The sequence below is a fragment of the Pristiophorus japonicus genome, chromosome 31, assembly GCF_044704955.1.
Source record: "Pristiophorus japonicus isolate sPriJap1 chromosome 31, sPriJap1.hap1, whole genome shotgun sequence".
Classification (NCBI taxonomy): domain Eukaryota; kingdom Metazoa; phylum Chordata; class Chondrichthyes; family Pristiophoridae; genus Pristiophorus; species Pristiophorus japonicus.
In genome coordinates, this window is record NC_092007.1 from 7,714,042 (window position 1) to 7,784,401 (window position 70,360).

General features: G+C 55.8%; 2 protein-coding genes across 2 annotated transcripts in view; both read left to right on the top strand.

The window, feature by feature from the left end:
• Positions 1-24,157, top strand: part of LOC139240432 (apolipoprotein A-IV-like) — a 41,761-nt gene extending 17,604 nt beyond the window's left edge. The window contains exons 2-4 of the mRNA XM_070868954.1: positions 16,665-16,738; positions 19,873-20,026; positions 23,404-24,157. Of these exons, the coding sequence (XP_070725055.1) occupies positions 16,696-16,738; positions 19,873-20,026; positions 23,404-23,977 (771 nt within the window). The 5' untranslated portion in view covers positions 16,665-16,695 and the 3' untranslated portion in view covers positions 23,978-24,157. The remainder of the gene's footprint in view (positions 1-16,664; positions 16,739-19,872; positions 20,027-23,403) is intronic.
• Positions 24,158-46,816: 22,659 nt separating this feature from the next.
• Positions 46,817-57,982, top strand: LOC139240433 (apolipoprotein Eb-like). Its single transcript, XM_070868957.1, has 4 exons — positions 46,817-46,861; positions 47,207-47,270; positions 54,188-54,332; positions 56,084-57,982. Exons 2-4 carry the CDS (start codon positions 47,228-47,230, stop codon positions 56,703-56,705), a joined length of 810 nt encoding a protein of 269 aa, XP_070725058.1. The 5' UTR covers positions 46,817-46,861; positions 47,207-47,227; the 3' UTR covers positions 56,706-57,982.
• Positions 57,983-70,360: the final 12,378 nt, after the last annotated feature.

Below are 70,360 nucleotides of genomic sequence, written 5' to 3' on the forward strand. Positions count from 1 at the left end.
CACCGAGTCCCACTGACCCATCACTCCCTGTGCTCACTGTCCCCGTGTCCTAACTCACACCCAGTCCCACTCACCCATCACCCCCTGTGCTCACTGCCCCATGTCCTAACTCACACCCAGTCCCGCTCACCCATCACCCGCTGTGCTCACTGCCCCGTGTCCTAACTCGCACCGAGTCCCACTCACCCATCACCTCCTGTGCTCACTGCCCCGTGTCCTAACTCGCACCGAGTCCCACTCACCCATCACCCCCTGTGCTCACTGTCCCGTGTCCTAACTCACACCCAGTCCCACTCACCCATCACCCCCTGTGCTCACTGCCCCGTGTCCTAACTCACACCGAGTCCCACTCACCCATCACCCCCTGTGCTCACTGCCCCGTGTCCTAACTCACACCGAGTCCCACTCACCCATCACCCCCTGTGCTCACTGCCCCGTGTCCTAACTCACACCGAGTCCCACTCACCCATCACCCCCTGTGCTCACTGCCCCGTGTCCTAACTCACACCGAGTCCCACTCACCCATCACCCCCTGTGCTCACTGCCCCGTGTCCTAACTCACACCGAGTCCCGCTCACCCATCACCCCCTGTGCTCACTGCCCCGTGTCCTAACTCACACCGAGTCCCGCTCACCCATCACCCCCTGTGCTCACTGCCCCGTGTCCTAACTCACACCGAGTCCCGCTCACCCATCACCCCCTGTGCTCACTGCCCCGTGTCCTAACTCACACCGAGTCCCACTCACCCATCACCCCCTGTGCTCACTGCCCCGTGTCCTAACTCACACCGAGTCCCGCTCACCCATCACCCCCTGTGCTCACTGCCCCGTGTCCTAACTCACACCGAGTCCCGCTCACCCATCACCCCCTGTGCTCGCTGACCTACATCGGCTCCCGGTTAAGAAACGACTCGATTTCAAAATTCTCATCCTTGTTTACAAATCCCTCCTCGCCCCTCCCTATCTCTGTAACCTCCTCCAGCCCCTACACCCCTCCCTATCTCTGTAACCTCCTCCAGCCCCTACACCCCTCCCTATCTCTGTAACCTCCTCCAGCCCCTACACCCCTCCCTATCTCTGTAACCTCCTCCAGCCCCTACACCCCTCCCTATCTCTGTAACCTCCTCCAGCCCCTACACCCCTCCCTATCTCTGTAACCCCCTCCAGCCCCTACACCCCTCCCTATCTCTGTAACCCCCTCCAGCCCCTACACCCCTCCCTATCTCTGTAACCCCCTCCAGTCCCTACACCCCTCCCTATCTCTGTAACCCCCTCCAGCCCCTACACCCCTCCCTATCTCTGTAACCCCCTCCAGCCCCTACACCCCTCCCTATCTCTGTAACCCCCTCCAGCCCCTACACCCCTCCCTATCTCTGTAACCTCCCCCAGCCCCTACACCCCTCCCTATCTCTGTAACCCCCTCCAGCCCCTACACCCCTCCCTATCTCTGTAACCTCCCCCAGCCCCTACACCCCTCCCTATCTCTGTAACCCCCTCCAGCCCCTACACCCCTCCCTATCTCTGTAACCTCCCCCAGCCCCTACACCCCTCCCTATCTCTGTAACCTCCTCCAGCCCCTACACCCCTCCCTATCTCTGTAACCTCCTCCAGCCCCTACACCTCTCCCTATCTCTGTAACCCTCCTCCAGCCCCTACACCCCTCCCTATCTCTGTAACCTCCTCCAGCCCCTACACCCCTCCCTATCTCTGTAACCTCCTCCAGCCCCTACACCACTCCCTATCTCTGTAACCTCCTCCAGCCCCTACACCCCTCCCTATCTCTGTAACCTCCTCCAGCCCCTACACCCCTCCCTATCTCTGTAACCCCTCCAGCCCCTACACCCCTCTCTATCTCTGTAACCTCCTCCAGCCCCTGCACCCCTCCCTATCGCCGTAATCTCCTCCAGCCCCACAACCCCCCGAGATTTCTGCGCCCCTCTAATTCTGCCCTCCTGACCATCCCTGATTATAATCGCTCCACCATCGGTGGCCGTGCCTTCTGTTGCCTGGGCCCCGAGCTCTGGAACTCCCTCCCTAAACCTCTCCGCCTCTCTAAACCTCTCTCTCCTCCTTCAAGATGCTCCTTAAAACCCACCTCTTGGACCAAGCGTTTGTTCACCTGCGCTAATTTCTCCTTATGTGGCTCGGGGTCAAATCTTTTTGTCCCATAATCCTCCTGTGAAGCGCCCTGGGACATTTGACGACGTTAAAAACGGCTCAAGATGGCGACTCACCACCACCTTCTCATGGGGAGATGGGGGCGGGGCAATAAATGCCGGCCTTGCCAGAGACGCCCATATCCCACGAACGAGTAAATAGCAGTCTAATTAAAAAATGGCATGGTTGTGAAATCCAGCCTGAGGTGAAGGAGCTACCCACAAATCTAACCTGATTAAAAGACGCATCATACCAGCTCCGCAGTGTGCTGTCCCTTGTCCAATTACGTCCTCCCCTCCAACTCCTTTCCCTCTCAGTTTTCTTTCTTTCGGAGTAAGTCACCACTCAGTGGGCAGTGCTCTCCCCTCTGACTCAGGAGGTCATGGTTTCAAACCTCACTCCATTCGGCCCCTCGAGCCTGCTCCGCCATTTAATACGGTCATGGCTGATCCGATATTGGGCTCAGCTCCACTTCCCCGCCCGCTCCCCATAACCCTTCACTCCCTTATCGCTCAAAAATCTGTCTATCTCCGTGTTAACTTTATTCAATGACCCAGCCTCCACAGCTCTCTGACGCAGCGAATTCCACAGATTTACAACCCTCGGAGAGAAGAAATTCACCCTCATCTACCCTCTCGAACCCCTTTCATAGTTTAGAGGCCCTGTATCTGACGGCCCCTCGGCCTGCTCTGTTAGCCCCAGCCTGTACAATTCTCCAGACAGACTGCGTTGGGCCCAGTCGGCTCCCCCTGCCCCGACACCGCCCCCCCACCCCCCCTGCAATACTGACAATGCGGCTCGTGATTCAGCCTTCCACGAGTCACCGAGAGATCGGAGTCCGCCGAGTCAGAGAGCTGTAAAAAACCACCCAGAGCAGCCTCCGCACTGCCCTCCCCCACCCTCCCCCTGCCCGTGAAGGGGACAAAGATACTTAGCAACCAGGCGAAGCAAGATTAGGCCTGTATCGAGCAGCAGGCCCTCCTGACCCTTGAACCCTGGGACGTGGCTGACTCAGCTCTTGCCAGCTCCAAGGGCAACCACGGCAACCTTGGCCCAAGGTCCATTGCCAAGCCTGCCGACAGGCCGGCATTCAAGCTCCATGTCTCTGAGCCACACAGCAGGGCGAGTACTGCTGCAACTCTGTAGACCATGAGCCTGGTGCCAGATTTGAGGACCTGGTCTTCGAACACACTCTCTTCCTCAGGCGGCCGAAGGCTGCGCTGGCACACTGGAGGCGGTCTTGAGTCCCGTCATCTGTCAGAGACATGGGCCATGTACAGCCGACACCTCAAGTCGCTGGAGAGATACCACCAACGATGTCTCCGCAAGATCCTGCAAATCCCCCGGGAGGACAGACGCACCAACGTTAGCGTCCTCGACCAGGCCCAACATCCCCAGCATCGAAGCACTGACCACACACTCGACCAGCTCCGCTGGGCAGGACCACATTGTCCGCATGGCCCCCAGACACGAGACTCCCCAAAGCGAGCGCTCGACTCGGAACTCCTTCACGGCAAGCGAGCCCCAGGTGGGCAGAGGAAACGTTACAATGGACCACCCTCAAAGCCTCCCTGATAAAGTGCAATATCCCCACCGACACCTGGGAGTCCCTGGGCCCAAAGACCAGTCCGCCCTAAGTGGAGGAAGTGCATCCGGGAGGGCGCTGAGCACCTCGAGTCTCGTCGCCGAGAGCGTGCAGAAACCAAGCGCAGGCAGCGGAAGGAGCGTGCGGCAAACCAGTCCCACCCTCCCCTTCCCTCAACCACTGTCTGTCCCACCTGTGACAGGGACTGTGGTTCCCGTATTGGTCTGTTCAGTCACCTGAGAACTCACTTTTAGAGTGGAAGCAAGTCTTCCTCGACTCCGAGGGACTGCCCGTGATGATGATGGTGATTCAAGAGAGGTCTCAGGCCTCAGGCCCTTACGTCAGCCACGAAAGGTGTTAGATCAAAGCTAGTTCTTTCTCTCTTCCTTCGCAAGCCCCCATTGGACACGGGATATCTGTGTCTCCCCGGCACACCAGCAAGATCAAGAAAGATTTGCATTTATATAGCGCCTCTCACGACCACCAGACGTCTTAAAGCGCTTTACAGCCAATGAAGTACTTTTGTAATGCAGTCACTGTTGTATTGTGGGAAATGCGGCAGGCAATGTGCGCACAGCAAGCTCCCACACACAGCGATGTGATAATGACCCAGATCACATCTGTTTTTTTGTTATGTTGATTGAGGGATAAATATTGGCCCCAGGACACCGGGGAGAACTCCCCCTGCTCTTCTTCCAAATAGTGGCCCCGGGATCTTTTACATCCAGCTGAGAGGGCAGACGGGGCCTCGGTTTAACGTCTCATCCAAAAGACGGTACCTCCGACAGTGCGGCGCTCCCTCAGTACTGCCCCTCCGACAGTGCGGCGCTCCCTCAGTACTGCCCCTCCGACAGTGCGGCGCTCCCTCAGTACTGCCCCTCCGACAGTGCGGCGCTCCCTCAGTACTGCCCCTCCGACAGTGCGGCGCTCCCTCAGTACTGCCCCTCCGACAGTGCGGTGCTCCCTCAGTACTGCCCCTCCGACAGTATGGCTCTCCCTCAGTACTACCCCTCCGACAGTACGGTGCTCCCTCAGTACTGCCCCTCCGAAATGCGGCACTCCCTCAGTACCGCCCCTCCGACAGTGCGGCGCTCCCTCAGTACTGCCCCTCCGACAGTGCGGCACTCCCTCAGTACCGCCCCTCCGACAGTGCGGTGCTCCCTCAGTACTGCCCCTCCGACAGTGCAGCGCTCCCTCAGTACTGCCCCTCCGACAGTGCAGCGCTCCCTCAGTACTGCCCTGTCATGTATCTTACATTATTATATATAACTGTATCCGAACATGCTATACATGACTGTAATAAGATATGACCTGTAACCACCAGCATACCTTACCACCAGGGGCGTTCCTTCATTGTTGCTGGGTCACAATCCTGGAACTTCTGTGACAAGGTGCCACATAAAAGGTTACTGCACAAAATAAAAGTTCACGGTGTTGAGGGTAATATATTAGCATGGATAGAGGATTGGCTAACTAACAGAGAACAGAGAGTCGGGATAAATGGGTCATTCTCGGGTTGGCAATCAGTAACTAGTGGGGTGCCGCAGGGATCAGTGCTGGGACACCAACTATTTACAAACTATATTAACGACTTGGAAGAAGGGACTGAGTGTAACGCAGCCAAGTTTGCTGACGATACAAAGATGGGAGGAAAAGCAATGTGTGAGGAGGACACAACAAATCTGCAAAAGGACAGAGACAGGCTAAGTGAGTGGGCAAAAATCTGGCAGTTGGAGTATAATGTTGAAAAGTGTGAGGTCATGCACTTTGGCAGAAAAATCAAAGAGCAAGTTATTATTTAAATGGAGATAGATTGCAAAGTGCTGCAGTACAGCGGGACCTGGGGGTACTTGTGCATGAAACACAAAAGGATAGTCTGCAGGTACAGCAAGTGATCAGGAAGGCCAATGGTATCTTGGCCTTTATTGCAAAGGGGATGGAGTATAAAAGCAGGGAAGTCTTGCTCCAGTTATACAGGGTATTGGTGAGGCCACACCTGGAGTACTGCGTGCAGTTTTGCTTTCCATATTTACCAAAGGATATACTTGCTTTGGAGGCAGTTCAGAGAAGGTTCACTCGGTTGATTCCGGGGATGAGGGGGTTGACTTATGAGGAAAGGTTGAGGAGGTTGGGCCTCTACTCATTGGAGTTCAGAAGAATGAGAGGTGATCTTATCAAAACGTATCAGATTATGAGGGGGCTCGACAAGGTGGATGCAGAGAGGATGTTTCCACTGATGGGGGAGACTAGAACTAGGGGGCATGGTCTTAGAATAAGGGGCCGCCCATTTAAAACTGAGATGAGGAGGAATTTCTTCTCTCAGAGGGTTGTAAATCTGTGGAATTTGTTGCCTCAGAGAGCTGTGGAAGCTGGGTCATTGAATATATTTAAGACAGAGATAGACAGTTTTTTAACCGATAAGGGTATAAGGGGTCATGGGGAACGGGCGGGGAAGTGGAGCTGAGTCCATGATCAGATCAGCCATGATCGTATTAAATGGCGGAGCAGGCTCGAGGGGCCGAATGGCTGACTCCTGCTCCTAGTTCTTATGTTCTTATGTTCCCTCCCTAACAGCACTGTGGGAGCACCTTCACCACACGGACTGCAGCGGTTCAAGAAGGCGGCTCACCACCACCTTCTCAAGGGGCGACGAGGGAATGGGCCATAAATGCCGGCCTGGCCAGCGAGGCCCACATCCCGGGAATAAATAAAATAAGTGAGATCGGGATGGGCATCAGTGACTGAGGGAGCGCCGCACTGTTGGAGGGACAGTACTGAGTGAGGGGCAGTACTGAGGGAGTGCCGCACTGTCGGAGGGGCAGTACTGAGCGAGGGGCAGTACTGATGGAGCACCGCGCTGTCGGAGGGGCAGTACTGAGGGAGCGCCACACTGTCCAAGGGGCAGTACTGAGGGAGCACCGCGCTGTCGGAGGGGTTGTACTGAGGGAGCGCCGCACTGTCGGAGGGGCAGTACTGAGGGAGCGCTGCACTGTCGGAGGTGCCGCCTTTTAGATGAGACATTAAACCGAGGCCCCGTCTGCCCCCTCAGCTGGATGTAAAAGATCCCGGGGCCAGTATTTGGAAGAAGAGCAGGGGGAGTTCTCCCCGGTGTCCTGGGGCCAATATTTATCCCTCAATCAACATAACAAAAACAGACGATCCGGGTCATTATCACATTGCTGTGTGTGGGAGCTTGCTGTGCGCAAATTGCCTGCCGCGTTTCCCACAATACAACAGTGACCACACTCCAAAAGTACTTCATTGGCTGTGAGGCACTTTGGGACGTCCCGAGATTGTGAAAGACTCAACAAGTGGAAACGTCTTCTCTACATCAACCTTATCGAAACCTTTCATAATTTTCAGGACCTTTGTCAGGTCACCCCGCAGGTTCTCTTCTCGAGAGAAAAAAGCCGCAGCCTATTTAGCCTTTCCTGATGGTATAACCTCTCAGTTCTTTTATCATCCTTGTGAATCACCTCCTCCAGTATCCTTTCTGTAATATGCAGACCAGAATCTGGTGATCGCAGAGCCCTTCAGGCACTGCTGTGAATTGGACATTATTCACAGTTCAGTTCATCCTAATTCCAGCTGCATATTGTCCTGTCGTTAAAATGCTCATCCTTGTGTTCAAATCCCTCGATGGCCTCACCCCTCCCTATCTCTGTAACCTCCTCCAGCCCCTACACCCCTCCCTATCTCTGTAACCTCCTCCAGCCCCTACACCCCTCCCTATCTCTGTAACCTCCTCCAGTCCCTACACGCCTCCCTATCTCTGTAACCTCCTGCAGCCCCTACACCCCTCCCTATCTCTGAAACCTCCTCCAGCCCCTACACCCCTCCCTATCTCTGTAACCTCCTCCAGCCCCAACACCCCTCCCTATCTTGTAACCTCCTCCAGCCCCTACACCCCTCCCTATCTCTGTAACCTCCTCCAGCCCCTACACCCCTCCCTATCTCTGTAACCGCCTCCAGCCCCTACACACCTCCCTATCTCTGTAACCTCCTCCAGCCCCTACACCCTCCCTATCTCTGTAACCTCCTCCAGCCCCTACACCCCTCCCTATCTCTGTAACCTCCTCCAGCCCCGACACCCATCCCTATCTCTGTAACCTCCTCCAGCCCCTACACCCCTCCCTATCTCTGTAATCTCCTCCAGCCCCACAACCTCCCGAGATGTCTGTGCTCCTCTCATTCTGCTCTCCTGAGCATCCCTGATTATAATCGCTCCACCATCGGTTGCCTGGGCCCCAAGCTCTCGAACTCCCTCCCTAAACCTCTCTCTCCTCCTTTAAGACGCTCCTTAAAACCGAACTCTTTGACCCAGCTTTTGGTCATCTGCCGTAATTTCTTCTTATGCGGTTCGGGGTCAAATTGTTGTCTTATAATACAACTGTGAAGCGCTATGGGACGTTTCACTACGTTAAAGGCGCTATATAAATACAAGTTGTTGTTGACATAGAGATATATAGTGAGATATTCGAAGCACGTTAGTTAAATGATTGGGTTTTCAGGAAAATCTGGTAATTTTCACAGGAACACAGGAACAGGAGAAGGCCCATTCAGCCCCTCGAGCCTGTTACACAGGAACAGGAGGAGGCCCATTCAGCCCCTCGAGCCTGTTACGCAGGAACAGGAGGAGGCCCATTCAGCCCCTCGAGCCTGTTACACAGGAACAGGAGGAGGCCCATTCAGCCCCTCGAGCCTGTTATACAGGAACAGGAGGAGGCCCATTCAGCCCCTCGAGCCTGTTACGCAGGAACAGGAGGAGGCCCATTCAGCCCCTCGAGCCTGTTACACGGGAACAGGAGGAGGCCCATTCAGCCCCTCGAGCCTGTTACACAGGAACAGGAGGAGGCCCATTCAGCCCCTCGAGCCTGTTACACTGGAACAGGAGGAGGCCCATTCAGCCCCTCGAGCCTGGTACACAGGAACAGGAGGCCCATTCGGCCCCTCAAGCCTGCTCCGCCATTTAATACGATCGTGGCTGATCCGATCATGGACTCAGCTCCACTTCCCCGCCCGCTCCCCATAACCCTTCACTCCCTTATCGCTCAAAAATCTGTCTATCTCCACCTTAAATATATTCAATGACCCAGCCTCCACAGCTCTCTGGGGCAGAGAATTCCACAGATTTACAATCTTCTGAGAGAAGAAATTCCTCCTCATCTCAGTTTTAAATGGGCGGCCCCTTATTCTGAGACTGTGCCCCCTAGTTCTAGTCTCCCTTATCAGTGGAAATATCCTCTCTACATCCACCCTGTCAAACCCCCTCATAACCTTATACGTTTCGATAAGATCACCTCTAATTCTTCTGAATTGCAATGAGTAGAGGCCCAACCTCCTCCAACCTTTCCTCAGAAGTCAACCCCCTCATCTCCGGAATCAACCGAGTGAACCGTCTCTGAACTGCCTCCAATGCAAGTGTATCCTTTCGTAAATACTCAATACCTCAATGACCAAAAGATCTCAGATTTAAAAGTAATAATTGATCCAGCATCGATTGCTGTTTGCGGAAGAGAGTTCCCAGCCTTTACTGCCCGTTGTGTGAGTGACTTCACTCCCGAAAGTCATTTTCATGGTCATTTTGGCTTCTGGTCCCAGCTCATGAATCAGCAGAATTGTTGACTTCATATTTCACACCTTGCCCAGGAGGGGTTTGAACTTCGGACCGTGGGCCATAACCACCTCACCCCTGGACTCTCGATATGCTTGCAGAGAATTGGAGTGCAAGATGCAGACTTTGGACTTGTTCCAGTAACTCACCGAGTATTTTCAGAGACCTTGAACCTTCAACGTTGCATAATTCCAAAGGTACATGCCAACGAGGCTCTTGACAACACGATTGAGTCAAAGGATGAGTGAGATAAAAACCTACGTCACATTGGCAGAGGTTCAGGCAATGTCCAATAAAGATCCACTGTTCGATGTTGTGTAATAGAATTACATCGCGTGTACCGCACAGGAAGAGGCCACTGGGCCCCCAGCGCTCCGTGCCGGTGTTTATGGTCCACACCAGCCTCCTCCCTCCCCTCTCCATCTCACCCCATCACCATATCCTTCTATTCCTTTCTCCCTCATGTGTTTATCCAGCTTCCCCCTTAAATGTATCTCTGCTCCTCGCCTCGACCCCTCCCTGTGGGAGCGAGTTCCACATTCTCACCCCTCTCTGGGTAAAGAAGTTTCTCCTGAATTCCCCATTGGATTTATTAGTGACTATCTGACAGTTATGGGTCAGTGGGCAGCACTCACACCTCTGAGTCAGAAGGTTGTGGGTTCAAGTCCCACTCTTAGCATGAGTCCTTAGGTGACTGAACAGTCCAATATGAGAGCCACGGTCCCTGTCACAGGTGGGACAGACAGTGGTTGAGGGAAAGAGAGGGTGGCACGCTCCTTCCGCTGCCTGCGCTTGGTTTCTGCACGCTCTCGGCAACGAGGCTCGAGGTGCTCAGCGCCCTCCCGGATGCACTCCCTCCACTTAGGGCGGACTGGTCTTTGGGCCCAGGGACTCCCAAGTGTCGGTGGGGATGTTGCACTTTATCAGGGAAGCTTTGAGGGTGGTCCCTTGTAACGTTTCCTCTGCCCACCTGGGGCTCGCTTGCCGTGAAGGAGTTCTGAGTAGAGCGTTTGCTTTGGGAGTCTCGTGTCTGGGGGCCATGCGGACAATGTGGCCCTGCCCAGCGGAGCTGGTCGAGTGTGGTCAGTGCTTCGATGCTGGGGATGTTGGCCTGGTCGAGGACGCTAACGTTGGTGCGTCTGTCCTCCCAGGGGATTTGCAGGATCTTGCAGAGACATCGTTGGTGGTATTTCTCCAGCGACTTGAGGTGTGTACTGTACATGGTCCATGTCTCTGAGCCATACAGGAGGGCGGGTATCACTACAGCCCTGTCGACCATGAGCTTGGGGACAGTAGTAACGTATTGATCTCACTATATATTTCTATATCTCACTATATCTGTCACTTTTCAGATGTGTCCTTCACACTCTAGGTGCTGCACTGTGTCACCTGCATATTTCTGGAATATCCTTACAAAAATTATTATAAAGAGAGCCTGTAACTTACAGGGTCTGTTCCCAGCCACAGGCGATGCATGCTGACTGACCTTAGTGCCACAATCCCTCATACATTCCCGCTAACTGACCTACTCATCTGCCCAAGAACAATTCTCCTCTAACTGACCTGTTAATCTGAGAACAATTGCCCTCTAACTGACCAGTCATTGAAAGTTGGCATGCAGGTACAGCAGGCGGTGAAGAAGGCAAATGGCATGCTGGCCTTCATAGCGAGAGGATTTGAGTATAGGAGCAGGGAGGTCTTACTACAGTTGTACAGGGCCTTGGTGAGACCACACCTGGAATATCGTGTTCAGTTTTGGTCTCCTAATCTGAGGAAGGACATTCTTGCTATTGAGGGAGTGCAGCGAAGGTTCACCAGACTGATTCCCGGGATGGCAGGACTGACATATGAAGAAAGACTGGATCGACTTGGCTTATATTCACTGTAATTTGGAAGGATGAGAGGGGATCTCATAGAAACATATAAAATTCTGACGGGATTGGACAGGTTGGATGCAGGAAGAATGTTCCTGATGTTGGGGAAGTCCAGAACCAGGGGTCACAGTCTAAGGATAAGGGGTAACCATTTAGGACCGCGATGAGGAGAAACTTCTTCACCCAGCGAATTGTGAACCTGTGGAATTCTTTATCACAGAAAGTTGTTGAGGGCAGTTCGTTAGATATATTCAAAAGGGAGTTAGATATGGCCCTTATGGCTAAAGGGATCAAGGGGTATGGAGAGAAAGCAGGAGTGGGGTACTGAAGATGAATGACCAGCCATGATCATATTGAAAGGTGGTGCAGGCTCGAAGGGCCGAATTGCCTACTCCTGCACCTATTTTCTATGTTTCTATGTTTACCTGCCTGAGAACAATTGTTCTCCAACTGACCTATTTACCTACCCGAGGGCAATTATTCTCTAACTGACCTGTTCATCTGCCCAAGAACAATTATTCTCTAACTGACCTGTTCAGCTGCCCAAGAACAATTATTTCTTAACTGACCTGTTCATCTGAGAACAATTATCCTCTAACTGACCTGTTTACTTGACTGCGGACAATTAACCTCCAACTGACCTGTTCATCAAGCTGAGTACGATTGCCCTCTAATTGTCCCAGGATGGCCCAATAATTGCACCTTGTGGCCTTAAAGGGATACATGTTGTTACGCCGCACTCCACCTTAGCAGCAGAATAATACACAGTGCATTATATGCCCTTTATTAAGCGGCGCCTCCTCTGATCGACCATCAGCGACGCCACCAGCGTTGTAATAAAATGAAACGGAGTGGGATTGAGCCACTCAGGATGGCAAGATCCCACGATTGGTTCTCCCTCCGTCTGTGCTATGTAAGCTGGTCATCCTCCTGGGCCAGCGATAATTGAATGCTCTCGGATAACCATTGCCCGTCCAATGACATGCCCAACCCTCTCTTTGGCAAGTTCTGGCATGTGACTGCTCGATGTCTGATACACGTGAGAGTTCCCGGGTAGCCGAGTTAGCTGCAAGTCGGGTAGCTGGCCTAGTGGTTAGCATGCCTGCCTCTGGGGCCACAGGTCCTGGGTTCCATCCCCATCCCAGACAGTACCGACGAGTGGAACTCGGGTTGGGACAGTGCGGCGCTCCCACAGCACTGCCCCTCCGACAGTGCAGTGGGGCGCTCCCTCAGTACTGCCCCTCCGACAGCGCAGTGCGGCACTCCCTCGGTACTGCCCCTCCGACAGTGCGGTGCTCCCTCAGTACTGCCCCTCCGACAGTGCGGCACTCCCTCGGTACCGCCCCTCCGACAGTGCGGCGCTCCCTCAGTACTGCCCCTCCGACAGTGCGGCACTCCCTCAGTACTGCCCCTCCGACAGTGCGGCGCTCCCTCAGTACCGCCCCTCCGACAGTGTGGCGCTCCCTCAGTACTGCCCCTCTGATAGCGCAGTGCGGCGCTCCCTCAGTACTGCCCCTCCGATAGCACAGTGTGGCGCTCCCTCAGTACTGCCCCTCCAACAGTGCGGCGCTCCCTCAGTACCGCCCCTCCGATAGCGCAGTGTGGCGCTCCCTCAGTACTGCCCCTCCGACAGTGCGGTGCTCCCTCAGTACTGCCCCTCCGACAGTGCAGTGCAGCGCTCCCTCAGTACTGCCCCTCCGACAGCGCAGTGCAGCGCTCCCTCAGTACCGCCCCTCCGACAGCGCAGTGCAGCGCTCCCTCAGCACTGCCCCTCCGACAGCGCAGTGTGGCGCTCCCTCAGTACTGCCCCTCCGACAGTGCAGTGCAGCGCTCCCTCAGTACTGCCCCTCCGACAGCGCAGTGTGGCGCTCCCTCAGTACCGCCCCTCCGATAGCGCAGTGTGGCGCTCCCTCAGTACTGCCCCTCCAACAGTGCGGCGCTCCCTCAGCACTGCACTGGAGTGTCAACCTAGTTTTCTGTACTCAAGTCCCTGGAGCGGGACTTGAACCCATAACCTTGTGGACTCAGAGGCGGGAGTGCTCCCCACTGAGCCACGGCTGACACAGGGGGGAGTGTTCATGTTGTGGACCTGTCCGATTGTCAATCAGCCCGGTGAATCTCCAGGGGAAGTGCTTGAAGCTACAAAAACAATGATAACGTCACCCTGCCAGACTGTTAGTCAGCCCACTGACCCTTCCACAACAGCCCACCAGGCCCTCAAATCCACCACCAAGCTCATGATCGACAGGGCTGTAGTGATACCCGCCCTCCTGTATGGCTCAGAGACATGGACCGTGTACAGTAGACACCTCAAGTCGCTGGAGAAATACCACCAACGATGTCTCCGCAAGATCCTGCAAATCCCCCGGGAGGACAGACGCACCAACGTTAGCGTCCTCGCCCAGGCCAACATCCCCAGCATCGAAGCACTGACCACACTCGACCAGCTCCGCTGGGCAGGGCCACATTGTCCGCATGGCCCAGACACGAGACTCCCAAAGCAAGCACTCTACTCGGAACTCCTTCACGGCAAGCGAGCCCCAGGTGGGCAGAGGAAACGTTACAGGGACACCCTCAAAGCCTCCCTGATAAAGTGCAACATCCCCACCGACACCTGGGAGTCCCTGGCCCAAAGACCAGTCCGCCCTAAGTGGAGGTAGTGCATCCGGGAGGGTGCTGAGCACCTCGAGTCTCGTCACCGAGAGCGTGCAGAAAACAAGCGCAGGCAGCGGAAGGAGCGTGCGGCAAACCAGTCCCACCCACCCTTTCCTCCACCTGTGACAGAGACTGTGGTTCTTGTATCGGACTGTTCAGTCACCTAGGATCTCACTTAGAGTGGAAGCAAGTCTTCCCCGATTCCGAAGGACTGCCCATGATGATGATGATAATGATGACCCCATAAATTGGCATTACAAAGACCGTATGCGCCATTCCTTTTCCACCCGGAGCTAATTCTCAAACTCTCTGAGACATTTAATTCTGCTCCTGTAATAAACATAAGAATTAGGAACAGGAGTAGGCCATCTCGCCCCTCGAGCCTGCTCAGCCATTCAACAAGATCATGGCTGATCTGGCCGTGGACTCAGCTCCACTTACCCGCCCTCTCCCCATAACCCTTAATTCCCTTATTGGTTAAAAATCTATCTATCTGTGACTTGAATACATTCAATGAGCTAGCCTCAACTGCTTCCTTGGGCAGAGAATTCCACAGATTCACAACCCTCTGGGAGAAGAAATTCCTTCTCAACTCGGTTTTAAATTGGCTCCCCTGTATTTTGAGGCTGTGCCCCCTAGTTCTAGTCTCCCCGACCAGTGGAAACAACCTCTCTGCCTCAATCTTGTCTATCCCTTTCATTATTTTAAATGTTTCTATAAGATCACCCCTCATCCTTCTGAACTCCAACGAGTAAAGACCCAGTCTACTCAATCTATTATCATAAGGTAACCCCCTCATCTCCGGAATCAGCCGATGAATCGTCTCTGTACCCCCTCCAAAGCCAGTATATCCTTCCTTAAGTAAGGCGACCAAAACTGCACGCAGTACTCCAGGTGCGGCCTCACCAATACCCTGTACAGTTGTAGAAGGACCTCCCTGCTTTTGTATTCCATCCCTCTCGCAATGAAGGCCGTGGGCCTTTGAGAATAAAATGTACGCTTCACTGATCACCCGGCCTTTGAGTTCCAGCAAGGCTCAGAGTCATAAACCTTGCTGGAGAGTGAGGTCAGAGTGCAGATAAGAAGTTGGACTTTAGGACCCTGAGGGAGTAGCACCACACCCTTATCGCCCATGGGGGATGCCTATATATAGGGTTCCGAAAGGACCTACTTTCTACACAGCTTCACACTTGAAGAGGTAAGTCTTTGCAGGTAGAAGCCCTCATGATGCCCAGGTTGGCTAATTTGTTGGCGTTTTGCATATGACTTCAGTTTGTAAAGACTTGTATCAAAGGTTGTATGGTATGTGATTTGTGCCGTTATATTGCATTGACAGCACTGCATTGTATAATAGCCAATAACGCACTTGCCTTCTACAGCACCAGAGGTGAAGGTTAATCAGGAAGTTACTGATGATGGGCAGGCAACCGAACGAGAGACTCGGAGGGGAAGTATCGGAAGGGGAAATTGCCGTTTAATTTTGAAACGGTCTAGAATGAAAGGACGCGCATTTCTAGAGCGGATTTCATGACCGTCGGATCTCCCAAAGCCCTTCACAGCCCAATGAAGTATTTTCGGAGTGTAGTCACTGTTGTAACGTAGAGGAACGCAGCAATTAGCGCACAGCAAGCTCCCACACATGTGGTCATGACCCAGATCATCTGGGTTTTTTTTTAAAAGCAATGTTGGCTGAGGGATAAATATTGGCCCCAGGACACCGGGGAGAACTCCCCCTGCTCAGGATAATAGCACTCTCGTCTCTGAGTCAGATGGTCCTGGGTTTAAGTCTCACTCCAGAGACTAGAGCACACAAATCTAGGCTGACACTCCCGGTGCCTGTACTGAGGGAGCGCCGCACTGTCGGAGGGGCAGTACTGAGGGAGCGCCGCACTGTCGGAGAGGCGGTACTGAGGGAGCGCCGCACTGTCGAAGGGGCAGTACTGAGGGAGCGCCGCACTGTCGGAGGGGCAGTACTGAGGGAGCGCCGCACTGTCGGAGAGGCGGTACTGAGGGAGCACCGCACTGTTGGAGGGGCAGTACTGAGGGAGCCCCGCACTGTTGGAGGGGCAGTACTGAGGGAGTGCCGCACTGTCAGAGGGGCGGTACTGAGGGAGCCCCGCACTGTCGGAGGGGCAGTACTGAGGGAGCCCCGCACTGTCGGAGGGGCAGTACTGAGGGAGTGCCGCACTGCGCAGTCGGAAGGGCAGTACTGAGGGAGTGCCACACTGCGCTGTCGGAGGGGCAGTACTGAGGGAGTGCCGCACTGCGCAGTCGGAGGGGCAGTACTGAGGGAGCGACGCACTGTCCGAGGTGCCGTCTTTCGGATGAGACGTTAAACCGAGGCCCCGTCTGCCCTCCCAGGTGGACACAACATCCCATGGCCACTATTTGGAAGAAGAGCAGGGGGAATTCTCCCCGGTGTCCTGGGGCCAATATTTATCCCTCAACCAAGACCGGGAACAGGTGATCCGGGTCACTATCACATTGCTGTGTGTGGGAGCTTGCTGTGCGCAAATTGGCTGCTGCGTTTCCCACAATGCAACAGTGACCACACTTCATCGGCTGAGAGGCACTTTGGGGTGACCTGAGGTTGTGAACGGTGCTATAGAAATGCAATTTCCTTCTATCCCTCAACCAAAAGCATTTGAGATGTTGGTCTACGCACGAGTCAGGGTAATTGTGAGTGGATTGCTGTGAGATGTGATGAGGAGCTGAGGCCCACATCCTAAGGTGACGCACGTCATGGTGTAAACATTCATACTTTGAGATTCTCTCTCTAGGTTCGCAAACAGACCCACAACAGCCAACACCATGAAGTTCATCAGCGTTGTCCTGGCATTGACAGTCCTGACTGGTGAGTCCTTTTTGCTTTCTCTCCAGAGTAAGGTTGCCCACGTGCGAGTTGCTCAACAGGCCTCTTGAGTGTCGTGGACTGGTCGCTGTAGGACCGGTCTCCCTGCCAGCGTTGGAACAGACGTTCAGGGTTGGGATGGGCAGGGCGGGTTGAGTGCCATGTTAAACATTAATCGATAATGCCCCGCTATCATTCTGGTGAATCGGTGCGGTACCCTCTCCAAGGCCAGTGAAAGTCCGAAGGTAATGGGTTCAAGTCCCACTTCAGGGACGTGAGCCCGTAATCCAGGCCGACACTCCCAGTGCCAGTACTGAGGGAGCGCCGCACTGTCGGAGGGGCAGTACTGAGGGAGCGCCGCACTGTCGGAGGGGCAGTACTGAGGGAGCGCCGCACTGTCGGAGGGGCAGTACTGAGGGAGCGCCGCACTGTCGGAGGGGCAGTACTGAGGGAGCGCCGCACTGTCGGAGGGGCAGTACTGAGGGAGCGCCGCACTGTCGGAGGGGCAGTACTGAGGGAGCGCCGCACTGTCGGAGGGGCAGTACTGAGGGAGCGCCGCACTGTCGGAGGGGCAGTACTGAGGAAGCGCCGCACTGTCGGAGGGGCAGTACTGAGGGAGCGCCGCACTGTCGGAGGGGCAGTACTGAGGGAGCGCCGCACTGTCGGAGGGGCAGTACTGAGGGAGCACCGCACTGTCGGAGGGGCAGTACTGAGGGAGCACCGCACTGTCGGAGGGGCAGTACTGAGGGAGCGCCGCACTGTCAGAGGGGCCGTCTGTCGGACGCGACGTTTAACCAAGGCCCCGTCTGCCCTCTCGGGCGGATGTAAATGATCCCACGGCCAGTATTTGGAAGAAGAGCAGGGGGAGTTCTCCCCGGTGTCCTGAGGCCAATATTTATCCCTCAATCAACATAACAAAAACAGATGATCTGGGTCATTGTCACATTGCTGTGTGTGGGAGCTTGCTGTGCGCAAATTGCCTGCCGCGTTTCCCATATTACAACAGTGACCACACTCCAAAAGTACTTCATTGGCTGTAAAGTGCTTTGAGACGTCCGGTGGTCGTGAAAGGCGCTGTATAAATAAGTCTTTCTTTCGTGCCAATCGCCTTAAACAGGCACGTTATCATCATCACGGGCAGTCCCTCGGAGTCGAGGAAGACTTGCTTCCACTCTAAAAGTGAGTTCTCAGGTGACTGAACAGTCCCAATACGAGAACCACAGTCTCTGTCACAGGTGGGACAGATAGACGTTGAGGGAAGGGGAGGGTGGGACTGGTTTGCCGCACGCTCCTTCCGCTGCCTGCGCTTGGTTTCTGCACGCTCTCGGCGACGAGACTCGAGGTGCTCAGCGCCCTCCCGGATGCACTTCCTCCACTTAGGGCGGTTTGGTCTTTGGCCAGGGACTTTTAGGTGTCGGTGGGGATGTTGCACTTTATCAGGGAGGCTTTGAGGGTGGTCCCTTGTAACGTTTCCTCTGCCCACCTGGGGCTCGCTTGCCGTGAAGTAATTGAATTCCTTTTAATAATTCGATCGAGGCCAGGATTGTGTCCGTGGGTAAAACCGCTTTGCTCTCAGCCTTAAATAATGGTGAATCAGGCAGGCCTAGATAACATTAACTCCCCTTATCTCAGTCAGTCAGCATAATCCGCCTGTTCTTTACTGGTGGCCTTGACAGGCCCTGAGGTTGACAACCAGTGTTCTGGCCAACATTCCTCCCTGAATCAACACCACCACAAACCGATGAACTGATCATCGATCTGCTCACTGTGGGATCCTCCTGTGCATGCAATGGCTGTCCACCTATCCCACAGCCACAGCCCGGCACAGTCGTTCCTTGTGTGTGAAGCCCTTTCAGATGTGACAGATCACTTTATCAATAGAAGTCCTCGCAATGTCTTTAACTGTCGTAGCTCTTCTAGAACTAACCTGGAAACCCCTCTGTGCTCCTCCAATTCTGCCCTCTTGCCCATCCCCCCGATCTCCATTGCTTCACCATCGATGGCCGTGCCTTCAGCTGCCTGGGCCCCAAGCTCTGGAACTCCCTCCCTAAACCTCTCCGCCTCTCTCTCTCTCTGCATCTGTAAGACGTTCCTTAAAACCCACTTCTTTGACCCAGCTTTTGGTCACCGGTCCTAACATCTCCTGATGTGGCCCGGTGTCAAATTTTGTTTGTTAATCGTTCCTGTAGGACGTTTTATTTAGCGCCTTTCACCAGCACCGGACGTCCCAAAGCGCCTCACAGCCAATGAAGTACTTTTGGAGTGTGGTCACTGTTGTAATGTGGGAAACGCGGCAGGCAATTTGCGCACAGCAAGCTCCCACACACAGCGATGTGATAATGACCCGGATCATGTGTTTTTGTTGTGTTGATGAGGGATAAATATTGGCCCCAGGACACCGGGGAGAACTCCCCCTGCTCTTCTTCCAAATACTGGCCGTGGGATCTTTGACATCCACCTGAGAGGACAGACGGGGCCTTGGTTTAATGTCTCAGCCAAAAGACAGCCCCTCCGACAGTGCGGCGCTGCCTCAGTACCGCCCCTCCGACAGTGCGGCGCTCCCTCAGTACCGCCCCTCCGACAGTGCACCACTCCCTCAGTACCGCCCCTCCGACAGTGCGGCGCTCCCTCAGTACTGCCCCTCCGACAGTGCACCACTCCCTCAGTACCGCCCCTCCGACAGTGCAGCGCTCCCTCAGTACTGCCCCTCCGACAGTGCACCACTCCCTCAGTACCGCCCCTCCGACAGTGCGGCGCTCCCTCAGTACTGCCCCTCCGACAGTGCACCACTCCCTCAGTACCGCCCCTCCGACAGTGCAGCGCTCCCTCAGTACTGCCCCTCCGACAGTGCGGCGCTCCCTCAGTACCGCCCCTCCGACAGTGCGGTGCTCCCTCAGTACTGCACTGGGAGTGTCAGCCTGGATTTATGTGCTCCAGTCTCTGGAGCGGGAATTGAACCCACGACCTTCTGACTCAGGGCGAGGATGCTTTCCACTAAGCCACGGCTAACATTTCACTACGTTAAGGGCAGCTTCTCAATGCTAGTTGTGTTTTTGCCTCTGTCCCTGCGAGTTCTGCCTCTGACTCTGAATGATGGGGATCTATCAGCTTACCGGGTGATCTTTGCTTACTCCTAGGGTCCCAGGCCTCTTTGTTTCCATGGCAACAGGAGCACCGCACGCGGTTTGAGGAGGCGAAAGCTGCGTTCTGGGACTATGTCGGCCAAGCAACGAACCTTGCTCAGGAAAACATCGACGCCCTCAAACAGTCTGAGCTGGGATCGGAGATCAAGTATGTGTGGCTTGCCGAGACAGACTAAAGGGTGGGCCCAAAAACATAACTGGGAAAGGGCCTACAGCCCATTCCTCCAGTCCCCTAACTCTCCCATCGAAGCCCCTCCCTCCCGTCCCCTAACTCTCCCATCGAAGCCCCTCCCTCCCGTCCCCTAACTCTCCCATCGAAGCCCATCGCTCCAGTCCCCTAACTCTCCCATCGAAGCCCCTCCCTCCCGTCCCCTAACTCTCCCATCGAAGCCCATCGCTCCAGTCCTCAACTCCCCCATCGAAGCCCCTCCCTCCCGTCCCCTAACTCTCCCATCGAAGCCCATCCCTCCAGTCCCCTAACTCCCCCATCGAAGCCCATCCCTCCAGTACCCTAACACTCCCATCGAAGCCCATCCCTCCAGTCCCCTAACTCTCCCATCGAAGCCCATCCCTCCCGTCTCCTAACTCCCCCATCGAAGCCCATCCCTCCAGTCCCCTAACTCTCCCATCGAAGCCCATCGCTCCAGTACCCTAACCCTCCCATTGAAGCCCATCCCTCCCGTCCCCTAACTCCCCCATCGAAGCCCATCGCTCAAGTCCCCTAACTCTCCCATCGAAGCCCATCCCTCCCGTCCCCTAACTCTCCCATCGAAGCCCATCCCTCCCGTCCCCTAACTCCCCCATCTAAGCCCATCGCTCAAGTTCCCTAACTCTCCCATCGAAGCCCATCCCTCCCGTCCCCTAACTCTCCCATCGAAGCCCATCCCTCCAGTCCCCTAACTCCCCCATCGAAGTCCATCGCTCCAGTCCCCTAACTCTCCCATCGAAGCCCATCCTCCAGTCCCCTAACTCTCCCATCGAAGCCCATCCCTCCAGTCCCCTAACTCCCCTATCGAAGCCCATCCCTGCAGTCCCCTAACTCTCCCATCGAAGCCCATCCCTCCCGTCCCCTAACTCTCCCATCGAAGCCCATCCCTCCAGTCCCCTAACTCTCCCATCGAAGCCCATCCCTCCAGTCCCCTAACTCTCCCATCGAAGCCCATCCCTCCAGTCCCCTAACTCTCCCATCGAAGCCCATCCCTCCAGTCCCCTAACTCCCCCATCGAAGCCCATCCCTCCAACAGATTGAAGGCTCGGAAACAATGAGCACTCATTGGAGGAGTTGGGTCAAAATTGTGTTTCGTGGGGTGTTTATTAAACTGAACGTGCCGTCTATCCTCGGGTCGATGAAAACGGTCCCTTGACCACTATTGCAAGAAGAACAGGAGAGGAGTTTTCCCGGTGTCCTGGGGCTAATATATTTTCCTCAAAGCAAAATTAAACGCGATTAAGCGGCCATTCATCTTCTTGCTGCGTGTGGGATCTTTCTGTGCGTACCGTGCCTGCTGTGTGTGCCAGTGTACAGCATTGTGCTGCAGAGTATTATACCTGGAGCAGTGCAATGTGCCTTTTTAATTTTGTTATACTCTTGTAATTAAAATGGTCCATTTTGCAATTGATGTCCCTCTGTAACTTTGCCCGTCTCCACCCCCTGCCTCAGCTCATCCGCTGCTGAAACCCTCATCCCTGCCTCCGTTACCTCCTGACTTCACTATTCCAACACACTCCTGGCTGGCCTCCCACATTCTACCCGACGTAAACTAGAGGTGATCCAAAACTCGGCTGCCCCCGTGTCCTAACTTGCCCCGAGTCCCACTCACCCATCACCCCCTGTGCTCACTGCCCCGTGTCCTAACTTGCACCGAGTCCCACTCACCCATCACCCCCTGTGCTCACTGCCCCTGTGTCCTAACTCGCACCGAGTCCCGCTCACCCATCACCCCCTGTGCTCACTGCCCCGTGTCCTAACTCGCACCGAGTCCCACTCACCCATCACCCCCTGTGCTCACTGCCCCATGTCCTAACTCACACCGAGTCCCGCTCACCCATCACCCCCTGTGCTCACTGCCCCGTGTCCTAACTCGCACCGAGTCCCACTCACCCATCACCCCCTGTGCTCACTGCCCTGTGTCCTAACTCGCACCGAGTCCCGCTCACCCATCACCCCCTGTGCTCAGTGACCGACATTGGCTCCCGGTTAAGCAACGCCTCGATTTCAAAATTCTCATCTTTGTTTACAAATCCCTCCATGGCCCCTGCCCCCTCCCTATCTCTGTAACCTCCTCCAGCCCCTACACCCCTCCCTATCTCTGTAATCCCCTCCAGCCCCACAACCCCCCGAGATCTCTGCACTCCTGTAATTCTGCCCTCCTGACCATCCCTGATTATAATCGCTCCACCATCGGTGGCCGTGCCTTCTGTTGCCTGGGCCCCAAGCTCCGGAAATCCCTCCCTAAACCCCTCCGCCTCTTGCTCCTCCTTTAAGAGGCTCCTTTAAAACCGACCTCATTGACCAAGTTCCTGCCCTAACTTTCTGTTTGTGCAACTCAGTGTCAAATTTTTATCTCGTGATCCTCCTGTGAAGTGCGTGGGTCGTTCTGTGGCATTTGCTGCCTCAGTGAGCTGTGGAAGCCGGGACATTGAATACATTTAAGATACAGTTTCTTAATCGATAAGGGAATAAGGGGTTATGGGGAGCGGGCAGGGAAGTGGAGCTGAGTTCATGATCGGATCAGCCATGATCTTATTAAATGGCGGAGCAGGTTCGAGGGGCCGAATGGCCGACTCCTGCTCCTATTTCTCATGTTCCACAACGGTTCATCATGGGCAGTCCCTCGGAATCGAGGAAGACTTGCTTCCACTCTAAAAATGAGTCCTTAGGTGACTGAACAGTCCAATACGAGAGCCACAGTCCCTGTCACAGGCGGGACAGACAGTGGTTGAGGGAAGGGGAGGGTGGGACTGGTTTGCCGCACGCTCCTTCCGCTGCCTGCGCTTGGTTTCTGCACGCTTTCGGCGACGAGACTCGAGGTGCTCAGCGCCCCTCCCGGATGCACTTCCTCCACTTAGGGCGGACTGGTCTTTGGGCCAGGGACTCCCAGGTGTCGGTGGGGATGTTGCACTTTATCAGGGCGGCTTTGAGGGTGGTCCCTTGTAACGTTTCCTCTGCCCACCTGGGGCTCGCTTGCCGTGAAGGAGTTCCGAGTAGAGCGCTCGCTTTGGGGAGTCTCGTGTCTGGGGACATGCGGACAATGTGGCCCTGCCCAGCGGAGCTGGTCGAGTGTGGTCAGTGCTTCGATGCTGGGGATGTTGGGCCTGGTCGAGGACGCTAACGTTGGTGCGTCTGTCCTCCCAGGGGATTTGCAGGATCTTGCGGCGACATCGTTGGTGGTATCTCTCCAGCGACTTGAGCTGTCGGCTGTACATGGTTAACTGCTCCACGACAGTTGAAGGCGCGGTACAAATGCAATTTGTTCTTGATTGAGCCAACACATCTCAACGCTGTTCCCCTTTTCTTTCCTCCAGTGAGCGCATCGGACAGAGCATCAATGAAGCCAACCTCTACGCCATCGAGGTGAGCAAAAGGATGAGCCCCCTCGCCCAGGATCTGGTGGACAAGCTGAGCAGCAACGCTGAGCTGATGCGCCAGCAGATCGCCCAGAACCTGGAGGAGGCCAGCCGCAAGCTGACCCCGTACGCCGAGGAGCTCAACCTGCAGATCATGGCCAGTGTGGCCAATCTGCGACGGACCCTGAGGGAGCAGGTGGACCTGAACACCGCGGCCATCCGCCAGGACCTCACCGCCAGCGCAGAGGAGCTGCAGGAGATGGTCCAGCTCAGCGTGGAGACCTTCCGCGAGAAGATGACCCCTTACTCCGACGAGGTCCAGCTCAAGGTCAACCAGGGCATCGAGCAGTTCCGGCAGGGCCTGGTGCCCTTCGTCGAGGAGCTCCAGGTCAAATTGGTGGAGAAGGTTCAGGAGATCGAGAAGAACATTGTCCCCTACGCCGAGGACCTCACTGTCCAGCTGAAAAGCTATGACCAGAACATGAGGGAGAAGCTGAAGACCATGTGGGAGACCACCCAACAGAACAACTAAACCCCCCCCCCACCCCCACCCCCTGCTAACGTAACCTCAATGTAATGTTCCCAAATTCCACTTCTCTTTTCTCCCTCAACGACCACTAGGTTTGGATCACATCTTCTTGTGGATCACATCTCCACCTTGACCAGTGGCAAATTCTCCCCCAAAGCACTTTAGCCAAGTGTAACCACGCATGTGCCAATTTTGAATAAATTCTGTATTGCAACCTCATAAATGTGTATCATCATTCTTAGCTTTACATAAGAAATAGGAGCAGGAGTCGGCCATTCGGCCCCTCGAGCCTGCTCCGCCATTTAATACGATCACGGCTGATCCGATCATGGACTTCCCCGCCTGTTCCCCATAACCCTTCACTCCCTTATCGCTCAAAAATCTGTCTATCTCCGCCTTAAATATATTCACTGACCCAGCCTCCACAGCTCTCTGGGGCAGAGAATTCCACAGATTCACGAGAAGAAATTCCTCCTCATCTCCGTCTTAAATGGGCGGCCCCTTAGTCTGAAATTACACCCCCTAGTTCGAGATTCCCCCACGAGGGGGAACATCCTCTCTGCATCTACCCTGTCCAGCCCCCCTCAGAATCTTATACGTTTCGATAAGATCACCTCTCATTCTTCTAAACTCCAATGCGTACAGGCCACAACCGGCTCAACCTTTCTTCATAAGTCAACCCCCTCATCTCAGGAATTAACTGAGTGAACCTTCTCTGAACTTTTAAGGTAAACCGATGCCCCAGCGACTGAAAGCCAGGTTGCCCTTGAGCCTTGAAGTCCACGATGCTCTCAGCTCTGAACTCTCGTCTCTGTTGACCGTATCTGGGGCGGGAACGAGCAATGGAGGACAGGCGAAGACCCTCTGGTCCATCCAGCCTCTCCCACCCATTGGAGCAAGAAAGAAAGGCTTGCATTTATATAGCGCCTTTCACGACCACCGGACGTCTCAAAGCGTCTCACAGCCAATAAAGTACTTTTGGAGTGTGGTCACTGTTGTATTGTGGGAAACGCGGCAGGCAATTTGCGCACAGCAAGCTCCCACACACAGCAATGTGATAATGACCCGGATCGTCTGTTTGTTATGTTGATTGAGGGATAAATATTGGCCCCAGGACACCGGGGAGAACTCCCCCTGCTCTTCTTCCAAATAGTGGCCCCGGGATCTTTTACATCCACCTGAGAGGGCAGACGGGGCCTCGGTTTAACGCCTCATCCGAAAGACGGCACCTCCGACAGTGTGGCATTCCCTCAGTACTGCACCTCCGACAGTGCGTGCTCCTGTGCAACAGGCTCGAGGGGCTGAATGGCCTCCTCCTGTTCCTGTGTAACAGGCTCGAGGGGCTGAATGGGCCTCCTCCTGTTCCTGTGTAACAGGCTCGAGGGGCTGAATGGGCCTCCTCCTGTTCCTGTGTAACAGGCTCGAGGGGCTGAATGGGCCTCCTCCTGTTCCTGTGTAACAGGCTCGAGGGGCTGAATGGGCCTCCTCCTGTTCCTGTGTAACAGGTTCGAGGGGCTGAATGGGCCTCCTCCTGTTCCTGTGTAACGGGCTCGAGGGGCTGAATGGGCCTCCTCCTGTTCCTGTGTAACAGGCTCGAGGGGCTGAATGGGCCTCCTCCTGTTCCTGTGTAACTGGCTCGAGGGGCTGAATGGGCTTCCTCCTGTTCCTGTGTAACAGGCTCGAGGGGCTGAATGGGCCTCCTCCTGTTCCTGTGTAACAGGCTCGAGGGGCTGAATGGGCCTCCTCCTGTTCCTGTGTAACAGGCTCGAGGGGCTGAATGGGCCTCCTCCTGTTCCTATAGTAACATGCTCGAGGGGCTGAATGGGCCTCCTCCTGTTCCTGTGTAGCAGGCTCGAGGGGCTGAATGGGTCTCTTCGTGTTCCAATGTTGCTTGTGGGAGTCTGGCGCTGAGAAATTGGCCTCCTGAGTGCCTCTCATTACGGCTTGCGGGATGGGAGCTAACGAGACGCGAATGGTGAGTTGAGTTGAACTACTATCGCTAACATGGCGTAGACGTTAGCGGCGGTGGTAACCCCTCGCGACGCCAACTCCTGCCCCCAGAGATCGTGACTTCATCGCCGTGCGCATCGCCCCGGCATCATGCCCCGCATGAATTTCGGTTCTGCCCCCCTGCAGCATCGCCGGGGCGACCACAACGACGGCTGCCGAGGGCACTGATCGGGAGGCTGGGCGCTTCGGGCGCATGAGGTAAAGTGGACGTTGGCGCGGGGTCGGAGAACATTTTAACAACGCATCGAATGAGTTCTTTACCTCGTCTGATTGTTCCTGGGCCTCGATTGATCAGTCCGGCACTCTCTGTAACCTCCTCCAGCCCCTACACCCCTCCCTATCTCTGTAACCTCCTCCAGCCCCTACACCCCTCCCTATCTCTGTAACCTCCTCCAGCCCGTACACCCTCCCTATCTCTGTAACCTCCTCCAGCCCCTACACCCCTCCCTATCTCTGTAACCTCCTCCAGTCCCTACACCCCTCCCTATCTCTGTAACCTCCTCCAGAACCCTACACCCTCCCTATCTCTGTAACCTCCTCCAGCCCCTACACCCTCCCTATATCTGTAACCTCCTCCAGCCCCTACACCCCTCCCTATCTCTGTAACCTCCTCCAGCCCCTACACCCCTCCCTATCTCTGTAACCCCCTCCAGGCCCTACACCCCTCCCTATCTCTGTAACCTCCTCCAGCCCCCACACCCCTCCCTATCTCTGTAACCTCCTCCAGCCCCTACACCCCTCCCTATCTCTGTAACCTCCTCCAGTCCCGACACCCCTCCCTATCTCTGTAACCTCCTCCAGTCCCGACACCCCTCCCTATCTCTGTAACCTCCTCCAGCCCCTACACCCCTCCCTATCTCTGTAACCTCCTCCAGTCCCGACACCCCTCCCTATCTCTGTAACCTCCTCCAGGCCCTACACCCCTCCCTATCTCTGTAACCTCCTCCAGTCACTGCACCCTCCCTATCTCTGTAACCTCCTCCAGCCCCCACACCCCTCCCTATCTCTGTAACCTCCTCCAGTCACTGCACCCTCCCTATCTCTGTAACCTCCTCCAGTCCCACACTCCTCCCTATCTCTCTAACCTCCTCCAGTCACACACCCCTCCCTATCCCTGTAACCTCCAGCCCCTACACCCCTCCCTATCTCTGTAACCTCCTCCAGTCCCACACTCCTCCCTATCTCTGTAACCTCCTCCAGTCACTACTCCCCTCCCTATCTCTGTAACCTCCTCCAGGCCCTACACCCCTCCCTATCCCTGTAACCTCCTCCAGTCACTGCACCCCTCCCTATCTCTGTAACCTCCTCCAGCCCCTACACCCCTCCCTATCTCTGTAACCTCCTCCAGCCTCTACACCCCTCCCTATCTCTGTAACCTCCTCCAGCCCCTACACCCCTCCCTATCTCTGTAACCTCCTCCAGCCCCCACACCCCTCCCTATCTCTGTAACCTCCTCCAGGCCCTACACCCCTCCCTATCTCTGTAACCTCCTCCAGTCACTGCACCCCTCCCTATCTCTGTAACCTCCTCCAGTCCCACACTCCTCCCTATCTCTGTAACCTCCTCCAGTCACTACTCCCCTCCCTATCTCTATAACCTCCCCCAGTCCCTACACCACTCCCTATCTCTGTAGCCTCCGCCAGCCCCTACACCCCTCCCTATCCCTGTAACCTCCTCCAGGCCCTACACCCCTCCCTATCTCTGTAACCTCCTCCAGTCACTGCACCCCTCCCTATCTCTGTAACCTCCTCCAGTCCTACACTCCTCCCTATCTCTGTAACCTCCTCCAGTCACTGCACCCCTCCCTATCTCTGTAACCTCCTCCAGTCCTACACTCCTCCCTATCTCTGTAACCTCCTCCAGTCACTACTCCCCTCCCTATCTCTGTAACCCCCTCCAGCCCCGACACCCCTCCCTATCTCTGTAACCTCCTCCAGTCTCTACACCCCTCCCTATCTCTGTAAACTCCGCCACTCGCTGCACCCCTCCCTATCTCTGTAACCCCCTCCAGCCCCGACACCCCTCCCAATCTCTGTAACCTCCTCCAGCCCCGACACCCCTCCCTATCTCTGTAACCTCCTCCAGCCCCTACACCCCTCCCTATCTCTGTGACCTCCCTCCAGCCCCTACACTCCTCCCTATCTCTGTAACCTCCTCCAGCCCCTACACCCCTCCCTATCTCTGTAACCTCCTCCAGCCCCTACACCCCTCACTATCTCTGTAACCTCCTCCAGCCCCTACACTCCTCCCTATCTCTGTAACCTCCTCCAGCCCCTACACCCCTCCCTATCTCTGTAACCTCCTCCAGCCCCTACACCCCTCCCTATCTCTGTAACCTCCTCCAGCCCCTACACCGTTCCCTATCTCTGTTACCTCGTCCAGCCCCTACACCCATCCCTATCTCTGTAACCTCCTCCAGCCCCTACACTCCTCCCTATCTCTGTAACCTCCTCCAGTCACTACACCCCTCCCGATCTCTGTAACCGCCTCCAGTCCCTACACAGCTCCCTATCTCTATAATCTCCTCCAGCCCCTACACCCCTCCCTATCTCTGTAACCTCCCCCAGTCCCTACACCACTCCCTATCTCTGTAGCCTCCCCCAGCCCCTACACCCCTCCCTATCCCTGTAACCTCCTCCAGGCCCTACACCCCTCCCTATCTCTGTAACCGCCTCCAGTCACTGCACCCCTCCCTATCTCTGTAACCTCCTCCAGCCCCGACACCCCTCCCTATCTCTGTAACCTCCTCCAGTCCCTACACCCCTCCCTATCTCTGTAACCTCCTCCACTCGCTGCACCCCTCCCTATCTCTGTAACCCCCTCCAGCCCCGACACCCCTCCCAATCTCTGTAACCTCCTCCAGTCACTGCACCCCTCCCTATCTCTGTAACCTCCTCCAGCCCCGACACCCCTCCCTATCTCTGTAACCTCTTCCAGACCCGACACCCCTCCCTATCTCTGTAACCTCCCCCAGCCCCTACACCCCTCCCTATCTCTGTAACCTCCTCCAGCCCCTACACCCCTCCCTATCTCTGTGACCTCCCTCCAGCCCCTACACTCCTCCCTATCTCTGTAACCTCCTCCAGCCCCTACACCCCTCCCTATCTCTGTAACCTCCTCCAGCCCCTACACCCCTCACTATCTCTGTAACCTCCTCCAGCCCCTACACTCCTCCCTATCTCTGTAACCTCCTCCAGCCCCTACACCGTTCCCTATCTCTGTAACCTCCTCCAGCCCCTACACCCCTCCCTATCTCTGTAACCTCCTCCAGCCCCTACACCGTTCCCTATCTCTGTAACCTCCTCCAGCCCCTACACCCCTCACTATCTCTGTAACCTCCTCCAGCCCCTACACTCCTCCCTATCTCTGTAACCTCCTCCAGCCCCTACACCCCTCCCTATCTCTGTAACCTCCTCCAGCCCCTACACCCCTCCCTATCTCTGTAACCTCATCCAGCCCCTACACCCCTCCCTATCTCTGTAACCTCCTCCAGCCCCTACACCGTTCCCTATCTCTGTAACCTCGTCCAGCCCCTACACCGTTCCCTATCTCTGTAACCTCGTCCAGCCCCTACACCCCTCCCTATCTCTGTAACCTCCTCCAGCCCCAACACTCCTCCCTATCTCTGTAACCTCCTCCAGTCACTACACCCCTCCCGATCTCTGTAACCGCCTCCAGTCCCTACACAGCTCCCTATCTCTATAATCTCCTCCAGCCCCTACACCCCTCCCTATCTCTGTAACCTCCCCCAGTCCCTACACCACTCCCTATCTCTGTAGCCTCCCCCAGCCCCTACAACGCTCCCTATCTTTGTAACCTCCTCCAGGCCCTACACCCCTCCCTATCTCTGTAACCTCCTCCAGCCCCGACACCCCTCCCTATCTCTGTAACCTCCTCCAGCCCCGACACCCCTCCCTATCTCTGTAACCTCCTCCAGCCCCTACACCCCTCCCTATCTCTGTAACCTCCTCCAGCCCCTACACTCCTCCCTATCTCTGTAACCTCCTCCAGTCACTACACCCCTCCCTATCTCTGTAATCTCCTCCAGCCCCTACACCCCTCCCTATCTCTGTAACCTCCCCCAGTCCCTACACCACTCCCTATCTCTGTAACCTCCTGCAGTCCCTACACCCGTCCCTATCTCTGTAGCCTCCCCCAGCCCCTACAACGCTCCCTATCTTTGTAACCTCCTCCAGCCCCTACACCCCTCCCCATCTCCTTAACATTCCCCAGCTCCTACAACCCTTCCTATCTCTGTAACCTCCTCAAGCCCCTACACAGCTCCCGATCTCTGTAATCTCCTCCAGCCCCTACACGCCTCTCTATCTCTCTCACCTCCTCCAGCCCTACACCCGTCCCTATCTCTGCAACCTCCCCCAGCCCCTAAACACCTCCCTATCACTGTAACCTCCTCCAGTCACTACACCCCTCCCTATCTCTGTAACCTCCCCCAGCCCCTAAACCCCTCCGTATCTCTATAATCTCCTCCTTCCCTTATACCCCTCCCTATCTCTGTAACCTACTCCAGTCCCGACACTCCTCCCAATCTCTGTAACCTCCCCCAGCCCCTACACCCCTCTCTATCCCTGTAAACTCCTCCAGCCCCTACACGCCTCCCTATCTCTGTAAATTCCCCCAGCCCCTACACCCTTCCCTATCTCTGTAACCTCCTCCAGCCCGTCCAACCCTCCCTATCTCTGTAATCTCCCACATCCCCGACACCCCTCCCTATCTCTGTAACCTCCTCCAGCCCCTACACCCCTCCCTATCTCTAACTCCTCCAGCCCCTACACCCCTCCCTATCTCTGTAACCTCCTTCAGCCCCTACACCCCTCCCTATCTCTGTAACCTCCTTCAGCCCCTACACCACTCCCTATCTCTGTAACCTCCTCCAGCCACTACACCCCTCCCTATCTCTGTAACCTCCTCCAGCCCCTACACCCCTCCATATCTGTGTAACCTCCTCCAGCCCCTACACCCCTCCCTATCTCTGTAACCTCCTTCAGCCCCTACACCCCTCCCTATCTCTGTAACCTCCTCCAGCCCCTACACCCCTCCCTATCTCTGTAACCTCCCCCAGCCCCTAAACCCCTCCGTATCTCTGTAACCTCCTCCAGTCCCTACACCCCTCCCTATCTCTGTAACCTACTCCAGTCCCGACACTCCTCCCAATCTCTGTAACCTCCCCCAGCCCCAACACCCCTCCCTATCTCTATAATCTCCTCCTTCCCTTATACCCCTCCCTATCTCTGTAACCTCCTCCAGCCCCTACACCCCTCGCTGTCTCTGTAACTTCCCCCAGCCCCTACACCCCTCTCTATCCCTGTAAACTCCTCCAGCCCCTACACGCATCCCTATCTCTGTAAATTCCCCCAGCCCCTACACCCTTCCCTATCTCTGTAACCTCCTCCAGCCCGTCCAACCCTCCCTATCTCTGTAATCTCCCACATCCCCGACACCCCTCCCTATCTCTGTAACCTCCTCCAGCCCCTACACCCCTCCCTATCTCTAACTCCTCCAGCCCCTACACCCCTCCCTATCTCTGTAACCTCCTTCAGCCCCTACACCACTCCCTATCTCTGTAACCTCCTTCAGCCACTACACCCCTCCCTATCTCTGTAACCTCCTCCAGCCACTACACCCCTCCATATCTCTGTAACCTCCTCCAGCCCCTACACCCCTCCCTATCTCTGTAACCTCCTTCAGCCCCTACACCCCTCCCTATCTCTGTAACCTCCTCCAGCCCCTACACCCCTCCCTATCTCTGTAACCTCCTCCAGCCCCTACACCCCTCCCTATCTCTGTAACCTCCTCCAGCCCCTACACCCCTCCCTATCTCTGTAACTTCCTCCAGAAGGTGAGGGAAGCGGCCTTCTCGCTGGCTGCGTATGACTCCACCATACGGCACCGGCCAGGCACTGAAAATTGCACTGACGCGCTCAGCAGGCTTCCCCTGGCCACCACTGAGGGGGCCTCGGAGCAGAGCGCCGAGCTGGTCATGGCCGTTGACGCTTTTGACACTGCCGGCTCCCCCATCACAGCCATCCAGATCAAACTCTGGACCAACAGAGACCCCCTCCTATCCATGATAAAGAAATGTGTCCTGACTGGGGATTGGGCGCCTGCACACAGGGCGTGCCCCGAGGAGGTCAGGCCGTTTCACAGACGGATGGATGAGCTCTCCATCCAAACCGACTGCCTGCTATGGGGCAGCCGGGTAGTCATGCCCCAGAAAGGAAGGGAAGCGTTCATCAGGGAACTCCACAGCGAGCACCCAGGCATCGTGTTAATGAAGGCCATTGCCCGGTCACATGTGTGGTGGCCGGGGATTGACTCAGACCTGGAACACTGGGTTCGCAGGTGCACGACATGTGCCCAGCTGGGCAATGCCCCCAGGGAGGCCCCACTCAGCCCGTGGCCCTGGCCCACCAGGCCATGGTCATGTATTCACGTGGACTATGCGGGCCCGTTCATGGGGAAAATGTTCCTGATCGTTGTCGATGCGTACTCGAAGTGGATCGAGTGCATCATATTAAACTCGTGCACGACATCCATCACTGTGGAGAGTCTGTGTACAGATTTCGCGACCCATGGCTTGCCGGACATTCTGGTCAGCGACAATGGCCCGTGTTTCACCAGCCATGAATTCCAGGAGTTTATGTCGGGTAATGGCATCAAACACGTCCGGACAGCGCCGTTCAAGCCGGCTTCCAATGGCCAGGCGGAATATGCGGTCCAAGTCATAAAGCAGGGCATGCTACGCATCCAAGGACCCTCCCTTCAGTACCGCCTATCACGCCTCCTGCTGGCCTACAGGTCCCGGCCGCACTCGCTCACGGGAGTCCCGCCAGCGGAACTCCTCATGAAACGCACGCACAAGACGCGGCTGTCCCTCATTCACCCAGCCCTGGCTGACATTGTTGAGGGCAAGCGCCAGTCCCAAACCGAGCTCCGTGATCGAAACTCAAGAGAGAGGTGTATAGAAATGGATGATCCGGTATTTGTACTTCACCATGCTTTGGAACCCAAGTGGCTGGAGGGCACCGTGATTGGTAAAGAGGGAAACAGGGTCATAGGGGTCAGACTCAATAATGGGCAGCTATGCCGCAAACACTTGGACCAAGGAAAGAAAAGGTCCAGCATAGACACCGATGAACATGAAGAAGAGCATGAGATGTCAACCACACCACTGCCAGTGGACGAACAACAAGGACAATCACCAGCATGCACAGTCCCTGCGGCCAGCCCGGACAGGCCGGAATCACCTCAGGTGACACAAACGCATGCCAAGGATCAGCCACCAGAGCCTCAACTGCGGCGCTCCACGAGAGAGCGTCGACCACCTGATAGACTTAACTTTTGAGTCAAAAAGACGTGAGGGGGGAGGTGATGTCATGTATGTAACCAGAATACCACTAACCCTTATACAATTGTAACCCTCATGTAACCACTACATACTGTACATACTTACTAGAAATGCACACCTTGACCACAGGGGGTGTACTTGTGGGAGACACTCCTTACCTGGAGATTCAGGTATATAAGGGGAGGTCCCATGCAGGGCCAGCACTCCTTGGTCCAGGTAATAAAGGCGAAGGTCACAGAGTGACTGTGTCTGCAATACATGCCTCGTGTGATTATGTTTAAGAGTTAAGGACTCAACACAGCCCTACACCCCTCCCTATCTCTGTAACCTCCTCCAGCCCCTACACCCCTCCCTATCTCTGAAACCCCCTCCAGCCCCTACACCCCTCCCTATCTCTGAAACCCCCTCCAGCCCCTACACCCCTCCCTATCTCAGTAACCTTCTCCAGCCCCTACACCCCTCCCTATCTCTGTAACCTCCTCCAGCCGCTACACCCCTCCCTATCTCTGTAACCCCCTCCAGCCCCTTCACCCCTCCCTATCTCAGTAACCTCCTCCAGCCCCTACACCCCTCCCTATCTCTGTAACCCCCTCCAGCCCCTTCACCCCTCCCTATCTCTGTAACCCCCTCCAGCCCCTTCACCCCTCCCTATCTCAGTAACCTCCTCCAGCCCCTACACCCCTCCCTATCTCTGTAACCTCCTCCAGCTCCTACACCCTTCCCTATCTCTGTAACCCTCTCCAGCCCCTACACCCCTCCCTATCTCTGTAATCTCCTCCAGCCCCTACACCCCTCCCTATCTCAGTAACCTCCTCCAGCCCCGACACCCCTCCCTATCTCTGTAACCTCCTCCAGCTCCTACACCCTCCCTATCTCTGTAACCTCCTCCAGCCCCACAACCCCCCGAGATGGCTGCACTCCTCTAATTCTGCCCTCCTGACCATCCCTGATTATAATCGCTCCACCATCGGTGGCCGTGCCTTCTGTTGCCTGGGCCCCAAGCTCTGGGACTCCCTCCCTAAACCTCTCCGCCTCTCTAAACCTCTCTCACCTCCTTCAAGACACTCCTTAAAACCCACCTCTTGGTAGCTTTTGGTCACCTGCGCTAATTTCTTGTTAAGTGGCTCGGTGTCAAATATATTTGTTTTGTCTTCTAACGCTGCTGTGAAGCGCCTTGGGGCGTTTCAGTCGTTTAGCGGCGCTATATAAACGCAGGTTGTTTGTTGTTGACCAGCTCACTGGTGCCAGTGCAGAGCCTGACGTGATTGGCCCGTTCCCTTCCTTCCCAGAGCGCACTGCGGCCAGTGTAGAACAGGTCCTGCGGGCGGTAGAATACTCCGAAGGCCAGTGTTTGCTCCTTGAATATTTGGGGGCGATTTGCGGCCAATGTTTGGCGAACGTTCCCGCGGGGTTTGTTTCGGTTCGGCCGCCCCCATGGCCTCCTCTGGGAATGCTCCGGGCCCGGCTCGATCGCTCGGGATCTTCCCATGCGCACGAGGTGTACAACGCCTCCCTTCGCCCTGCGCCTCCTGACGCAGGGCCCAGAGGCCCGAACTTAGCTCCTGAGGCACCAGCTCTTCCCAGACGCAAACCTTCTCACCTCCCTTTCCGCCTCGAAAGACGAAAAGGCCCGAGATCCAGCCCAGCACTAAATTTATCCCCAGGGGCCTTTGAATTCAGGCCTCAACATCTTTGGGCCGAGCCACCAACAATTGCTGGTGCGTGCGTTTGTCTCGAGCAGATGGAGTTCCAGTGGAGGTTGTCGGGGCAAAGTCCCGACACGCTGAGATTACAAAAAAAAACAATATTGCTGTGCCTGAACCGGTCACGGCCAACATCAGCCGGCCGGCCGAAAAGACTGAAGCATTTGGGCAATGTGGACATTGCTGAGGGGTGAGGGTAATTGTTCGGTATGAGTCACAAGGAGCTGGTGGGTACAGACCTGACTCAGGAACGAGAGATTCTGTGACCACAGCAGAGCGAGGGGGAGATATACCACAGGAACACGTGGCAGTTTGAGTCAGCACCACTCAGCACTCGGCTGACTTTAGGAGAATGAGAGGTGACCTCATTGAAACACACCAGATTCTGAGGGGGCTCGACAGGGTAGATACAGGGAGGGTGTTTCCCCCCCCCGGGGCTGGGGAGTCTAGAACCAGGGGTCACACAGTCTCAGGATAAGGGGTCGGCCATTGAGGACTGAGATGAGGAGGAATTTCTTCACTCAGAAGGGGGGGTGAATCTTTGGAATTCTCTGCCCCAGAGGCCTGTGGAGGCTCAGTTGTTAATTACAGAGGTTTACACAGGATCTACGGCCCAGAAACAGGCCGTTCGGCCCAACCAGTCCAGGCCGGTGTTTATGCCCCACTCGAGCCCCCTCCCGTCTTTCCCCATCGAAATATATCAGCGTAACCCTCTATTCCCTTCTCCCTCATATACTTGTCCAGCCTCCCCTTAAATGCATCGATACTATTCGCCTCAACCCCTCCCTGTAGGAGCGAGTTGCACATTGGGAAATGCTGTCGGCGGGGCTGTACTGAGGGAGCGTCGCACTGTCGGAGGGGCAGTACTGAGGGAGTGCCGCACTGTCGGAGGGGCAGTACTGAGGGAGTGCCGCACTGTCGGAGGGGCAGTACTGAGGGAGCGCCGCACTGTCGGAGGGGCAGCACTGAGGGAGTGCAGCACTGTCGGAGGGGTAGTACTGAGGGAGCGCTGCACTGTCGGAGAGGCAGTACTGAGGGAGCGCCGCACTGTCGGAGGGGCAGTACTGAGGGAGCGCTGCACTGTCGGAGGGGCAGCACTGAGGGAGCGCCGCACTGTCAGAGGGTCAGTACTGAGAGAGTGCCGCACTGTCAGAGGGGCAGTTCTGAGGGAGCGCCGCACTGTCGGAGGGGCAGTACTGAGGGAGCGCCGCACTGTCAGAGGTGCTGTTTTCGGATGAGACGTTAAACCGAGGCCCCGTCTGCCCTCTCAGGTGGATGTAAAAGCTCCCACGGTCACTATTGGGAAGAAGAGCAGGGGGAGTTCTCACCGGTGTCCTGAGGCCAATATTTATCCCTCAACCAACAAAACAAAACCTGATGATCCGGGTCATTATCACATCGCTGTGTGTGGGAGCTTGCTGTGCGCAAATTGGCTGCCGCGTTTCCCACAATGCAACGCGTCAAAATGGCGCTTCATTGGGCTGGGTGGCACTTTGGGAGGTGCTGCGGGGGCGAAAGGTGCTATAGAAATGCAAGTCCTTTCTGTCTGACCGCATGGGTCAACGTGTGGTATAACTGCAGTCCGGAGGGCAGAGGGCCCGACTGTGCGGCTGGGCCGGGCGTGGAAAGCCACGCCCCGCGAGTTGCACGTGTCACAGCGGCGCACGAGACGCCGTTAGCGGGCCACGGAGTCGATCCTGTGCCAGGATCCCCACCCTGGCGCCTGGGCCTCGAGGCTGGAGATAGGCAGCTGGAGTTGCCACAGAGGAATTTACAACCGGGGCAAAGTCCGGGTGACGGGACAGTAAAGATTGCTCGCGAGCTGTGTCAGGGCTGAGGGTGGGGGTGGGGGAGGTGTGTGGGGGCAGCGGGGGCCGGAGGGGGAAGGGATTGAGCCGGTGTGCAGAGTGTGAGAGGATGAAGCGTGGAGTTTGTGCAGAACTCAAAGGGGCAACGAAATGCCGATGACTGGCGTTCACAATGATGCACTTTGGCCGGAAGAGTGAGCAGAGTTAATATTACACAGGATCCCATCGAACACACGGCCCAGAAACAGGCCGTTCGGCCCAACCAGTCCAGGCCGGTGTTTATGCCCCACTCGAGCCCCCTCCTGTCTTTCTCCATCTAACTCTATCACCATAACCCTCTATTCCCTTCTCCCCCATATACTTGTCCAGCCTCCCCTTAAATGCCTCGATACTATTCGCCTCAACCCCTCCCTGTGGCAGCGAGCTCCACATTCTCACCCCTCTCTGGGTAAAGAAGTTTCTCCTGAAATCCCCATTGGGTTTCTTGCTGACGATCTTATATTGATGGCCCCTAGTTATGCTCTTCTCCACAAGTGGGAACGTTGTCTCTGTCTTCACTCGATCAAAACCTTTCAGCATTTTAAACACCTCGATTAGCTCACCCCTCAGCCTTCTGCTTTCAAGAGAAAAGAGATCCAGCCTGTTCATCCTTTCCCGATGTGTAAACCCTCGCATTTCTGGTATCGTCTGTGTAAATCTTCTCTGCGCCCTCTCCAGTGCCTCAATACCCTTTTTATAATATGCCGCACTGTCGGAGGGGCAGTACTGAGGGAGCGCCGCACTGTCGGAGGGGCAGTACTGAGGGAGCTCCGCACTGTCGGAGGGGCAGTACTGAGGGAGTTCCGCACTGTCGGAGGGGCAGTGCTGAGGGAGCGCCGCACTGTCGGAGGGGCAGTACTGAGGGAGCGTCGCACTGTCGGAGGGGCAGTACTGAGGGAGCGCCGCACTGTCGGAGGGGCAGTACTGAGGGAGCGCCGCACTGTCGGAGGGGCAGTACTGAGGGAGCGTCGCACTGTCGGAGGGGCAGTACTGAGGGAGCTCCGCACTGTCAGAGGGGCAGTACTGAGGGAGCGCCGCACTGTCGGAGGGGCAGTACTGAGGGAGCGCCGCACTGTCAGAGGGGCAGTACTGAGGGAGCGCCGCACTGTCGGAGAGGCAGTACCTAGGGAGCGCCGCACTGTCGGAGAGGCAGTACCAAGGGAGCGCCGCACTATCGGAGGGGCAGTACTGAGGGAGCGCCGCACTGTAGGAGGGGCAGTTCTGAGGGAGCGCCGCACTGTCGGAGAGGCAGTACCTAGGGAGCGCCGCACTGTCGGAGAGGCAGTACCAAGGGAGTGCCGTACTGCGCTGTTGGAGGGGCAGTACTGAGGGAGCGCCGCACTGTCGGAGAGGCAGTACCAAGGGAGTGCCGTACTGCGCTGTTGGAGGGGCAGTACTGAGGGAGCGCCGCACTGGCGGAGGGGCAGTACCGAGGGAGTGCCGTACTGCGCTGTTGGAGGGGCAGTACTGAGTGAGCACCATACTGTCGGAGGGGCAGTAGTGAGGGAGCACCGTACAGTCGGGGGGGCAGTACTGAGGGAGCGGCGCACTGTCGGAGGGCCAGTACTGAGGGAGTGTCGCACTGTCGGAGGGCAGTACTGAGGGAGCACCGCACTGTCGGAGGGGCAGTACCGAGGGAGCGCCGTACTGTCAGAGGGGCAGTACTGAGGGAGCACCGCACTGTCGGAGGGGCAGTACCGAGGGAGCGCCGTACTGTCAGAGGGGCAGTACTGAGGGAGCACCGCACTGTCGGAGGGGCAGTACCGAGGGAGCGCCGCACTGTCGGAGAGGCAGTACCAAGGGAGCGCCGCACTATCGGAGGGGCAGTACTGAGGGAGCGCCGCACTGTAGGAGGGGCAGTTCTGAGGGAGCGCCGCACTGTCGGAGAGGCAGTACCTAGGGAGCGCCGCACTGTCGGAGAGGCAGTACCAAGGGAGTGCCGTACTGCGCTGTTGGAGGGGCAGTACTGAGGGAGCGCCGCACTGTCGGAGAGGCAGTACCAAGGGAGTGCCGTACTGCGCTGTTGGAGGGGCAGTACTGAGGGAGCGCCGCACTGGCGGAGGGGCAGTACCGAGGGAGTGCCGTACTGCGCTGTTGGAGGGGCAGTACTGAGTGAGCACCATACTGTCGGAGGGGCAGTAGTGAGGGAGCACCGTACAGTCGGGGGGGCAGTACTGAGGGAGCGGCGCACTGTCGGAGGGCCAGTACTGAGGGAGTGTCGCACTGTCGGAGGGCAGTACTGAGGGAGCACCGCACTGTCGGAGGGGCAGTACCGAGGGAGCGCCGTACTGTCAGAGGGGCAGTACTGAGGGAGCACCGCACTGTCGGAGGGGCAGTACCGAGGGAGCGCCGTACTGTCAGAGGGGCAGTACTGAGGGAGCACCGCACTGTCGGAGGGGCAGTACCGAGGGAGCGCCGTACTGCACTGTCGGAGGGGCAGTACTGAGAGAGCAGCGCACTTACGGAGGGGCAGTACTGAGGGAGCGCCGCACTGTCAGAGGTGCTGTCTTTCGGATGAGACATTAAACCGAGGCCCCGTCTGCCCTCTCATATGAACGTAGAAAGACTGCATGGCCTCTATTAGGAAGAAGAGCAGGGGGAGTTCTCCCCGGTGTCCTGGGGCCAATATTTATCCCTCAACCAACATAACAAAAACAGATGATCCGGGTCATTATCACATCGCTGTGTGTGGGAGCTTGCTGTGCGCAAATTGCCTGCCGCGTTTCCCACAATACAACAGCGACTACACTTCGAAAGTACTTCATTGGCTGTGAGGCGCTTTGAGACGTCTGATGGTCGTGAAAGGCGCTATATAAATGCAAGTCTTTCAATTGACCCTCGGCCTCGACAGCTTTTTGCGGGGGGGGGGGGGGGGGGGTGTGGACAGAGTTCCAGAGTCCCACTCACCCTTTGACCCTTTGTGTGAAGAAGTGCTTCCTGACATCACTCCTTGCCTCTCATTTTAAGGCGGTGCCCCCATCAGCGTTCCCGACTGGAGACGGGATCGGAAGAACCGGAAGAGGAAAAAAAAAATTGCGCATGCGCAGAGCGGGCCAATGGTTTCGGTGCCGGAACTTTCCGCTCCGGCGCGCAAACTGTGTGGAGCAACGCCGGAGTTAACATAGAAACATAGAAATTAGGAGCAGGAGTAGGCCATTCGGCCCCTCGAGCCTGCACCGCCATTCAATATGATCATGGCTGATCCTCTGTCTCAACACCATATTCCCGCTTTTTCCCCAAACCCCTTGATGTCTTTTGTGTCTAGAAATCTATCTGTCTCCCTCTTAAATATATTCAGTGCCTTGGCCTCCACAGCCTTCTGTGGTAGAGAATTCCACAGGTTCACCAGCCTCTGAGTGAGAATGTTTCTCCTCATCTCGGGCCTAAATTTCCTACCCCGTATCCTGAGACTGTGTGACCCCTTGTTCTAGGCTTCCCAGCCCCGGGGAAACATCCTCCCCACATCCAGTCTGTCCAACCCCGTCAGAATTTTATACCTTTCAATGAGATCCCCTCTCATTCTTCGAAACTCCAGTGAATACAGGCCCAGTCGACCCAATCTCTCCTCATACGACAGTCCTGCCATCTCAGGAATCAGTCTGGTGAACCTACGCTGCACTCCCTCTCTGGCAAGTATATCCTTCCTTAGGTAAGGAGACCAAAACTGCACACAATACTCCAGGTGTGGTCTCACCAAGGCCCTGTATAACTGGAGTAAGACATCCTTGCTCCTGTACTCAAACCCTCTCGCGATGAATGCTAAGGGCCCTACATTTTTGACTCTGCCTCGAATTGCGCTCGGAAAAACCCCGCAGAAAATCAGCCCATATATGTAGCTTTATGCGAACAATGTGGCCCTGCCCAGCGGAGCTGGTCGAGTGTGTGGTCAGTGCTTCGATGCTGGGGATGTTGGGCCTGGTCGAGGACGCTGACGTTGGTGCGTCTGTCCTCCCGGGGGATTTGCGGGATCTGGCGGAGACATCGTTGGAGGGAGGGAAACGTTTCGAGGACTTGCTGATAAAGTGCAACATCCCCACCGACACCTGGGAGTCCCTGGGCCCAAAGACCAGACCGCCCCTAAGTGGAGGAAGTGCATCCGGGAGGGCGCTGTGAGCACCTCGAGTCTCGTCGCCGAGAGCGTGCAGAAAGCAAGCGCAGGCAGCGGAAGGAGCGTGCGGCAAACCAGTCCCACCCTCCCCTTCCCTCAACCACTGTCTGTCCCACCTGTGACAGGGACCGTGGTTCCCGTATTGGGACTGTTCAGTCACCTGAGAATTCACTTTTAGAGTGGAAGCAAGTCTTCCTCGACTCCGAGGGACTGCCCGTGATGATGGTGATACAGCTTTAAAACTAAATTGCCCGAAGCAGTGGTTTGGAACAGGTTGCCTGTTCAATGAGGGAGGTGCTTTTATCGAGTTGGATTGAGCAGATTCGCGGGATTAAATATAAGTGGCTGGTCGAAAGGGGGGGAAGCAGAGCTCAGGCACCGGACCAAGCAGACCCGATCACTGAGGAAGCGATCCTTCCCCAGCGGCCAGGGAAGAATGCATCCTGTCTGAGTCTCAGTCTATTTACAGGCCGTGCAACTGGGCCTTAAAGGGACAGGCCACACTGCTCACCTTCAGCAGAACGAGCGCCGATCTTACTGAAACGTAAAAGTTTCGGAGGGTAGATGCAGAGAGGATGTTTCCCCCTCGTGGGGCAATCTCGAACTAGGGGGCGTAGTTTCAGAATAAGGGCTCGCCCATTTAAAACGGAGATGAGGAGGAATTTCTTCTCTCTGAGGGTTGTAAATCTGTGGAATTCTCTGCCCCAGAGAGCTGTGGAGGCTGGGTCATTGAATATATTTAAGGTGGAGATAGATTTTTGAGCGATAAGGGAGTGAAGGGTTATGGGGAGCGGGCGGGGAAGTGGAGCTGAGTCCATGATCGGATCAGCCATGATCGTATTGAATGGCGAAGCAGGCTCGAGGGGCCGAATGGCCGACTCCTGCCCCTATTTCTGAAGTTCGTACGTCGGCTCACACACCCAACATAAGAAATTGGACCGCCCTTTCAAAGAGGGGGCACAAGTACCAGTGGGATCCTCCTGTGCGGTACGAATCTGTGATTCTACCTGCTCCGCATCACCCAGAATCCGGACAATGCAGACTTGGGAGACTGGGACTGGGGACAGGGAATCCTGGCACTGTGACCAGCCCGAGTCTCTCCGGCTCCCTTACAAACCCGAGCACGTAAGAAATAGGAGCAGGAGTAGGTACTGCAGGGAATCGAATACGGCCGGGGTGATCTCCTGGACTAGTGTCGATCGCCTGGATGGGTCGGAGAGGAATTTTCCCAGATTTTTTTCTCCCTCAATGGGCCTGGGTTTTTATCTGCTTTTTGCCTCTCCCAGGAGATCGCATGGCTCCGTTGGGATGGTGTGTCGAATGTTTCAGTGTAAGGGGTGTCGCAGTTGTGTGAGGCGGACTGGTTGGGCTGGGTGCTCTTTGCCTTTCCGTCATTGTTCATGGGTTTATCTGTAACCTTCAGGGCTGCTGACCAAGGGCCGTGTGGCTCTTTGTCGGCCGTCACGGACACGATGGGCCGGAATGGCCTCCTTCTGCGCTGTAAATTTCTATGTTTCTATGTTTCAAGGCCATTTGGCCCCTCGAAATATATCCCTCCTTAAATACGGAGACCAAGACTGCACGCAGTACACCAGGTGTGGCCTCACCAATACCCTGCACAGTTGTAGCAGGACTTCCCTGCTTTTATACTCCATCCCCCCTTGCAATAAAGGCCAACATTCCATTGGCCTTCCTGATCACTTGCTAATTACAAGTCTGACCGGTCCGATTGAGCCAGACGCTGATTACGGCACAGACCGATCCTACTGCAGCGGGGCAGCCCCCCCGATCAATTCCACCCCCCCCTCCCCGTTCCCCCAGCCACTGACTCACACAGGGCACAGTTACCGAGCCTACTGCTGCATCCAATTGCCGCAGCAACATGCCCCATTCTTCCTGTGTGAGACCAGGCAGCGAACGCTGGCCAGCTGCCCAACTCTGGAGGCCGTCACAGAGACCAGCATTCCTGTTCACACCGTCGCACCGCTGACAGCTCATCCGCTGCCGAAGCCCTCATCTGTGCCGTTGTTGACTTGACAATTGACAAATTCGTTCCTGGGGTGTGGGCCTCGCTGGCCAAGACCGGCATTTATGGCCAATTCTCTCGTCGCCCTTTGAGAAGGTGGTGGTGAGCCGCCTTCTTGAACCGCTGCAGTCCGTGTGGTGAAGGTGCTCCCACAGTGCTGTTAGGGAGGGAGTTCCGGGATTGTGACCCAGCCACGATGAAGGAACGGCCGATATATTTCCCAGTCGAGGGATGGAGTGTGTGTGACTGGGAGGGGAACGTGGAGGGGGTGGTGTTCCCATGGACCTGCTGCCCTGGTCCTTCGAGGCGGGTAGAGGCGGCGGGTTTGGGAGGTGCTGCCGAAGAAGCCTTGGCGAGTTGCCGCGGTGCATCTTGTAGACGGTGCACACCGCAGCCACGGTGCGCCGGTGGTGGAGGGAGTGAGTGTTGGAGGTGGTGGAGGGAGTGAGTGTTGGAGGTGGTGGAGGGAGTGAGTGTTGGAGGTGGTGGAGGGAGTGAGTGTTGGAGGTGGTGGAGGGAGTGAGTGTTGGAGGTGGTGGAGGGAGTGAGTGTTGGAGGTGGTGGAGGGAGTGAGTGTTGGAGGTGGTGAAGGGAGTGAGTGTTGGAGGTGGTGGAGGGAGTGAGTGTTGGAGGTGGTGGAGGGAGTGAGTGTTGGAGGTGGTGGGGAGTGAGTGTTGGAGGTGGTGGGGAGTGAGTGTTGGAGGTGGTGGAGGGAGTGAGTGTTGGAGGTGGTGGGGAGCGTGGCCAATCGAGTGGGCGGCTTTGTCCTGGATGGTGTCGAGCTTCTCGAGATCTCTGCACTCCTCTAATTCTGCCCTCCTGACCATCCCTGATTATAATCGCTCCACCATCGGTGGCCCTGCCTTCTGTTGCCTGGGCCCCAAGCTCTGGAACTCCCTCCCTAAACCTCTCCGCCTCTCTAAACCTCTCTCTCCTCCTTCAAGACGCTCCTTAAAACCCATCTCTTTGACCAAGCTTTTGGTCACCTGCGCTAATTTCTCCTTCTGTGGCTCGGTGTCAAATTTTGGTCTCATAATACTCCTGTGAAGCACCCTGGGACGTTTCCCTACGTTAAAGGCACTATATAAATGCTTGTTGTCGTTGAATCATGGGTAGATTTCCCCCCCCTGCTCGCTGTGTGTCGGAGATATCGCGAGTGGGGTGAGACAATCGCATCATCAGCCCCGCTGGGCTTCGATTTGCCAAATCAGCACTGCCCCGAGATTCATAAAAACATCAGAAATAGGGGCAGGAGTCGGCCATTCGGCCCCTCGAGCCTGCTCCGCCATTCAATAAGATCATGGCTGATCCGATCATGGACTCAGCTCCACTTCCCCACCCGCTCCCCATAACCCTTCACTCCCTTATCGCTCAAAAATCTGTCTATCTCCGCCTTACGGAGATGAGAGGGTTGACCTAAAAGGAAAGGTTGAGCAGGCTGGGCCTCTACTCATTGGAGTTCAGAAGAATGAGAGGTGATCTTATCGAAACGTATCAGATTATGAGGGGGCTCGACAAGGTGGATGCAGAGAGGATGTTTCCACTGATGGGGGAGACTAGAACTAGGGGGCATGGTCTTAGAATAAGGGGCCACCCATTTAAAACTGAGATGAGGAGGAATTTCTTCTCTCAGAGGGTTGTAAATCTGTGGAATTCTCTGCCCCAGAGAGCTGTGGAGGCTGGGTCATTGAATATATTTAAGGCGGAGACAGACAGATTTTTGAGCGATAAGGGAGTGAAGGGTTATGGGGAGCGGGCGGGGAAGTGGAGCTGAGTCCATGATCGGATCAGCCATGATCGTATTGAATGGCGGTGCAGGCTCGAGGGGCCGAATGGCCGGCTCCTGCCCCTATTTCTTATGTTCTTAAGTTCTTAAATATATTCAGTGACCCAGCCTCCACAGCTCTCCGGGGCAGAGAATTTCACAGATTCACGAGAAGAAATTCCTCCTCATCCCCGACTTAAATGGGCGGCCCCTTATTCTGAGACTATGTGCCCCCTAGTTCTAGATTCCCCCACGAGGGGGAAACATCCTCTCTGCATCTACCCTGTCCAGCCCCCTCAGAATCTTATGTTTCAATAAGATCACCTCTCATTCTTCTAAACTACAATGGGTACAGGCCCAACCTGCTCAACCTTTGCTCATAAGACAAACCATTTCATCTCAGGAAATCAGGAGGCGATCTGATCCTTGCAATGTTGTTCCCACCCACTCCCTGATTGCCTTACGTTTAATATATTTGAGGAGTCGCATAATGGGGCTTTGTTGGGATCTTATCTCAGTACCGGCCTCTCCTAATCCTCCTGACGTGCGTGGAGACGGTGCCCCAACAGGGTGACTGGGGACGGCTAGCATTGTTTAACTATGCACTGGTTACCGATTGAAATTCCTCCAGCTGATCGTATCTGAGCCAAGAGATCCCAAGGGTGCCACAGATAAGGACTGCAGCGATGCTTTGATGGGAGGCTTTGGACTTTTGCCCCGTGAGCTGGAAGAGCTGACCGGACACCCGCACGCCAGCATTAACCCTGCTGCAAAGGCTATCGGCTTCCTGCGAGACACAGATATAAGGGCCGAGGCTACGCCCAGCGATCCCCACATTGCCAGAGCGCTGACGGAGCAGAGGTAAGCTGGGGGGGCAGGGGCGGGGTGGTGCAACTGAAGGGGAACTGTGAGTGAGACAGGGAGAGACGGAGAAGGAAAGCAAGAGGGAGGGAAGGATTGAGACAAGCTAGAAAGACTTGCATTTATATCGCATCTTTCAGCACCACCAGACGTCCCAAAGCGCTTTACAGCCAATGAAGTACTTTTGGAGTGTGGTCACTGTTGTATTGTGGGAAACGCGGCAGCCAATTTGCGCACAGCAAGCTCCCACACACAGCAATGTGATAATGACCTGGATCATCTGTTTTTGTTATGTTGATGAGGGATAAATATTGGCCCCCAGGACACCGGGGAGAACTCCCCCTGCTCTTCCTCCAAATATTGGCCGTGGGATCTTTTACATCCACCTGAGAGGGCAGACGGGGCCTCGGTTTAATGTCTCATCCGAAAGGCAGTGCAGCGGAGGCTCTCTCAGTACTGCCCCTCCGACAGTACGGCGCTCCCTCTGACAGCGCAGTGCGGCGCTCCCTCAGTACTGCCCCTCCGACAGCGCAGTGCGGCGCTCCCTCAGTACCGCCCCTCCGACAGTGCGGCACTCCCTCAGTACTGCCCCTCCGACAGCGCAGTACGGCGCTCCCTCAGTACCGCCCCTCCGACAGCGCAGTACGGCGCCCCCTCAGTCCTGCCCCTCCGACAGTACGGCGCCCCCTCAGTACTGCCCCTCCGACAGTGCGGCGCCCCCTCAGCACCGCACTGGGAGCGTCGGTCGAGATTTTTGCGCTGAAGTCCCTGGGGAAATAGAAAGGAGAGCTATCGCAGATATAAGGGGAGCAAGACGCGGGAGACTTATTGGGGCACAGGTTGTTTTGGATAAGCTTTGGTTTGTGACTCATGTTAGAAAGCTGAAGAGGACAAAACAGACTGAACACTGTGTCCCGTGTGTCTGACACACAGTAACCCCAAGGAGAGGGACGATCAGATCCTGTTATGCGCATCGGAGATGGTGTCAGTTCTGCAAAGATAACAATAAATTTAAAAAAAAAGCCACCCACACAAAATGCCGAGGGGCTGATTGAGAAAGGGGGGTGGGGGCGGGGAGAGAGAGCCTGTCGTAACTTGCTCACAACCCCAAGTAACCTCTGCTGATTCAGCCACTTCAATCGCAGCCCTATAAAAGGGGCGAGCCCGGGCGAGATGCATTTCCACTCCACAAAGCGATCGGGTAAGCCACCTGACCCACAACGAGGGAGGGAGGGAGGGAGAGAGAGAGAGAGAGAGAGAGAGAGGGGGAGAGAGAGAGAGAGAGAGGGAGGGAGAGAGGGAGAGAGAGAGAGAGAGCCGAGGGAGGGAGGGAGGGAGGGAGAGAGAGAGAGAGAGCCGAGGGAGGGAGGGAGGGAGGGAGGGGGAGAGAGAGAGAGAGAGAGCTTAAGCAACTAATTGTCACTTCGAACCAGGCTCTGAGTAACTTCAAAGTGTCCCGGGCGTTAAGTGTTGCCTTTGCGGATTGCTGCTCTGCTCTTTAGGAAATTGTCTAAATTTGTCTTCTTTCCCTTTAATCTCTCCGCAGTCCCGACAACCGAGAGCAACCATGAAGTTCCTTGCGGCAGTTCTAGCGCTGGTGCTAATTGCGGGTAAGTAAAGACTTGCATTGATATAGCGCCTTTTGAAACCTCCGGATGTCCCAAAGCGCTTCACAGCCAATGAAGTACTTTTTTGGAGTGCGGTCGCATGTTGTATTGTGGGAAACACGGCAGTCAATTTGCGCACAGCAAGCTCCCACACACAGCAGCGTGATAATGACCCAGATGTGGTTGAGGGATAAATATTGGCCCCAGGACACCGGGGAGAACGCCCCCTGCTCTTCTTGCAAATAGTGCCATGGGATCTTTTACGTCCACCTGAGAGGGCAGACGGGGCCTCGGTTTAATGTCTCATCTAAAAGACGGCACCTCCGACAGTGCGGCGCTCCCTCAGTGCTGCCCCTCTGACAGGGCGGTGCTCCCTCAGTACTGCCCCTCTGACAGGGCGGTGCTCCCTCAGTACTGCCCCTCTGACAGGGCGGTGCTCCCTCAGTGCTGCCCCTCTGACAGGGCGGTGCTCCCTCAGTACTGCCCCTCCGACAGTGCGTCGCTCCCTCAGCACTGCCCCTCCGACAGTGCGGCGCTCCCTCAGCACTGCCCCTCCGACAGTGCGGCGCTCCCTCAGCACTGCCCCTCCGACAGTGCGGCGCTCCCTCAGCACTGCCCCTCCGACAGTGCGGCGCTCCCTCAGTGCTGCCCCTCTGACAGGGCGGCGCTCCCTCAGTACGGCCCCTCCGACAGTGCGGCACTCCCTCAGTACTGCCCCTCCGACAGTGCGGCGCTCCCTCAGTACTGCCCCTCCGACAGTGCGGTCCTCCCTCAGTACTGCCCCTCCGAAATTGCGGCGCTCCCTCAGCACTGCCCCTCCGACAGTGCGACGCTCCCTCAGCACTGCCCCTCCGACAGTGCGACGCTCCCTCAGCACTGCCCCTCCGACAGTGCGGCGCTCCCTCAGCACTGCCCCTCCGACAGTGCGGCGCTCCCTCAGCACTGCCCCTCCGACAGTGCGGCGCTCCCTCAGCACTGCCCCTCCGACAGTGCGGCGTTCCCTCAGTACTGCCCCTCCGACAGTGCGGCGCTCCCTCAGCACTGCCCCTCCGACAGTGCGGCGTACTGCCCCTCCGACAGTGCGCGCTCCCTCAGCACTGCACTGCGAGTATCAGCCTAGATTTTTGTGCTCAAGCCCCTGGAGTGGGACTTGAACCCACAACCTTCTGACTCAGGTGGGGGGGGGGTTGCTGCCCACTGAGCCACAGCTGACACAGTGGCGGTGATTTCAATCGTTCTCCCTCCCTGCGACCCCTGGTTTTAAGTGAATTATCGAGGTGCGTTCGTGAGTGAAAAGTTGTTTAGGGCATCGTGTCACCTGCTGCAACATCAAGCGACCCAACGCGCAACTGTTAAAAATAAAATGGCTGCTGATTTTGGCCCCTTGCTCTCTGCAGTGCACTAGAGACATCCCAAACACATCGCTGTATAGAGTCGCGGGAGGGAGGGAGTTCCATGGGGCTCTTCCGCCCCTCCTCCTCCTCACTCTGCGAGACAGTGGGACTTACCTCGGAGGCAGGGGGTGGGGGTAGGGAAATTACCGGACTTAACCTCGATCCTGGTCAATCAATTCTCTTTGTGTCTCAAAACGCCCCAATAACAACAGAGAAGTCCGGCTCCAATTGTACAGGGTATTGGTGAGGCCACACCTGGAGTACTGCGTGCAGTTTTGGTCTCCGTGTTTAAGGAGGGACACACACGCATTGGAGGCAGTTCAGAGAAGGTTCACTCGGTTGATCCCACAGATGAGGAAGTTGTCCTAATGAGGAAAGGTTGAGCAGGTTGGGCCTTGACTCATTGGAGTTTAGCAGAATGAGAGGTGATCTTACTGAAACGTGCAAAATTCTGAGGGGGGCTGGACAGGGTGGATGCAGAGAGGATGTTTCCCTCTCGTGGGGGAATCTAGAACTAGGGGGCATAGTCTCAGAATAAGGGGTCGGCCATTTAAAACTGAGATGAGGAGGAATTTCTTCTCTCAGAGGGTTGTAAATCTGTGGAATTCTCTGCCCCAGAGAGCTGTGGAGGCTGGGTCATTGAATATATTTAAGGTGGAGATAGACAGATGTTTGAGCGATAAGGGAGTGAAGGGTTATGGGGAGCGGGCGGGGAAGTGGAGCTGAGTCCATGATCGGATCAGCCACGATCATATTAAATGGCGGAGCAGGCTCGAGGGGCCGAATGGCCGACTCCTGCTCCTGTTTTTGATGATGTTATGTAACAGGGCACAGGACATTTCACCGACGGTCGGCCGAGGGACAGAATGGCCTCCCTCTGCCCCGTTCCACACTGCGATTCTAAGCTCGGTGGGGCCACTCGAAATGAGGATGCAAATCGGGCGGGGTTCTACAAAGGGCTGGTGATCGCCCCTCTCGCTGATTCGCACACAATCACAAACCAAAATCTCACTCCCATCCCCACCTTCCTGAATGTATCACGGTTAATCCAACAACAATTGCATTTATACAGCGCCTTCAATGTAGTGAAATGTCCCGGGGCGCTTCACAGGAGCGCAAATCAGACAGAAATTTGACACCGAGCACCTAAGGAGATATTGGCACAAGTGACCAAAAGCTGTGTCAAAGAGGTGGGTTTTAAGGAGCGTCTTAAAGGAGGAGAGAGAGGTTTAGAGAGGCGGCGAGGTTTAGAGAGGGAGTTCCAGAGCTTGATGCCCAGGCAACAGAAGGCACGGCCACCGATGGTGGAGCGATTATAATCAGGGATGCTCAGGAGGGCAGAGTTAGTGAAGGGCAAAGATCTCGGGGGATTTGGGGCTGGAGGAGGTTACAGAGATAGGGAGGGGTGTAGGGGCTGGAGGAGGTTACAGAGATAGGGAGGGGTGTAGGGGCTGGAGGGGGTTACAAAGATAGGGAGGGGTGTAGGGGCTGGAGGAGGTTACAGAGATAGGGAGGGGTGTAGGGGCTGGAGGAGGTTACAGAGATAGCGAGGGGTGTAGGGGCTGGAGCAGGTTACAGAAATAGAGAGAGGTGTAAGGGTTGGAGGAGGTTACAGAGATAGGGAGGGGTGTAGGAGCTGGAGGGGGTTACAGAGATAGAGAGGGGTGTAGGGGCTGGAGGGGGTACAGAGATAGGGAGGGGTGTAGGAGCTGGAGGGGGTTACAGAGATAGAGAGGGGTGTAGGAGCTGGAGGGGGTTACAGAGATAGAGAGGGGTGTAGGGGCTGGAGGAGGTTACAGAGATAGGGAGGGGTGTAGGGGCTGGAGGAGGTTCAGAGATAGAGAAGGGTGTAGGGGCTGGAGGAGGTTAGAGATAGGGAGGGGTGTAGGAGCTGGAGCAGGTTACAGAGATAGGGAGTGGTGTAAGGGCTGAAGGATGTTACAGAGATAGGGAGGGAGTTGGGAGGGTAAACAGAAATCAGTTTGCCGTTAATAGAATTGAGGGAGTGGGCAGTTTATTTTTCATGGTGGATTGAGTTTATTTGCCTGCTTTTGATCATAAGAACATAAGTAATAGGAGCAGGAGTCGGCCATTCGGCCCCTCGAGCCTGCTCCGCCATTTAATACGATCATGGCTGATCTGATCATGGACTCGGGTTCACTTCCCCGCCCGCTCCCCTTAACCCCTTATTCCCTTATCGTTTAAGAAACTGTCTATCTCTGTCTTAAATATATTCACTGCCCCAGTTTCCACAGCTCTCTGGGGCAGCGCATTCCACAGATTTACAACCCTCTGAGAGAAGAACTTCCTCCTCATCTCAGTTTTAAATAATCATTGACGAGTTGAGCATATCTTGATTAAATTGAGGGGTGAGGCCTTGGGATGAAAATTCTTCAGTTTTATTCAAGGACAACTTTTACCGTCTGCGGAATAATTGCAGAGAGGGAAACTGTGTCTTTGTAAGACTGAGATACGCCTCCAGAAATCATTTAGGTGGTTTCTCTAGCAGGACCCAACGATTCGAATTCTTTGATCTCTTGTCAGTCGCCAGCCGATCAGCTCTGAGTGATGTGGGTCTGGTGTGTTGTAAACATTTGCTCAGATACGATCAGTGAGGGCCACAGCCCACAGCGGGCTGGGAATGTTAAACGCGTCTCACCTCAAACCTCGCCCCTCCCCCGCCTCAACTCCCCCGTATCCCTTCCCTGCCTCCCCTCCCCCAACTCCCCCTCCCCCGTCTCCCCTCCCCCAACTCCTCCTCCCCCAACTCCCCCTCTCCCTGACCCCTCAACGGTAACTCCTCCTCCCCTGCCTCCCCTCCCCCAACTCCCCCTCCACCGTCTCTCCTTCCTCACTCTCCTCTCCCCAACTCCCCCTCCCTTCCCCTCCCCTCCCCCACTCTCCTCTCCCCTCCCTCGCTCTCCCCTCCCTCGCTCGCCCCTCCCTCGCTCTCCCCTCCCTCGCTCTCCCCTCCCTCGCTCGCCCCTCCCTCGCTCGCCCCTCCCTCGCTCGCCCCTCCCCCTGTCTCCCCTCCCTCACTCGCCCCTCCCCCACTCGCCCCTCCCCCACTCTCCCCTCCCTCACTCTCCCCTCCCCCAGTCTCCCCTCCCTCACTTTCCCCTCCCTCACTCTCCCCTCCCCCAGTCTCCCCTCCCTCACTCTCCCCTCCCCCAGTCTCCCCTAACTCACTCGCCCCTCCCACATTCGCCCCTCCCCCAGTCTCCCCTCCCTCACTCTCCCCTCCCTCACTCTCCCCTCCCTCACTCTCCCCTCCCTCACTCTCCCCTCCCCCAGTCTCCCCTAACTCACTCGCCCCTCCCACATTCGCCCCTCCCGCAGACTCTCTCCGCCCCCCCATTTTCACCTCAAGAGCCAGACCTTTCAGGAGTGAAGTTAGGAAACATTTCTACACACACAGGGCAGGAGAGGTTTGGAGGTACTGAGTTGATGCTGGGTCAATTGTTCATTTTGAATTGGAGATTGATAGATTTCTGTTATGCAAAGAGATACGGGCCAAAGGCAGATAGATGGAGTTAGGTCACAGATCAGCCATGATCTCATTGAATGGCGGAGGAGACTCGAGGGGCTGAATGGGCCTCCTCCTGTTCCTGTGTAACGGGCTCGAGGGGCTGAATGGGCCTCCTCCTGTTCCTGTGTAACAGGCTCGAGGGGCTGAATGGGCCTCCTCCTGTTCCCTGTGTAACAGGCTCGAGGGGCTGAATGGGCCTCCTCCTGTTCCTGTGTAACAGGCTCGAGGGGCTGAATGGGCCTCCTCCTGTTCCTGTGTAACAGGCTCGAGGGGCTGAATGGGCCTCCTCCTGTTCCTCTGTAAGAGGCTCGAGGGGCTGAATTGGCCTCCTCCTGTTCCTGTGTAACAGGCTCGAGGGACTGAATGGGCCTCCTCCTGTTCCTGTGTAACAGGCTCGAGGGGCTGAATGGGCCTCCTCCTGTTCCCTGTGTAACAGGCTCGAGGGGCTGAATGGGCCTCCTCCTGTTCCTCTGTAAGAGGCTCGAGGGGCTGAATTGGCCTCCTCCTGTTCCTGTGTAACAGGCTCGAGGGACTGAATGGGCCTCCTCCTGTTCCTGTGTAACAGGCTCGAGGGGCTGAATGGGCCTCCTCCTGTTCCTGTGTAACAGGCTCGAGGGGCTGAATGGGCCTCCTCCTGTTCCTGTGTAACAGGCTCGAGGGGCTGAATGGGCCTCCTCCTGTTCCTGTGTAACAGGCTCGAGGGGCTGAATGGGCCTCCTCCTGTTCCTGTGTAAGAGGCTCGAGGGGCTGAATTGGCCTCCTCCTGTTCCTGTGTAACAGGCTCGAGGGGCTGAATTGGCCTCCTCCTGTTCCTGTGTAACAGGCTCGAGGGACTGAATGGGCCTCCTCCTGTTCCTGTGTAACAGGCTCGAGGGGCTGAATTGGCCTCCTCCTGTTCCTGTGTAACAGGCTCGAGGGGCTGAATGGGCCTCCTCCTGTTCCTACAGTAACAGGCTCGAGGGGCTGAATGGGCCTCCTCCTGTTCCCGTGTAACAGGCTCGAGGGGCCGAATGGGCCTCCTCCTGTTCCTGTGTAACAGGCTCGAGGGGCTGAATGGGCCTCCTCCTGTTCCTGTGTAACAGGCTCGAGGGGCTGAATGGGCCTCCTCCTGTTCCTGTGTAACAGGCTCGAGGGGCTGAATGGGCCTCCTCCTGTTCCTGTGTAACAGGCTCGAGGGGCCGAATGGGCCTCCTCCTGTTCCTGTGTAACAGGCTCGAGGGGCTGAATGGGCCTCCTCCTGTTCCTGTGTAACAGGCTCGAGGGGCTGAATGGGCCTCCTCCTGTTCCTGTGTAAGAGGCTCGAGGGGCTGAATTGGCCTCCTCCTGTTCCTGTGTAACAGGCTCGAGGGGCTGAATTGGCCTCCTCCTGTTCCTGTGTAACAGGCTCGAGGGACTGAATGGGCCTCCTCCTGTTCCTGTGTAACAGGCTCGAGGGGCTGAATTGGCCTCCTCCTGTTCCTGTGTAACAGGCTCGAGGGGCTGAATGGGCCTCCTCCTGTTCCTACAGTAACAGGCTCGAGGGGCTGAATGGGCCTCCTCCTGTTCCCGTGTAACAGGCTCGAGGGGCCGAATGGGCCTCCTCCTGTTCCTGTGTAACAGGCTCGAGGGGCTGAATGGGCCTCCTCCTGTTCCTGTGTAACAGGCTCGAGGGGCTGAATGGGCCTCCTCCTGTTCCTGTGTAACAGGCTCGAGGGGCTGAATGGGCATCCTACTGTTCCTGTGTAACAGGCTCGAGGGGCTGAATGGGCCTCCTCCTGTTCCTTTGTAACAGGCTCGAGGGGCTGAATGGGCCTCCTCCTGTTCCTGTGTAACAGGCTCGAGGGGCTGAATGGGCCTCCTCCTGTTCCTGTGTAACAGGCTCGAGGGGCTGAATGGGCCTCCTCCTGTTCCTGTGTAACAGGCTCGAGGGGCCGAATGGGCCTCCTCCTGTTCCTATGCTGTGAGGATCACCATCCCACTGGGCTAATGTTGACCCTTGTCGAATCCCTCTCTTGCAGGTTCCCATGGATCCCCGCTGTCCAAACCACAGCCGAATTTGGAGTCGGCCATCGAGAGGTTCATGACCTTTGCAACCCAGATGTCCCAGACCACGGATGACATGATGCAGAACATCCGTAGCACGGAGCTGGACCAAAAGTTCCGGTGAGTATCTGGTTGCACAAAAGCACACGTTACGTTTAATAGTGAGACCCTCTCGGGTAAGAGAGACTTGCATTTCTAAACGCTGCTTTTCACGATTGCACAATGCCCCAAACCGTTTCACAGCCAATAAAGTACGCCTTTTGTAATGCAGTCACTGTTGTATTGTGGGAAACGCGGCAGCCAATTTGTGCACAGCAAGCTCCCACACACAACACATGTGATAATGACCCAGATCACCTATTTTTTTTGGTGATGTTGGTTGAGGGATAAATATTGGCCCCAGGACACCGGGGAGAACTCCCCCGGCTCTTACACCAGCCGCGCTCCCTCAGTACCGCCCCTCCGACAGTGCGGCACTCCCTCAGTACAGCCCCTCCGACAGTGCGGCGTTCCCTCAGTACCGCCCCTCCGACAGTGCGGCACTCCCTCAGTACTGCCCCTCCGACAGTGCGGCACTCCCTCAGTACAGCCCCTCCGACAGTGCGGCGTTCCCTCAGTACTGCCCCTCCCACAGTGCGGCGCTCCCACAGTGCGGCGCTCCCACAGTGCGGCACTCCCTCAGTACTGCCCCTCCGACAGTGCGGCGCTCCCTCAGTACTGCCCCTCCGACAGTGTGGCGCTCCCTCAGTACCGCCCCTCTGACAGTGCGGCGTTCCCTCAGTACTGCCCCTCCCACAGTGCGGCGCTCCCACAGTGCGGCGCTCCCTCAGTACTGTCCCTCCGACAGTGTGGCACTCCCTCAGTACTGCCCCTCCGACAGTACGGCACTCCCTCAGTACTGCCCCTCTGACAGTGCGGCGCTCCCTCAGTACTGCCCCTCCCACAGTGCGGTGCTCCCTCAGTACTGCCCCTCCGACAGTGTGGCACTCTCTCAGTACCGCCCCTCCGACAGTGCGGCGCTCCCTCAGTACTGCCCCTCCGATAGTGCGGCGCTCCCTCAGTACTGCCCCTCCGACAGTGCGGCGCTCCCTCAGTACTGCCCCTCCGACAGTGCGGCGCTCCCTCAGTACTGCCCCTCCGACAGTGCGGCGCTCCCTCAGTACTGCCCCTCCGACAGTGTGGCGCTCCCTCAGTACTGCCCCTCCGACAGTGCGGCGCTCCCACAGTACTGTCCCTCCGACAGTGCGGCGCTCCCTCAGTACTGCCCCTCCGACAGTGCGGCGCTCCCTCAGTACTGCCCCTCCGACAGTGCGGCGCTCCCTCAGTACTGCCCCTTCGACAGTGCGGCGCTCCCTCAGTACTGCCCCTCCGACAGTGTGGCACTCTCTCAGTACTGCCCCTCCGACAGCGCAGTACGCCGCTCCCTCAGTACTGCCCCTCCGACAGTGCGGCGCTCCCTCAGTACCGCCCCTCTGACAGTGCGGCGCTCCCTCAGTATTGCCCCTCCGACAACGCAGTACGGCGCTCCCTCAGCACTGCCCCTCTGACAGCGCAGTGCGGCGCTCCCTCAGCACCGCCCCTCCGACAGTGTGGCACTCCCTTAGTACCGCCCCTCCGACAGCGCAGTACGGCGCTCCCTCAGCACTGCCCCTCCGACAGCGCAGTGCGGCGCTCCCTCAGCACTGCCCCTCCGACAGCGCAGTGCGGCGCTCCCTCAGCACTGCCCCTCCGACAGCGCAGTGCGGCGCTCCCTCAGCACTGCCCCTCCGACAGCGCAGTGCGGCGCTCCCTTAGTACCGCCCCTCCGACAGCGCAGTGCGGCGCTCCCTCTGACCCCGCCGTCGCTCACCCTTCACTCCTTCGCTCTGCAGGGCGCTGCTCGAGGACTGCCTGTCCGAGCTGAACGTCTCGGCGGACGGGCTGGGCGCCAAGCTGGGGCCGTACGGTGAGCGCTTCAACGCGGACGTGGCCCACCTGCGCGAGAAGCTGGCCCGCGACCTGGGCAGTGTGCGGTCCATGGTGATGATCTACAACGAGGAGGCCCAGCTGATGGTCAAGCAGAACCTGGAGGACGTCCGCCAGACGTTGGCGCTGTACCTGCGCAAGTACCGCAAGCGCCTGACCCGCGACCGCGAGGAGATCAGGCGCAAGTTCCAGGAGTACAAGCAGGAGCTGAGCGAGCGGGGCCAGCGGACGCTGGACGACTTCCGCCAGGTGGTGGAGCCCTACGCCAGGGCCGTGGGCGACAAACTTCAGCGCCGCTTTGACGACATCCACCAGACCCTCAGCCAGCAGGCCGAGGAGGCCAAGGCCCAGGCCCAGGTGCTCCACGGGCAGGTGTCGGCCAACACCGAGAGTCTGCGCGAGGCGCTGAGCCAGCGGATGGACGAGATCCGCGTCTGGTTCGAGACCGAGGCCCAGAAGGTCTCCCAGCGTTTCACCGAGCTCTTCGAGTCGCTCCGGGAGCACGAGAGCCCCCCGGCCCGCAACTGAGGCCACTCGGCCCAGCACCGCACGCGGTGCTCCCAACCCCCCGCTCTAAATCGTTCCCCCCCCCCCCCCCCCCCGCCTCTCTTTCCTCTGTCATACCCGACAATCCCGGCCTCCCCTGTCCACCCGCCGGGAAGCCGCAGTTTAGCGAATGGTGCTTTTTAAACAGGTGCGTGTGCGCGAACACAAGAAACACGAACCATTCGGCCCCTTGAACCTGCTCCGCCATTCAATACGATCATGGCTGATCCGATCATGGACTCAGCTCCACTTCCCCGCCCGCTCCCCATAACCCTTCACTCCCTTATCGCTCAAAAATCTGTCTATCTCCACCCAAAATATAGTCAATGACCCAGCCTCCACAGCTCTCTGGGGCAGAGAATTCCACAGATTCACGATGAAGAAATTCCTCCTCGTCTCCGCTGGTTAAATGGGCGGCCCCTTATTCTGAGACGGTGCCCCCTAGTTCCAGATTCCCCCACGAGGGGGAACCATCCTCTCTGCATCCACCCTGTCCAGCGACCCCCCCCCTCAGAAGCTTGTGCCTTTCCAAAACACGCACACCCGGCCAAAACCACGCTCGCTCCTCAACGCCAAGCGAACGGTCGCGGACGCAGGGCTTAACCTCTCGGCTTCTCGTTTCCGCTCGTGGTTACCTCGTGGGGTTGTGCTTCGATAACGGGCGCAGACCCGAGCTGGCGGACAAAACCCGATGAACCGACCGCCGCCGGAGGGGAGCATTAGCCTAACGTCGACACAGCGGGAACGTTACGGCTCCCCGCCTTCCCTGCCCCAGCCCCCTCTCTCTCTCTCTCTCTCTCTCTCTCTCTCACTCTCACTCTCTCTCTCTCTCTCTCTCTCTCTCTCTCTCTCTCTCTCACTCTCTCTCCCTCGCTTTCCAGCCACATTTCTGCTCGAAGCGGTTTGCTGTGTTGTGATTAAATGGGGGGGGCTGCGTTTGGGCCGATATCTTCCGCCGATATCGCCCACGCCAAACCGGATCCGGAGCGGGGCAAGGGGGGAGCCACGTGTCACCCGCTCCCCAAAAACCCCCCCCCCCCCCCACACCTCACTGCAACTTGAAGTTGGCGAACTGGGATTAAACGACTTGCTTCCGGCCTCTCTCGGTCCATGGACACTCAGAAATCTTTGCCTTTCCCTTCCCCCCCCCCCCCCCCCCCGCCCCCAACCCCTGCTTCCTGGCCGGGTATCGGCATCTCGAGGCTCTCCGCGCGGTCAGGCTGTCAGAGCGATTAACTCAATAAAGAAATGGTTTCCAATGCTGTATCGTGCCTGGTTCTCTCTGCCACTCACCCACCGCACGGTCTGAGACAAAGATCAAACATACTCATTGGAGTTCAGAGAGGCGATCTTATCGAAACGTATCAGATTATGAGGGGGCTCGACAAGGTGGATGCAGAGAGGATGTTTCCACTGATGGGGGAGACTAGAACTAGGGGGCATGGTCTTAGAATAAGGGGCCGCCCATTTAAAACTGAGATGAGGAGGAATTTCTTCTCTCAGAGGGTTGTAAATCTGTGGAATTCTCTGCCCCAGAGAGCTGTGCAGGCTGGGTCAGTGAATATATTTAAGACAGAAATAGTTTCTTAACCGATAAGGGAATAAGGGGGCGGGCAGGGAACGAGACCTGAGTCCATGATCGGATCAGCCATGATCGTATTGAATGGCGGAGCAGGCTCGAAATGGGCCGAATGGCCGACTCCTGCTCCTATTTCTTATGTTCTTATGTCGGGAACAGCAGGGCATAATGAGCTCCTCCGATCACTTGCCCCGTCAACGATTCCTGAATCTGGTACCTGCTACCGGAGGTAGGGCCTCCCGTGGGGCAGAGCCCAGGCACACCTTACACAAACTCAGGACGTACCAAAGTGCCTCGCAACAAATCCCTGCATTTATATAGCGCCTTTAATGTAGTGAAACGTCCCGAGCGCTTATCAACCAACAATTTGACAGTGGGCTGCAAAAGGAGAGATTAGTGCAAACGACCAAAAGGTCAAAGAGAGGCGGAGAGGTTTAGGGAGGGAGTTCCAGAGCTTGGGGGCCCAGGCAGCAGAAGACACGGCCACCGATGGTGGAGCGATTATAATCAGGGATGCTCGGGAGGGCAGAATTAGAGGTGCGCAGAGATCTCGGGGGGTTGTGGGGCTGGAGGGGGTTACAGAGATTCGGGAGGGGTGTAGGGGCTGGGGGAGGTTGCAGGGATAGGGAGGGGTGTAGGGGCTGGAGAAGATTATAGGGATAGGGAGGGGTGTAGGGGCTGGAGCAGGTTACAGAGATAGGGAGTGGTGTGTAGGGGCTGGAGGAGGTTACAGAAATAGGGAGGGATGTAGGGGCTGCAGGAGGTTACAGAGATAGGGAGGGGTGTAGGGGCTGGAGGAGGTTACAGAGATAGGGAGGGATGTAGGGGCTGCAGGAGGTTACAGAGATAGGGAGGGATGTAGGGGCTGCAGGAGGTTACAGAGATAGGGAGGGGTGTAGGAGCTGGAGGAGGTTACAGAGATAGAGAGGGGTGTAGGGGCTGGAGGAGGTTACAGAGATAGGGAGGGGTGTAGGGGCTGGAGGAGGTTACGGAGATAGGGAAGGGTGTAGGAGCTGGAGGAGGTTACAGAGATAGGGAGGGGTGTAGGAGCTGGAGGAGGTTACAGAGATAGGGAGGGGTGTAGGGGCTGGAGGAGGTTACAGAGATAGGGAGGGGTGTAGGGGCTGGAGGAGGTTACAGAGATAGGGAGGGGTGTAGGGGCTGGAGAAGATTATAGGGATAGGGAGGGGTGTAGGGGCTGGAGCAGATTACAGAGATAGAGAGGGGTGTAGGGGCTGGAGGAGGTTACAGAGATAGGGAGGGGCGTAGGGGCTGGAGGAGGTTACAGAGATAGGGAGGGGTGTAGGGGCTGGAGAAGATTATAGGGATAGGGAGGGGTGTAGGGGCTGGAGCAGGTTACAGAGATAGGGAGGGATGTAGGGGCTGGAGCAGGTTACAGAGATAGGGAGGGATGTAGGGGCTGGAGGAGGTTACAGAGATAGGGAGGGGTGTAGGGGCTGGAGGAGGTTACAGAGATAGGGAGGGATGTAGGGGCTGGAGGAGGTTACAGAGATAGGGAGGGATGTAGGGGCTGCAGGAGGTTACAGAGATAGGGAGGGGTGTAGGGGCTGGAGGGGGTTACGGAGATAGGGAGGGGTGTAGGAGCTGGAGGAGGTTACAGAGATAGAGCGGGGTGTAGGGGCTGGAGGAGGTTACAGAGATAGGGAGGGGTGTAGGGGCTGGAGGAGGTTACGGAGATAGGGAAGGGTGTAGGAGCTGGAGGAGGTTACAGAGATAGGGAGGGGTGTAGGAGCTGGAGGAGGTTACAGAGATAGGGAGGGGTGTAGGGGCTGGAGGAGGTTACAGAGATAGGGAGGGGTGTAGGGGCTGGAGGAGGTTACAGAGATAGGGAGGGGTGTAGTGGCTGGAGGAGGTTACAGAGACAGAGAGACAAAAGACCGAGCTAAACCTGAACGTTGAACGTTAAGGAGGGCGTGAGAGCAGCAACAGGAACATGTGATATATTCTTTCATCATCACAGGAAGTCCCTCGGAGTCAAGGAAGACTTGCTTCCACTCTAACAGTGAGTTCTCAGGTGGCTGAACAGTCCAATACGAGAGCCACATTCCCTGTCACAGGTGGGACAGATAGACGTTGAGGGAAGGGGAGGGTGGGACTGGTTTGCCGCACGCTCCTTCCGCTGCCTGCGCTTGGTTTCTGCACGCTCTCGGCGACGAGACTCGAGCGCCCTCCCGGATGCACTTCCTCCACTTAGGGCGGACTGGTCTTTGGGCCCGGGACTCCCAGGTATTGGTGGGGATGTTGCACTTTATCAGGGAGGCTTTGAGGGTGGTCCCTTGTAACGTTTCCTCTGCCCACCTGGGGCTCGCTTGCCGTGAAGGAGTTCCGAGTGGAGCGCTCGCTTTGGGAGTCTCGTGTCTGGGGACATGCGGACAATGTGGCCCTGCCCAGCGGAGCTGGTCGAGTGTGGTCAGTGCTTCGATGCTGGGGATGTCGGCCTGGTCGAGGACGCTAACGTTGGTGCGTCTGTCCTCCCGGGGGATTTGCGGGATCTTGCGGAGACATCGTTGGTGGTATTTCTCCAGCGACTTGAGGTGTCGGCTGTACATGGTCCGTGTCTCTGAGCCACACAGGAGGGTGGGTATCACTACAGCCCTGTAGACCATGAGCTTGGTGGCGGATTTGAGGGCCATGATGAACACACATATTCCACACGATGGTCCCAACACATCGCGTGACTTTTATTCTGTTTGCAGCAGCAGTTGCAGTACCGCAGTGGGCCACCAGGCGGAGCAGTAGGCCACCAGGTGGCGCTCTAGTGTACAGAACAGACCACGCGGAGACAGACGTCTGAGGTGTTCAAGACACAGACGCTCAAAGCGACGTATCCGAGGGCCATCAGCTTTCGGCCGCGGGGTGGGGATAGAATAACGGCAGGGAGATTGTCCAAGGGAGCTGGACATCTCGGCCAGGACCCAGAGCCAATGACACACCCTGTTTACACCGCAGGCCCCCGAACTGGACTTGGCTTCACAGGCCCAGCCGGATCCCTCACTCCCATCGCTCCACCATCGGTGGCCGTGCCTTCAGCCGCCTGGGCCCCAGGCTCTGGAACTCCCTCCCTAAACCTCTCCGCCTCTCTACCTCTCTCTCCTCTCCCTTAAGACGCTCCTTAAAACCCACCTCTTTGGCCAAGCTTTTGGTCACCTGCCTGAATATCTCCTTATCCGGCTCAGTGTCAAATTGTGTCACATTTTTCCCTCCTGTGATGCCCCCTGGGACCCTTTACCATCATTATATAATTGCACCATCGTGTTGTGTAACACAGTCTCTCTGTCTCTTTTCTCTCTCACGCTAGCTTTCTCTTTCACACTCAATCGTTCATACTTTCTCTCTCACGCACTTTTTTCACAATCTCTGACACACACTTTCTCTCTCACACTCAGTCTATCACACTCTTTCTCTCTCACAGAACGGCCCCTCTGACAGTGCGGCGCTCCCTCAGTACTGCCCCTCCTACAGTGCGGCACTCCCTCAGTACTTCCCCTCCGACAGTGCGGTGCTCCCTCAGTACTTCCCCTCCGACAGTGCGGTGCTCCCTCAGTACTTCCCCTCCGACAGTGCGGTGCTCCCTCAGTACTGCCCCTCCAACAGTGCGGCACTCAGTACTTCCCCTCCGACAGTGCGGTGCTCCCTCAGTACTTCCCCTCCGACAGTGCGGTGCTCCCTCAGTACTGCCCCTCCTACAGTGCGGCACTCCCTCAGTACTTCCCCTCCGACAGTGCGGTGCTCACTCAGTATTGCCCCTCCAACAGTGCGGCACTCCCTCAGTACTTCCCCTCCGACAGTGCGGCGATCCCTCAGCGCTTATTTAATTGTTGTACGTTCCAATACACCCAGGGCAGGTACAGGGGGTTAGATACAGAGTAAAGCTCCCTGTACACTGTCCCATCAAACACTCCCAGGGCAGGTACAGCACGGGTTTAGATACAGAGTAAAGCTCCCTCTACACTGTCCCATCAAACACTCCCAGGACAGGTACAGGGGTTAGATATAGAGTAAAGCTCCCTCTACACTGTCCCATCAAATAATCCCAGGGCAGGTACAGCACGGGGTTAGATACAGAGTAAAGCTCCCTCGACACTGTCCCATCAAACACTCCCAGGGCAGGTACAGCACGGGTTTAGATACAGAGTAAAGCTCCCTCTACACTGTCCCATCAAACACACCCAGGGCAGGTACAGGTACAGCACGGGGTTAGATACAGAGTAAAGCTCCCTCTACACTGTACCATCAAACACTCCCAGGGCAGGTACAGGGGGTTAGATACAGAGTAAAGCTCCCTCTACACTGTCCCATCAAACACTCCCAGGGCAGGTACAGCACGGGTTTAGATACAGAGTAAAGCTCCCTCTACACTGTCCCATCAAACACTCCCAGGGCAGGTACAGCATGGGGTTAGATACAGAGTAAAGCTCCCTCTACACTGTCCCATCAAACACTCCTGTGAATTGAAGCTCACAGCATCACCCTCTGCTGGATGAAGCTAGTATTTTAATCATCCAGACAGGCGATTCTTGCCACATGTTGGTGATAATTACAGAGCAGGAAGGCCATTCGGCCCCTCTTAATCTACCATCCTGTGTGGTCCACTGTTGCAGTGGGCTTTGTAGCTCCGCACGGGTTGGACATGTTGAGTGTTGAGTGTTTGACGTCTTTCAACTTTATCTTTAACTGGTTCAGTGAGACCCCTGGAACACACGTGTCTGGACACATGGAAGTCTACGCTCTTCCCTCTTTCTCTGCTTTTCTCTTTCTCTCCTTTTTTTCTTTCTCTCTCGCTTTCCTTCTTTCGTCCCCTCTGTTCTTCTCCGTGCAGAGCTCCCTCAGTACTGCCCCTCCGACAGTGCGGCGCTCCCTCAGTCCTGCCCCTCCGACAGTGCAGCACTCCCTCAGTACTGCCCCTCCGACAGTGCGGCGCTCCCTCAGTACTAGAGAGAGGCGGGAGTCCAGAGAGGCAGCGGCCTATAAAAGGCTCAGCAGTCCGGGGAGCGTCGAGAGAGGCGGGAGTCCAGAGAGGCAGCGGCCTATAAAAGGCTCAGCAGTCCGGGGAGCGTCGAGAGAGGCGGGAGTCCAGAGAGGCAGCGGCCTATAAAAGGCTCAGCAGTCCGGGGAGTGTGGAGAGAGGCGGGAGTCCAGAGAGGCAGCGGCCTATAAAAGGCTCAGCAGTCCGGGGAGCGTCGAGAGAGGCGGGAGTCCAGAGAGGCGTAGCGGTGCAGCTCCAGCTGGGAGAGAAGGCAAAAAAGAAGTAGAAGGAAATCAAAAGGTGACGTCACAGCCAACGTGGTAAGTGATTGGCTGCTGATTGGTGAGTAGTTTTTCTTTTTCTTTATTAGTCAGTAACTTTTAACATTGTTGTCGGCAATTTAAGTGTATCTAAGGGTTAAGTCATGGCAGGACAGCTCGGTCACGTGATATGCTCCTCCTGTACCATGTGGGAACACGGGGACAACACCAGTGTCCCTGACGACTACATGTGCGGGAAGTGTGTCCACCTCCGGCTACTGACGGTCCGCGTTGCGGAGTTGGAGCTGAAGGTGGATTCACTCTGGAGCATCCACGATGCTGAGAATGACGTGAGTATCACGTGTAGCGAGTTGGTCTTACTGCAGGAGAAGGGTCCACAGCCAGCGAGGGAATGGAAGACCAGCAGGAAGAGTAGTGCAAGGAAGGTAGTGCAGGGGTCCCCTGTGGTCATCCCACTGCAAAACAGATACACTGCTTTGAGTACTGTTGAGGGGGATGACTCATCAGGGGAGGGCAGCAGCAGCCAAGTTCATGGCACCGTGGCTGGCTCTGTTGCACAGGAGGGCAGGAAAAAGAGTGGAAGAGCGATAGTGATAGGGGATTCAATTGTAAGGGGAATAGATAGGCGTTTCTGCGGCCGCAACCGAGACTCCAGGATGGTATGTTGCCTCCCTGGTGCAAGGGTCAAGGATGTCTCGGAGCGGGTGGAGGACATTCTAAAAAGGGAGGGAGAACAGCCAGTTGTCGTGGTGCACGTTGGTACCAATGACATAGGTAAAAAAAGGGATGAGTTCCTACGAAATGAATTTAAGGAGCTAGGAGCTAAATTAAAAAGTAGGACCTCAAAAGTAGTAATCTCGGGATTGCTACCAGTGCCACGTGCTAGTCAGAGTAGGAATCGCAGGATAGCTCAGATGAATACGTGGCTTGAGCAATGGTGCAGCAGGGAGGAATTCAAATTCCTGGGGCATTGGAACCGGTTCTGGGGGAGGTGGGACCAGTACAATCCGGACGGTCTGCACCTGGGCAGAATCGGAACCAATGTCCTCGGGGGAGTGTTTGCTAGTGCTGTTGGGGAGGAGTTAAACTAATATGGCAGGGGGATGGGAACCAATGCAGGGAGATAGAGGGAAACAAAAAGGAGGCAAAAACAAAAGACAGAAAGGAGATGAGGAAAAGTGGAGGGCAGAGAAACCCAAGGCAAAGAACAAAAAGGGCCATTGTACAGCAAAATTCTAAAAGGACAGAGGGTGTTAAAAAAACAAGCCTAAAGGCTTTGTGTCTTAATGCAAGGAGTATCCGCAATAAGGTGGATGAATTAACTGTGCAAATAGATGTTAACAAATATGATGTGATTGGGATTACGGAGACGTGGCTCCAGGATGAGCAGGGCTGGGAACTCAACATCCAGGGGTATTCAACATTCAGGAAGGATAGAATAAAAGGAAAAGGAGGTGGGGTAGCATTGCTGGTTAAGGAGGAGATTAAGGCAATAGTTAGGAAGGACATTAGCTTGGATGATGTGGAATCTATATGGGTAGAGCTGCAGAACACCAAAGGGCAAAAAACGTTAGTGGGAGTTGTGTACAGACCTCCAAACAGTAGTAGTGATGTTGGGGAGGGCATCAAACAGGAAATTAGGGGTGCGTGCAATAAAGGTGCAGCAGTTATAATGGGTGACTTTAATATGCACATAGATTGGGCTAACCAAACTGGAAGCAATACGGTGGAGGAGGATTTTCTGGAGTGCATAAGGGATGGTTTTTTAGACCAATATGTCGAGGAACCAACTAGGGGGGAGGCCATCTTAGACTGGGTGTTATGTAATGAGAAAGGATTAATTAGCAATCTCGTTGTGCGAGGCCCCTTGGGGAAGAATGACCATAATATGGTGGAATTCTGCATTAGGATGGAGAATGAAACAGTTAATTCAGAGACCATGGTCCAGAACTTAAAGAAGGCTAACTTTGAAGGTATGAGGCGTGAATTGGCTGAGATGGATTGGCGAATGATACTTAAGGGGTTGACTGTGGATGGGCAATGGCAGACATTTAGAGACCGCATGGATGAACTACAACAATTGTACATTCCTGTCTGGCATAGAAATAAAAAAGGGAAGGTGGCTCAACCGTGGCTATCAAGGGAAATCAGGGATAGTATTAAAGCCAAGGAAGTGGCATACAAATTGGCCAGAAATAGCAGCGAACCTGGGGACTGGGAGAAATTTAGAACTCAGCAGAGGAGGACAAAGGGTTTGATTAGGGCAGGGAAAATGGAGTATGAGAAGAAGCTTGCAGGGAACATTAAGACGGATTGCAAAAGTTTCTATAGATATGTAAAGAGAAAAAGGTTAGTAAAGACAAATGTAGGTCCCCTGCAGTCAGAATCAGGGGAAGTCATAACGGGGAACAAAGAAATGGCGGACCAATTGAACAAGTACTTTGGTTCGGTATTCACGAAGGAGGACACGAACAACCTTCCGGTTATAAAAGGGGTCGGGGGGTCTAGTAAGGAGGAGGAACTGAGGGAAATCCTTATTAGCCGGGAAATTGTGTTGGGGAAATTGATGAGATTGAAGGCCGATAAATCCCCAGGGCCTGATGGACTGCATCCCAGAGTACTTAAGGAGGTGGCCTTGGAAATAGTGGATGCGTTGACAGTCATTTTCCAACATTCCATAGACTCTGGATCAGTTCCTATGGAGTGGAGGGTAGCCAATGTAACCCCACTTTTTAAAAAAGGAGGGAGAGAGAAAACAGGGAATTATAGACCGGTCAGCCTGACATCGGTAGTGGGTAAAATGATGGAATCAATTATTAAGGATGTCATAGCAGTGCATTTGGAAAGAGGTGACATGATAGGTCCAAGTCAGCATGGATTTGTGAAAGGGAAATCATGCTTGACAAATCTTCTGGAATTTTTTGAGGATGTTTCCAGTAGAGTGGATAAGGGAGAACCAGTTGATGTGGTATATTTGGACTTTCAGAAGGCGTTCGACAAGGTCCCACACAAGAGATTGATGTGCAAAGTTAGAGCACATGGGATTGGGGGTAGTGTACTGACATGGATTGAGAACTGGTTGTCAGACAGGAAGCAAAGAGTAGGAGTAAATGGGTACTTTTCAGAATGGCAGGCAGTGACTAGTGGGGTTCTGTGCTGGGGCCCCAGCTGTTTACACTGTACATTAATGATTTAGATGAGGGGATTAAATGTAGTATCTCCAAATTTGCGGATGACACTAAGTTGGGTGGCAGTGTGAGCTGCGAGGAGGATGCTGTGAGGCTGCAGAGCGACTTGGATAGGTTAGGTGAGTGGGCAAATGCATGGCAGATGAAGTATAATGTGGATAAATGTGAGGTTATCCACTTTGGTGGTAAAAACAGAGAGACAGACTATTATCTGAATGGTGACAGATTAGGAAAAGGGGAGGTGCAAAGAGACCTGGGTGTCATGGTACATCAGTCATTGAAGGTTGGCATGCAGGTGCAGCAGGCGGTTAAGAAAGCAAATGGCATGTTGGCCTTCATAGCAAGGGGATTTGAGTACAGGGGCAGGGAGGTGTTGCTACAGTTGTACAGGGCATTGGTGAGGCCACACCTGGAGTATTGTGTACAGTTTTGGTCTCCTAACCTGAGGAAGGACATTCTTGCTATTGAGGGAGTGCAGCGAAGGTTCACCAGACTGATTCCCGGGATGGCGGGACTGACCTATCAAGAAAGACTGGATCAACTGGGCTTGTATTCACTGGCGTTCAGAAGAATGAGAGGGGACCTCATAGAAACATATAAAATTCTGACGGGGTTAGACAGGTTAGATGCAGGAAGAATGTTCCCAATGTTGGGGAAGTCCAGAACCAGGGGTCACAGTCTAAGGATAAGGGGTAAGCCATTTAGGACCGAGATGCGGAGGAACTTCTTCACCCAGAGAGTAGTGAACCTGTGGAATTCTCTACCACAGAAAGTTGTTGAGGCCAATTCACTAAATATATTCAAAAAGGAGTTAGATGAGGTCCTTACTGCTAGGGGGATCAAGGGGTATGGCGAGAAAGCAGGAATGGGGTACTGAAGTTGAATGTTCAGCCATGAACTCATTGAATGGCGGTGCAGGCTAGAAGGGCCGAATGGCCTACTCCTGCACCTATTTTCTATGTTTCTATGTTTCTATGACAGTGAAACACTCCCTCAGTACTGCCCCTCCGACAGTGCGGCGCTCCCTCAGCACTGCCCCTCCGACAGTGCGGTGCTCCCTCAGTACTGCCCCTCCGACAGTGCGGCACTCCCTCAGTACGGCCCCTCCGACAGTGCGGCGCTCCCTCAGTACTGCCCCTCCGACAGTGCGGTGCTCCCTCGGTGCTCCCTCAGTACTGCCCCTCCGACAGTGCGGTGCTCCCTCAATACTGCCCCTCCGACAGTGAAACACTCCCTCAGTACTGTCCCTCCGACAGTGCGGCACTCCCTCAGTACTGCCCCTCCGACAGTGCGGTGCTCCCTCAGTACTGCCCCTCCGACAGTGCGGCGCTCCCTCAGTAATGCCCCTCCGACAGTGCGGCACTCCCTCAGTACTGTCCCTCCGACAGTGCGGCACTCCCTCAGTACTGCCCCTCCGACAGTGCGGTGCTCCCTCAGTAATGCCCCTCCGACAGTGCGGTGCTCCCTCAGTACTGCCCCTCCGACAGTGCGGCGCTCCCTCAGTACTGCCCCTCCGACAGTGCGGTGCTCCCTCAGTAATGCCCCTCCGACAGTGCGGTGCTCCCTCAGTACTGCCCCTCCGACAGTGCGGCGCTTGCTCATGTAGAATTTACCAATATCTCGCAAAGATTCCAGGTACCTTTCCCCTGCAGAGGAGAAGAATCCCTTTCTGGACTTTTAAAATGGAAGGAAAACTTTGGGACACAAATGAATTTTAAAGGGGCAGACGAGGCCTGCAGGGGATAAAAGGGGGTGAATTCATGGAGACCCCCCCGCCCAGTGTTTGGACTCATAGGAAAGGGAATTTAATTTGGAACTATCTACCAGAAAGTTTGAAATCCTAAAGTGCACATGGAAGAAACTACAAACTTTAATCGAATTTGGGATTTGAAAAAGGTGTATGTTGAAAAAGGGGTGGGGTCAATATCTAAAGGGCCAGTTTGGACATTGGAACTAATCAAATTGTCTGGGAACTGTATACCCTCGAAACTTGCCCCTTGAAAACATTAGCATTTAAACAATCAACGATGGAAGAAACATTTATCACCGCACCCGGAGGACCCAAATGTCACATACATATTCCAACACCTTTTCAACAGGCATAGAAATATCTGGCTCAGGCCAGGCTAGCACAATGGAGAGCTCACCAACTTCGAAAAGCCTATTAACGGCAGATTAAAACCACTTAATCAAGTTTCAGTTAGCTGGCCGCAAAATCGAAACAAAGAACTGAGCTAGATCTGATGGAAGATAAAGAAGCCTGTTTTAGTATAATTGAAGTCTGCTCTGGCAGTGAGGTGTGCTTCAAGAGACGCTATTAAGTTAGCAGTCTCGTTGCATAAGTTCTACACCAGCCTCGAACAGTGGGATCCCGAAACATCGGTGAAAGGAATCTCTAAAACCGAGAAGGACAGCACCACAACAGCAAACAGGCTGTCAAAACCACTATTGGAAAGTTGCGGGCCATCGCGACCAACCCAACAGTCAACCGGAACCAACCCGACAAAACCGAAGAAAAAACAAAGATTTTTCCACTCTACAAGCTGGGCCTACGCTACCAAGGGGTACAGACTACAGAACGTGGACAACTAAGGCCAACCCCAGGGACAACTAAGGCCAACCCTGGAGTTGGAACTGTCAAAAAGGGGATTGGTGAGCACAGCCCCTGAACTCCCCAGAGCTATAACTTCGTTAGTTAGGGGAATTGGGAGGAGGGAGGCTGGGATAACTTGTGCAAATGTATCTGCATTCTCCTCTTTAACCCATTTAGAGTTTAAGCCGTATTCTTTTCCCCACAGGCTGTAATTGGACAATTTATTCAATGTGTTGTACCCCTCAGTGTGTATTGGTCTATGTGTGTTATTAAAAATGTGCCTTTTACTTCTTTTTAAACACAATAAAGCCATACCTGCTTTCTACCTTGAAACCGATTGTCTGTCCAAGTCTGTCACAGTCCCTTCATAATTCCAGTGTCTAGAACCAAGGGTGTGGGAGCGATTCGGAACTGCTCATATAAGGTCAGAAGGGAAAGCTGACCCCCTGCAAACCATCCTTACACTCAGTACTGCCCCTCCGACAGCGCGGCGCTCCCTCAGTACTGCCTCTCCGACAGTGCTGCGCTCCCTCAGTACTGGCCCTCCGACAGTGCGGCGCTCCCTCAGTACTGCCCCTCCGACAGTGCGGCGCTCCCTCAGTACCGACCCTCTGACAGTGCGGCGCTCCCTCAGTACAGCCCCTCCGACAGTACGGAGCTCCCTCAATACTGCCCCTCCGACAGTGCGGCGCTCCCTCAGTACTGCCCCTCCGACAGTGCGGCGCTCCCTCAGTCCTGCCCCTTCGACAGTGCGGCGCTCCCTCAGTCCTGCCCCTCCGACAGTGCGGCGCTCCCTCAGTACTGCCCCTCTGACAGTGCGGCGCTCCCTCAGTCCTGCCCCTTCGACAGTGCGGCGCTCCCTCAGCGCTTATTTAATTGTCGTACGTTCCAATACACCCAGGACAGGTACAGCACGGGGTTAGATACAGAGTAAAGCTCCCTCTACACTGTCCCATCAAACACTCCCAGGGCAGGTACAGCGGGTTAGATACAGAGTAAAGCTCCCTCT

What these genes read in the sequence shown, in the direction of transcription:
- LOC139240433 (XM_070868957.1), top strand. Translation starts at nt 47,228, where the DNA reads ATGAAGTTCCTTGCGGCAGTTCTAGCGCTGGTGCTAATTGCGG. An exon ending in AGCGCTGGTGCTAATTGCGG is followed by an intron (nt 47,271 to 54,187) that starts GTAAGTAAAGAC and finishes CCTCTCTTGCAG; the next exon opens with GTTCCCATGGATCCCCGCTG. An exon ending in GAGCTGGACCAAAAGTTCCG is followed by an intron (nt 54,333 to 56,083) that starts GTGAGTATCTGG and finishes TTCGCTCTGCAG; the next exon opens with GGCGCTGCTCGAGGACTGCC.